Consider the following 72,089-nt stretch of genomic DNA (forward strand, 5'->3'; position numbering starts at 1 on the left):
TTTGGAGAAAAGCTGTGCATGTCTAAGTTATGTGGTGGCCTTAATAACAAATTTACCACCACTTACTGTGTTTCCCCGAAAATAAGACCCAGCTGGACCATCAGCTCTAATGCGTCTTTTGGAGCAAAAATTCATATAAGACCCGATATTATATTATATTATAATTATATTATATTAATTATAAGACCTGGTCTTATTTTACTACAAGTTAATTTTTGTTTCAAAAGACGCATTAGAGCTGATTGTCCTGCTAGGTCTTATTTTCGGGGAAACACGCAACATTTGGGGAACGACTAAACTGTGCAGCCCTTCCGAACCTACAGATCAGAATGCACTGGAAAAAAGACACTATTTCCCATCACACACAGCCCATGTGGGCTACATACAGCTATGGGTTTGTGCCTGTGGAGGAACATGGAAAAGCAAGTGTAAATACCTTTATTAGGTTTGATTTTTAACACAACAAAGAAAGCATGGGGAAAGTACCAAGGGGTTAATTAAAATGAACATCTCAGGTCCGGTGAAGAGTGAGACATAAATGTGGAAAAAAGATTTAAGGCTGCTGGGGGGAACAAATGAATGCTTTGTTTCAGAGTTGGTTTCCTGTGTTTCCCGTGGGTCTGCTATTCATGACAGTGCCGTGTGGCTTCCTTACGTGTAACTTAGACAACACAACAACACCCTTCCCTGTTTTTCCTGGTAACTTCCTCTCACACGTTTGTCTGCATCCGAGGCCCCGCGCTGGGTTACAAAATTGGAATGTAGCTGTTGATTTTAGTTCGGTGTCTCTGTGAGATGCATTCTGCAATCCACACGATGTTTCTCATTTCCTGTTCCTTCAGCTTCGTGTAAGCATAAAACACCCCGTAGTGGAATTGCCTGCTGAATGCCAACACATTCATTTTCACCTGAGAAGGGAAAAAAAAGTAATGTGGACCATCAGCTTACCTGGAATATCCTCCATTTACGAAGGCATATTAAGCTACAGGTTGGCTTGTGCTTATACTGATAAATGCGGGTGAAAACAGCAGTTTAAAAAGTAACTTTGTAGAACAGCACACAGTCTCCAAATCTTAGCAGTATTGCAAGCACAGGGATTTAGGAACTTGTGTGTGTGTGTGTGTGTGTGTGTGTGTGTGTGTGTGTCTTTGAAGTAATATTTACTTGGCTTCTAGCTACTGGGCTTGTGTCCTTTAGGGGAAGTATTTTTCCTCAGCCATAGTGTTTAAAATTTTTAAAAGGTTTTGGGCCATCTAACTCCCCTCCAGGACAATGCCCCAGGCCCCTGCAATTTAGACTTAGAGGTATTATGAGCTTTCCTACGATGCTCTGCTGGCAACCTAACTTACAGTTTAATTGCGGTTTTTTAGTTTTGTTTTTTCTGCAGAAGGGAGATAAACAAAACAAAAATTTCAAAAAAGTATTTTTAACTGAGGGTAAAGTCTGAAATGGAACGATTCCTGTATGGTTTTCCGTTTTGAAAAAAAAAAAAAAAGGAGAGATACCGAGTCCCCTAGGCAGCTCTGAAAACCTCAAGCACAGTAGCCAGGAAGTGAGGGCCCGGCTCTCAGGGGCAGACACTGATTTTTCCTGCCCATAGAAGCTTCCGTCAGCCTCCTTGCAGCACTAGTGCAGTGGTGTGGAACTGTAAGAGTCCTCATGTATGGGGCCGCTCAACGTGTTTGTACTTCTTTCTGTGACAGACCTGAGACAGTGGTTGGAAATGTCCTGAGTAAGACTGACAGCAAGACCCGCCCCTCCCCATTCTGCTTTCTGGAACCTATCCAACCCGATAGTTTGGGTCGATTTCTGAGTTCTCTGTTAACTCCAGTTAATTCCAATGGAAGGGCCTGTGGTTTTCGAGAAATGAATAGAATACACTAGAAAAATCCTCAAGATGTGGGGGACCTTACCTGGTACAAAAAGGAAAAAAGCCCCTTTGTTGAGCAGCTCAGCAGCTCAGGAATTGATGATAAATGAATTAAGCACCCTCCTCCCTTTTTAGGGACAGAGTGTCATCTAGACTCTCTGGATGGATTTCCATGTGTATAATCCCTAGGTGCCCGTGACTTACACTGTAACCACAGATAAATCCTTCTCCAGGAAGGGAGGACCAGGAATGAGCTGCCCCCACAGGGTGGGTGTGGTGAGGACAGTAAGGTATGATGGTGGGGACCTGCGTTCTTCCCAGGGCACCACTGCGCGCACAGGTGTCTGGATGGCACAGCTCCACACGAGGCCACACCACAGGTGAGCCACAGGGCCCTCTGAGGCAGAGGTCTAACAAACACCCACACAAGAAGCTGTTTGACATGCAGAGTGGGAGAAAGAGCTTGGATAAGCTGACAGCGTTTCCATGCATAACATACCTCGTGCTCATAAAACACATCCTCCAACGACTTTCCCTCACTGCCGTCACCCACAGCCTCGAACAAAGGCTTGTATACCTTAAAAAAAAAACAAAAAAAAACACAAGAGACGATTTTTAAACAAATTCTTGTTTCTTATAAATACCCGGGAGTGCCAAACAAATGTCTACAAGTGGACACTTTGGTCAACGTTGCTCAAGCAGTAGTTTGCTGTAATCAGAAGTGTCTGGACGCTAATTGGAACCACTTTGAGCACGTCTTGTAATTACAGAAGTCAAAGGTGACGTGTATTCATCTTTTGTTATCGGTATATATTATTACAATTAATACAGGTTTTTCTATTCTTAAAATGTGTATACATTTTTTGGCACCCTCTGTATGTATGAAGATATTGTCCTAACAATATAGAAATTGTGCATCAATTTTTTAAAAACCTGCCCAGGTTATTTTTCTTAGTAAGTCTTCCCCCCTCCCTCCCCCAGGAATACCTCAAAATCTGAGTGACAAGAGTGTGTGGATGGGTTTGAAGCCTACTGGCTTACTCAAACCTCCAAGGGGGTTGGGGGAAACAGCTCTCCCAGTGTACACTGGTTGATCAATATGGGTTCCTGGGTTCTTTGAGACGACAACTGATAAAACTCACATGGAATTTCAGGTGTGGAAGACATGGGAATTAGGGAGAAACTCAAACTTTAGTATTAGGCTACAGAGCCTCTTGCAATGACATATGAGATGCTACAAAGGTTTATGCATTGTCCACTGACTTTTCTCACTCCTAGGGGTCTTCAGAAATCCATAGGGAAAGGTAAGCGGCGTGTCCCTCCAGTTTGGGAAAAGTTACCCGGCGGGTCTGTAGGGTACTGTCTGCAAGCTAGAAGGAATGGAATTGGGAAGAGGCGTGTTGGGCTGTCCCAGAGCAGCTGGATGTGGCTTTGGGACGGACGTAGCAGCCTTCCCGGTCCTCTTCCCTGGCCACTGGGCAGAGACTAGTACAAACAAGTTTACCCATATTCTCCCTTGTATTTCAAGTACCTCATCCTGTTTACCCACTGGGCACTTGAAAGGACCGCTGGCTCAGGCAGTTTACGTAACTTTGACCTGAGCTCACATTTCCAGAATGGCGCACCGTCTCTTGGGGAACTTGCTTTATTGGGCACTTGAAAAGAAGTGCTCAAATGACCGTTCCTTGGAGACTTAAACAAGTACTCGCTTGGCAGGAACCCGCTTGGGTTAGAAACCTGGGAGACACATTACAGCAAGAGATACCGCTTTCCACCTTACAAACAACATAACTGCTGCAGATGAGACGTGTAGATTTGACGTGTGCCTTCTAAAGTGCACGTGATGGAATAATGCAGACATTTAAGGAAGCTGGGGTCGCCACGTACTCCATAATTGTCCGCCACCATCTTCATCTGTTCGAAGTCTTCTGCTTGGGCCAGCAGGCGCAGCCCTTCTGGGTAGAGCTTGCCACAGGTCGGGTAGAGGGTCTCCCGGTCACCTTTGCTCAGTTCAGTGCCAAAGGAGTTGAGAGTGATGGTAAAAGCACGTCTGTCGGCCTCAAACTGAATTTGCAAGACAAAAAATTGGTGAAATCTAACCACCTACTAAATGCTATAAACAGAACCCTATAGAGACAAAGCCATTTTCATGGGGATTTGCTTTCCTTTCGGGTCGATGTCTAATTATAACACGGACATGTGCTGTTAATGTTCCCTGAGTCTCTTCTTATACTGAAGCGACTGCATTGGCCATGGACTCCTTACCAACCGTTAGCTCCCAGGCCGTCTGCAGTTACTTACCCACATGTCTCTGCCACGTAGGCCACTCATGTCTCCTCCATAAAAATGGGACTAATACCTACTTGTGGGGTCCATTCAGGGGTAGAACAAGATAAGGTAGGTGGCCGTGCCTAGCAGGGTGTTTGGAACAAAAAGAGCGTGTCGGACATGTTAATAATACATCTCTCTGGTTGCTGGTGTTAGTTTGGTGACTTACAGAATGAAGTGGCGTGCTACCTCCCATTCGTTTGGACTTGCGTGGTTTGGGTTTTCTTTCTTAAAGTCCTAGGTTCTATATCAATAAATCTAACTCTGTAGCTAAGCATCACATGACTTGTGGCAAGTGACTTTCATCTCGGGCCCTCAGCTTCCTCCTTTCTTAAGCTGATGGGGTTTGGCCACGTGACCGTTCAGGTAGGTCCCAGGCGCTCATGGCCGGTCGTTTCTGTTCTGAGAATCTCTAGGCTCCTGAGCCAGCAGCCCCTGTCAGGCCTCTCCTGTCCTGCGAACCACTCAGTCTGCCTTGAAATTTCGTTCTGTGCCTTTGGTCTTCGGGTCCGCCTCCCACTGCTCTGACCATCCCGTGTGGACCCGTCCTTCACGGGCTCCTCTGCCTACCACGGGCGTTGGCCCTGGTGCCCTGGGCAAGAAACGCTTCTCTCTGTACCTGAGTCTCCCTGCACCACCCCACATCATCTTAATATCTACCGGGATGTTTCTCCCTCTTCTAACATTTTTGTGGGATCATGTCCAGCTTATTCATTGCTCCTTTTGGTATAACCAGTGCCCGACACACAGGCAGATCTTAACTGTTCACTGAAGCCAACGGAATGGTCCATGATTCTGCTAAACATTTGCCAATATTCTCCACGAAATTCCTACCCAGGGTGTGTTTCACAGAGTAGTAACTTTGGCGTCAACCTGGAAGTTTGTTAGAAATGCAGAGTCTCAGGCCACTGTCCAGGCCCCGGAATCTGCATTGTGACAGGGTGCCAAGGTTATTCGGAGGTACACGGAAGCTAAGGTGAGTATCTACGATACCCTTTTGATCAGCTCACTAGGCGCTGACAAATCCAGACCTGCCACAGGTTTCACTGGAACTTCTGTGTTAGAACAGGTGTTTCCTAGAGCAGTGAGAGTTGGTTCCTTGCTCCTTCCCCTGACTCGCATGGAAATTGTGAGTGAGCCAGACACTGGGAGCGGCCTTATTTGGAAGCAAAGGCAGCTGCCTCTGGCTACCGAAAAGAACCAGTCCTGTCAGTCGTTTTAGATCTTGCAGGAATAAGAGAAGAAGTGCAAGAGGGAGATTTCATGACAACCAGAAACCCTGGAATAAAGCTCACAGAGGGAGAAGCAACCACGGGAGTGAATTTTGGCAGATGTTTTTCCGCATGCTTCCTAGTTGGAAGATGTTAGGATTTTACGGAGAGAAGCGGGGCAGGGTAGGTGGCGCTGAGACCTGCAAGGACTGGCCAGAGCCACACATGGGGGGGAGCAGCGGGAGCAGCGGGAGGGACAGGTAGCTGGGCAGAGCCCTGAGAGACTTCCCAGGCCAGGCCAAGGGGAGACTGATGGAGGCAATGGCTCCCTGAGCCCTCCGCACGCTTCCTAACTTCTCGCCTTGGTAACACATCTTACAGGATGCATGCGTACAGGACGCGTACTCCTCTCCTTAACGCTCCGCATGGAAATCCTACCTGCACAGCAGGGTCCCATCATATGCAGTCTTTTCCAGAAGGAGCCCTTCTGTTTCCTCCCTTATTGGGTATGGTTTCCTTTCTCTCATTATACTTCAATTTCCCTTTTATTCAGTGTATCTGCCTTCTGTGTTCTTCTCGTCTAGACACCGTGTGTGTGTGTGTGTGTGTGTGTGTGTGTGTGTGTGTTCTTTTAGTGAAAAGAACTATAACTTTGAATTGTAGGATGGCTACACTGCCCTTGAGTATCCCATAGCAGACGTTTGACCCAGCATCGGCTTGTAGAGGAGCGTGAATGGGGCAGGATTCGGTTCCCTCAAGCCCTGTGTCACGTAAGGGGGTGGCATCCTGCTGGGACATGTATGTCAGATGTGCTGTCTTTCTTCCCTCCTCCCTACAACACTCATTCATTAGGAAGCCACAACTTTGTTGTCGTTGTTGCAAAAGATAACAATGTACTGTGGACCTGTTCAGCATCATTATCAGCTGGCTGATCATTCTTGCAGGTTCACACCTGTGGGAGCAGTGGGGGGAGGGGGAGGTGCGGGGGTGGGGGGACAGTGACTGAGCTGCAGTCGAGCCCGGCCTGGTCAGCCTGTGCTGACCGGGGAGCTGAGACAGACGTTCTGTGCTTACTCTCCCCGTCCCCTCACCTCTGCAGGCTGAGGAGGAGAAGTAAGGCAGTGCCTGCCCTGAACATAAGTCAACTTCTTTTTCTGTCGAAGTTACAGGCTTGTCATTAGGTCAGATTTTTGCATGCAGGCGAGGTACATGCTCTCTCCCACTAGAGTGAGTCTTTTCAAGTCTCCTGTCCAACAAGATTTCGTGAGAATATATATACAGGAGAACTTTATAAACTGGAAGTGCTCTCCAGTGGCACGGATAAAAGGGGAGGCAGTTACATGAGCTGACATATTTATATAAGGCCGGCAAATCTCTCCTGATCCGATCATTAGAAACATAATTGTATGCCATGTGTCACTGGTGTTTCTATGTAAATGTATGAAGAGAGTTAAACGGATTTTTATTTTTAAAGCAGCTTGGAAGAAAACCTAAAATTGTAGCATCAAGTGTATAGGAAACGGATGGTGAGAACACTGGGTGTGTGTGCGGTCGTGCCGTCAAACCCGCCCAGTGACAAGCCTTTTAATACTCTGCTGTCCTTTTCACGCCACCAAGGATGACAAAGGCATCAGTCTTATCTAGTTCTGAATTTTTATAGCACATGCAGTGTCACTTAGCACTTACTTTTCTACAAGGACTGGGAATGGTGAATTCAACGTGGGCGGAATGTAACTGGTGAATAAACATAGCATCTGGAGCCAGGCTGCTGGGTTCAAATCCTGACACTACCACTTTCTGACCGTGTGGGATCAGCTACGCTCCGAGCCTCCTCTGTGCCTCAGTGGCCCCTTCTGAAAAACATATCAAACTACCTGCCTCGTTGTGTTACTTTGAAGTCCAAGTGAATTCATGTACTAAAGCACTTAGGATAGTATCTGGCACATAATAAACATTAGCTATCCATAGTGCCACTGTATACCCTGTGTAAGTTTTACCATAACTCATATGTCACAGCTTTTGTCAGAATAAAGATATGAACCGTGTCTAAACCACAGGAATTATGCCATGTAGAAACTATACTTTTGAGCCATAGAGAGTGTGGCTTCTTAGAGGGTGGCTAGCAATTAGATGTATGAAGAGAAGGGGAGGAAGCTTTATGGGGCCACCAGGTTGCTTATGTTCTGTGATCAGCATGTCTGAAAGACTAACTCATTTCTGACGTTAGTAGGCCACAAAATAATAAATGTTGTTTATTTACCAATGCTCACGTTCTGTGTAACATGGACAGGGACACAACATGTTTCCTGGAGGTCTCCAGCGACAAGCTTTTTACTCCCAGGACTGCTTTGGCTCTAAGAGTTTCAACAGGGGATAACACAGTGTCCATACTGTAAAATATTTAACGATTCGATGTTTGGAGGGGAACTAATTTTCCCACCTGCAGTTTCAGAATGTTAGGTTAACATGTATACAGATGAAGTTACTCCGATTCTCTCTCTCTCTGTCTCTTCTCTCTCTCTCTCTCTCTTTTGCCTAAAGGGTAGTTTTTAATCAGGCTTTTCTTGAAATCAGAAGTCATGGAACTATTTAAGTATCTACCCACCAATGAAGTCATTATAACAGAGACTCTAAGGATTAAAGATATTCTTTGGACAAAACTTGGCTTCACAGGGCAAAACAAGGGCTTTTCCAAGCATAGAATAATATATATATTTTTTTTCCAAGCATAGAATAATATATATATATATATAAATATGTACCAGAATGACATAATAATATATATCATTCTGATCATATATATATTATTATATATATATATTATTTTGTATATCTTTATTTAAATATATATGTATTTTTTAAATTCAAGTCACTTATAAAGCCAGGAAGAAAGACCACAGACAACAGTGCAAATGATGCCAGGACACCCACCCCAGACCCCTCTGACTCCCAGCCTGAATTCCCCATGCATTTGCGGAGCCACATTTGCAAGCAAGAGGCTTCTGAGCACAGATAAAATCTGTGATGATAAAGAGGGATTCAAAAGCGTGTAATAACATTGGTTAGGGAGGGAGAAACCAGTGGTGGCATTTGGCACATCATTAACTAAGCGTGCCAGCCTGAAGCCTCTGACCAGAGCAGACTCCTGTCAGCTCTGGAGTGAGTGCCAGGGCTGCCTGCAGAAGCTCGGGGGTCATATGAGCTCCCACAGTCCACCAATTGCCATTGTTTACTCAACTTTTAACTAATTCTGATCTTTCTTCATACGGCGGCAAAATGAATCACACCCAAACTTTTATACGCATTATTCTGTTCTAATTCCAAAATAACTCTTCCATGTAGACAACTTGGGAAAAGGCCACTCTTAACAGAAGACATCAAATAATATACATATAATAAAACACATTGCGTATTTTATTTTATATAAAGAAGCTTCTAAGATAAAGAGCCATAAGTAGGATTATATAAATGAAACATGTATAAGCACATCATTTGGCATAAAAACATTCAAGGACTCTTACCTCAAGAATGGGACACATAATTTCTGCTGTGACATCACCATGATTCTTACAGAATTTATAGAATGCCTCGAGGTAAGACTTCAAAAGAAGAAAGAGCACAAAACAATAAAATAAATATATTCTCCTTTTGGAAATCAGCTCTTCATGGCTTATTAAACACTGTAATGGAAATTGAATCACTTCTCCCAGAGGGAGATACTTGATAATAAATTTGGAACAAATTTTTCGCATTGAAGCGTGTTGTACAGCCTGAAAAAGAAGCCTGTGGACTGACGAAGTTGTACGTAGCAGCCCTTATAATTACTGAGAAGCTTGTTCCATGGTTCACCCCTGCTCCTCTAACAAGAGCGCCAGAACCTCATGAGCTTAGCAAGTCGCTCTGGATTTGGCCCTGTGCTGACTTTTCATCGCTGAGGGCCCAGCAGACGCCTTTCGGAAGGCTCTGAGGGCAGAGGGCTCACTGAATGGCAGCGTCTGGGCTGTGGTCAGACCGCCTGTATCTCTGTCCCCACATTATCACTCACTAGCTGGCTGACTTCTGCCAGGCAACCTTACATCTCCATGCCTCCGTTTTCTCATCTGAGGAGTAGAGACAGCACATCATTTGCTCAATGGATGGAGTGAATGAATGCTGGCAAAGCACTGAGAGCAGTGCCTGCTGTTAGCTGTATCTAAGGGGTGCCTCCTCTAAGCCCATAAGTCTCTTGAGAACAAGGCAAATGGCTTGAATGCCACACTTCTGGGAGGACCATATGTTTCAGCATAGCATGCTGCATGCGGCATGGCCGTATACATTTATTCAGGCCTCCGTGAGAAGGTCCAAAGGGACTATGGCCACACGAGTGAAAACAGAGACTCTGCTCAGCCCTGTTCCACAGAGCTGCCCACATGGTCCAGACAGTCAGGTGGCCAGATTTTGCCAAGCGGCACATGTGATGTAGTGTCCACAGTTGGTCATGTTGGTGTGCTCTCCACTGTCAGTGGGTTCAAAGTATGTGGACAAGGTAACCGTGCAATTCAGGGACTCTAACAGGGTGTGGAAGAGAGAAGGACTCTAGATGACACGAGGGTCACTGTGAATGCTGGTCGCTTTCACGTGGACTGATGTACTTCACCCCACTCATCTACCCAGCCATGCAATCAACACCTTATATGTTCCAGGCGAAGAGCTGGGGGCACAGAGAGAATGGGGTGTGGTGCCTCCTCTCTCCCACCTTGCTGGCTGGGGGAGCTGGCATGCATGTTGGCCAGATATGCACGGATTCGTAGTTGCAGAAGCTGGCTAAGGGGCAAAGTCACGTCCAGTAAAGAACTCTGCTTATGATGTATTACGTAACAAAAGAAAACATAATATTTGGGGAAGCAGTTACCTTGTAGAGTTTATTGCGCAATATTTCAATATTCAGTTCATCTAGAGTATTTTCAGACATGCAGTCTTGAAAGAATGGAGCTGGAAAATAGAAATTATCATACAAAATAAATTAAAATCAAAACTGGTGCAAAATGTCCCCTGAACGCACCCACCTGTGCTCCCCCGACTAGGACCGTGTGGACTCTGAGTCCACAGACGCCATCAGCCTGACAGTAATGACATGACAATGGGAGTGATGGTTTACTAAGCACTTACATGTGTGAACCCTCCCAAAACATGGGACATACTGTAACTTACTCAGTCCTTACGAATTGCTCACTTTCAGACTTACTTTTTGAAGCCCTCCCCCACCATTATCTAATAGGAATACTTACCATCTGCAACTTTACTATGTGCCAAGTTTTGAGTTGTACTTAAACTGCATCTTATTTAGTTTTCAAAACTCTAAAATGAGGAAACGGGGACTGAATGGCCCCAAGTCACCTTGTTGGGACCAGGCAGAGCCTGGCTTCATGCTCACAGATGTCTGATTCCAGACCCACCCTCTTTCCTCTGTGATATGCACCCTTAGCATCGGACACTTGAAGGTGACACAATTCTATTTTCTTTTTAAAACGTCTGTCCTAAACAGCAGTAATTTTGACAAATCATCAATAGTACCTTGCTGCTATCCAAATTTCCTGACAATAATGCCTCCAAAATTGTCCCATCAGCATCTTGAATGCTACAGCTATTGTCAGTGCTGAATTCTAAAGACATTAACATTCATTTCGTCATTGCTTCTGGTCATTTGACAGATGGGCATTTCTGAGCATCTCAGGAAAATGGCATTTCTAAACTTCCTAAAACAAAATGCTTTCTACACGAAGCCTTATTGAAACACAAGTTTCAAATGAAAGGATTCGGAATTAATTACATAAAACCTAGCTAGAAAATTAATATTTTGAAAAAGTACAAGTTTTGTTCACTTCTTTGCTGTGGTCTGGTACAAAGTACAAGGGTTTGGGGTGGGTGGGTGGGTGGGGGTGAGCCTCAGCTCGTTTTTGGCTAGAGATGGCTCATCTGTGACGCTGGCAGGTGACTTCATTTGTCTTGCTCTGAGGAGTGAATGGTCTGTACTAGAAGATTCCTGCATGTCCCATCCACTCCAAGCAGCCTGTATAGTATGACCCTATTTACGGAAAAAACTGTGACTTGGTTGTACATTTCCTAGTGACTGTGGCAACACACAAGGGCAGCTCTAGAATCATGTATGCAGTCCTACCTAGGGGCGTTTCCACCAGGACGGCACTAAAGAGATCAGAAGGTGTCTCTGCAATGTTGACCGCTTCCATTTCCGTGAAACGGCCCAGTGGGTGGCACTTCACCAGAATTTCCTTCACAGACTTCTTCTGCAACGCGCCGTTCATCAGCAGAATCACGTTATCGATCATGTAGCTGCACCTGGTAAGAAGAATGGGGGGGGGAACCCGCAGGGGAGTAAGACGCAGCCCCTGGACAAACACAACATCAGGCTGATGCTCTACGCGGAGGAGATGGGTGAGTCTCTGTTTGGAACTCCGGGGCTGGAGAGAGGTGGGTGGGTAAACATCTGACTCTGGCATGTCCGAGTTGGAAAAACCATATCCAATGTTGTAACAACGAATTGACGCTTCATAAAGCCGTGGCTGGTGAGACTACAAGAAGATGAGACAACTACACAGTAGCTGTCACATGGGTGGGGTGGGGGTGAGGGTGTGCACCGGTCGGCTTTATCAGCATGGACGGTTGGCCTTCAAAGTTGAGAAACACAGACCTAGGGAGTTTCATTCTACTTTAAAACCTGACTGTTTAAATCTGCAATGAAGCCCATCATCAAGAATTCAAAATTTAAAATATCTGAAAATAAGTTGAAAATGTGAATATACTGATTCAATTTAATAGTAAATATTTACTCTTAGTTTTTTAAAATAGTCTGTATTCCTTTCCTTCTGTGAGAGCAGACAGTGAACTTTTTAGCCCCCCTCACATTCCCCCCAACCCAGCATCCCAAGGTGTCCACGGGTTCATATCTTATGTTATTTCTTTGCCCAGGCTGAGCCCTGCCAGAATATCCTGGGTGCATGTGCTTGTCCACTCGTGCATTCGGCATCTAGGATATTCAGCAAGGTCAAGAAGTAACACACAGTCCTTTCCTTCACAGAGAGCACAGTTTAAGGGGGGAGCTGGACGCGGAATCCACGACAGTAACTGGTATGATGTATATACGCTCTGTCAAAAGAATTACAGGGTGGTGCGGGCTTGCAGAGCCCAGTGCTCAACCCGTCTGGAGTCAGCCTGCCCAGGGGGTGACGGTCACGCCGCCACCTGCAGCATAAGCAGATGTCCAGGCAGAGGGACTGGGGCAGGGGGAAGACGTCTCTGGCAGAAAGATGCACGTGCAAAGCCCTTTTCTCTGGGGCCGATGACAACCAGATGCGGAATTTGGGTGCTCAGGGTGACAGGGGAAGCCAAATGCCTTTAAACAGAAGGGGGCATTATGGTCTGTGTGGAACATGGATGAAAACAGGACAAGTGGTAAACACTCACTAGTGAGGTGCTCTACACAAGTTATTTCATCATGATAACAACACCGTGATGATAATAGGTACTATTTCTGTTTCAGGTCCTGCTATTACTCATTTGACAGATGAGGGTAATTTGACAGAGGCCCAGAGAGGTAAACATATCGTCCATGAGGACACAGCTAATAGATGAGGGAGCTGAGAATGAAACTCTGGACTCTTTCTCCTAACCCTCCTCTACGCTGTGTTTAGTTGTCCCGACGGCACATAGGTTTCTGGGTCTCACGGACTGTGGGAGTGATGAAATGTGGGAGACCATTGCAGGAGAAGAGGTTGAGGTGGGAGCAGGCGCTCTGGGCAGAAAGAGCTGGCAGTGCCCGGGACGTAGCCCAGAGGAGACGCTGGGCAGGCCTCTCAAGTGAAGACAGCTGTGGACAGACGCTGGGCGTCAGCAGGGCTCGTGTGAAGGGGGAAGCGAAGTCTTGTTGGGAATGACTGGGATCACGTCCGCGCGTGTTTAGAGTTCCGGCCTGAGAACTCCAGGAAACCCCAACATTTCAGGACCTCAGTGGAACCTGAGAAAGGCTGACAGATGGTCGGAGGAAAGCCCAGGGGAGAGAATTCTAGGAAGTTCTAGAGAATTCTAGGAAGAAGAGGACGGAGCATGAGAGGCTACAGGGAGGTCAGGGCAGACATGAAGTGAAGTGTCCCCAGGACACAGCCACTAAGAGGTCATCTGAGGACAGCAAGAGCACTTTCCATGGACTTTGTTTGTGGAAGGGAGGGAGAGGGGAAGCGGAGGCCGAAACCTGGTCGCTGTGTGTTTAAAGTGAGTGGGAAGGAAAGAGGTTTTTAAAACAGTGCAAACTACAAGTTGCCTTTAAAGGAAGGGAGAGATAATGATATGGAGACCCCGCGGGCAGGCAAGCTTTTGACTTCCATTCTGGGTGTTGTATTTTTAACACGGGAGAGAAGCTAACATGTTTTGGTGCCCAGGGGAAAGAGGCAGCGAGAGGGTGAGCTGTGGGTCAGGGAGCGAGGGGACAGCTGATGGGAGAGTCGCGGTCCTCCCGTGATGGGACAGCGATGGCACTCAACCACTGCCACAATCCGGGCTTGGAAATAACACCTTCCGCTGGATAAAAATTAATCCAGCCACTTGGAAGCAGTGTCCTGGAGTCTGGGGGCTTGGGTTACCAACCTCCTGAGCCAGGACGCATTCCCTCCTGGAAACGTGGAGCTTCCACAATTTGCCCCAGTGAAAATTCTACCTACAGAAGCTTTGAAGCAGACAGTTATCCCTTTATAAAAACCACACGGCTATGAAGTGTCTTCCCCTCTCAAACAACAGACCCAGAGTGAGACATTATGGAATTTTAGAATCCTTCTCTCTGGAAAATTATATTCTAGTGGGAGTGCTTATTTAACTGTCCCTGATGGCTCCAAAGCTATTACCTGACAGGGGAACTGCCAGCACTTAATAATCCTGAGCAGACATTGAATTGCTCCCCACACACGTCTGTAATGCAAAGGTGTTTGAGCTGCCAACATTCCCAGACTGCAGACGATGGCTAGGCCAATTGACGGTCAGCCAGTGTCATTGGTGTGAGTACAGCTGTAGCCCACATCGAACCCCAAGCTCACACCTGTACAGTGTGTGGGTGGGTGTGAACACACGTGTGCATTGCATCTTTTTATTTTACTAATAGAGACTCTAGGCCCCATACAGCAAAGAGCAAGGGCTGTAGAGATTGGATCCTGTTTTATTTCAACTCATTCTTTAAGTGGCCTTGTTTGTAAGATGGGACAATACACCAGTTCTCACAATCTTGTTCAGTAAATGAGGTGAGAACCCAGGCTTGGCCCAAGGCAGGGGACAGGAGGGGTTCTCTTTCCTGTCCCCTCATCCCATCACACATATGCACAGGTATATAATAAGATTGGCTCTTTGGGGCGGCAGGGGGACAGTGTGCCCAGAAGACACGTTCCTTTCTGTGTGCCCAGAAGACCCTGTCATCTCTGTAGAGCTCCAGGGCCATGACCCTGGCAGCCACCACTGAGGTCACTGACGGTGCCGAGTGATTTCTGAGCTTAAAGATGACAGGAACTCACGTGGTGCAGACCCGGCGTGTTTCAGCTGACTGCGCACAAGTGGTGACAGAGCCGGGAGCAGGGCTCACTCACGCAGCTTACTACTTCTCCTGCTCACGCTCGAGACAGACACCCTCACATACAGCCCCTGCTAAATATGTGGTCCTATATGTCTGATATGGCACCCGCGGAAATCATGGTGTCACCTAAAATTGCGACTTAGGACTAAGTGCCTCAATTTCACAAATTTTAGGTTGTAAAAATAGTCATCTTTAAACATGCCAACTCTTTGTGAGGTGTTTACTACGCGCCAGGCATGACGTGTGTGTTCTCGGCCTCGCGACAGTTCAGCGCTGTGCAAACCACTAGTGTCACTACCTCATGGGTGACATGTAGTCGCAGGTCACACTGATGGAAAGAGGCAGAGTTGGGACCCCAAAGCCAAAACTGGCTCCCTGGTAGGCTGGGATAAAACGGCTCATGCCAGACAATTTGTTAGCTTTTCCTTTGCGTCTCAGAGCTCTGCTTTCTTTCTCTGTTTGCTCCCAAACTTGTATACTCTCTTGAGAAGAACTAAAATACCTTTCCTATACAGCTTTCCACCTCCGGGCTGAGAGGACAGGTGTTAAATAGTCAGATGATGTAGAGCCATAGACTTCTCAAGCTGTGGGAACCGTCTGAGGATGAAACTTTTAAGTACTTAATTGTCATGACCAGTAGCCGAGAAATGACTGCCATTCACCAAACACCTTGGCATGAGACAGAAAAAGAGAAGTGTCTTCTAAGTGCCCTCAGAGAAGCTCAAACAAATCCAGACGGAATGTGTCAGGTCATTAAGGAAGACGCAGCCACCAAGAGATGGGCACACGTCAAAGCTGGCGGGGTTTTCACAAATCCTTCCAGGCCTCGGGGTCAGATGGTGGGCTGCACGTACACCTGTGTCATCTGGCTGTCCCCAAACCATCTAGATACTCAAGGTATTTGCAGTGCAAAGGAAGACATTCATCATTGGAGGGACATGAGGGAACCAGAGATTTCAACACATTTCTAGAAGATTTGAAACAAATAGCATCTTACTGATGGCTTAGAGCAAAAAGAAAGTCACAGGTCAGAATGCACACATGATAAAGCAGCTGCAGTGCCGGGAAACTTCCAGGAAAGCGTCAAGCTCGGATTGGCTCAGGAACAGAGATGGGCCTGAACAGTAAGGCTAAGAGGACAATTAACGAGGGAAGGGTAGACTCCCACCCATTGTGGTCACAGGGTCACTGCAAGCTAAACAATGCATAGGACAGCAGTGTGTGAATCACAGGGTGTCACAGAAGGAGCCCGGGCTTTGTACACATGCCTCTTTCTAGGCCCAGCTCTGTGCCGTAAAAATCAGTTTGAGAGGAGCTCCACCTGCTCTGTCTGAAAATGGAAATATTTACTCGAGTTTGAGTGGCGGGCATCAGGACCAGTAATATACAAAAGCACCAGCAGAGTGGATTTGACCGAGAAGGAGAGCTATACGCTCTTAGAGATTTTTCCTGTAAACTGGACTTTGGCGGGATGGGAGCAGAAAATTATAAGCCACATAATCTTTAATATAAAAAATTCACAGCGTTGACAATCTTTTCTTACGTCTGAGATTTCTGCATCTGTAGTTTCCCACTTACTTCTAGTCAGTAGCGTCCTCCCTAAGTTTCCCTATTGCTCTTAGAAGATAAGGCGTTATCGGTCCAGGTGTGGAGAGAAGAAGCTGAGGGGTGCAGTCATTCGGAAGATGGAGCATCTATAAGACCATGCATCGTGTTACCGGTTGAGATATTAGTCTGATGTACACCTAGTTTATAAAGCCTGTCGCCATCCTATTCTGCTTCTTGCAACCCTAGAATTACCCTGTGTGGTCATTTTTGCCTATGATGTGTCCTTTAAGATTTCTGAACCACAAGAGGTTCCATGTTATCTCTTTGGGAATGTAATCATTAATCTCGTAACACGGGTGGTTAACGAGTCTTCCCACAGGATAACTGCTTTTATTTGACTTCCCCCTTTGGGTGTGACTGGGCGGCAAATAACTGGGTGAACTTGGTGATTGCAGTGGACTGGTTGTCTGAAAGCATTGCGACTTCCTGTGGTCTCAGCGCTCATTGCTACCGGGTCCTGCCTACCTGACAGGCTGGGTGGGTCTGCAACACTTACTACAGCGGTCTCCATGACGACGATTCTGTTGTAGGTCACCAGAACTGCAGACTATATTTGCTGGTCACACTGGTCTGTGTGGAAAATACAGGGACATGAAATGCATACCCAGGAGGAATTGTTCATGTGGGATGTATATTTGCTGCATGTGAAGTCATTTCACTCCTCGGTGAAATTGCTCTAAGACAGGTGCCCATCGGCCCTTAACGGGCCACCCCAGTTACTCCTTGTGACATGCACAGTAAGGGCCATACTGTGGGAAGTACTTTCCAATGTGTTAATTGTCCAGTGAAAGCTTTCCTTGATGACACTGGCAGCCAAGTGTGTCAGACTCCCTCCAGCTTTGTTCCGTCCCACCCTCAGCGCACGTGTGCTCATGGGCAGCTGTGCTGTTTGGTCTGATTTGCTAAGTTAGCCTGTTGAGAAATATCCCCATACACATTCTGCTTACCTCTTGAAATAGGACATTTTGGGTAACATTGTTTATTTCCCTGAAGTTTCCCTTTTTTAAATAGAGGAAATGAAAATTGAAATAATTTAGAAACGCAATTAATTTTGCTGTCACACTCATTTTTCCTTCTAGCAAAATACTGAAAAACTACTCATAAGTCAGCATTGCCCAGGAGAGTGTATTTTAGAATAAGACTGCTGATCACGGCACAATTCCCAAACTCTTGGGAACTCTGGAACGTTTAGAAAACTTTTCTCTAATACTTAAGAGTCTCCGCCATCTTGATGTAACCCAACTGTTCAGATTAAAAATTCCTCAAACTTGTTCATTTCTTCCTACATCCGTGCCCTGGTTCCTACTCTTTTCTAGATGTAGAAAGCTTCCCTTCCCCACTGATTGCTAAAACTTGAGATCTTTCTCATCCTTTAAAGCCACATTCAAAGACCACATTTTTCATTAAGCTTTAAAACGGTCTCCAGCCAGAAGTGATGTCTTTTTTTCTCTCTGAATTTCTGTGTTTATATTTATCCTGGGGTGAATTTAATTTTCAGTACACATTGGCAGTAGCCGTGGTGAACATGAGAAATTGTTGGCTCGTCCATTCACAAATATTTATGACATCCCTAAGGAGATAAGACCTGGATTCCAGGACTACTGCCAGTGTCCAGTTATGTGTCCCGGGTGTCATTTTACCTGTTCATCTCAAATGAGATTTTTTTTTTTTTTTTAAGTAGCACTAATGCCACCCATCTTTATTAGTGACAATATCCTTAAAGTGAGGGACTGTGTTTGGTCCATTTTATGGCCTCCGAGAGTCAAGAACCATACTCGTGCAGAATAGAAACACAGCGATGACTTTTTTTCAGTCGACGAATACGTTTTCCTCTGTGTTCGTACAGTGATGTTAATTGGCTGCCCACCGGGTAAGCAGAAGTGAAGGAAGTAACTGCTACCTGGTATCTTCTAGCATCCTCGCTGCCTAGTTCTTGATTTTTCTGTACTTGTCCCTTGAGGAAATGTATGACATTAGAGAGATTATTCCAATGCCATCCCTTCTCTAGCCATGATTATAAATGTTACGTAAGTCATGGGGAAACACCAACGAGTGATTCTTCTGGCCAGTTAGATGGGTAAACTCCTACGTCTGTCACCCACTGCTCTCCACCTGGTCAGCAGCAGTGGTGGGTGGAGCTCGTCTTTATTATAATCAAAACACCAGTCACAACAGGTTTTAGAACATCTTATCTCACTCTCACCAGGAAAGAAAAAAACAGAGCTGAGAGGGTAGGAGAGAAACAGGGCTTTCATATATTGTTGGAGCAGGAGAGAACAATTGGCTAATATCTATTAAAATCTAAAATCTGCATATCCATTGACAAAGCAGTTTCGCTTCTGGGAATCCATCCTAAAGAAATCCTGGCATGAGAAAGCCAAGATATATGTACAATGAAGACACATAAATGAAACCACCTAGATGGACAGAAGGGGATGGTTAAACAAATTATGGTGCACCCAACACAATGGTGTATAATATATGCTTTAAATAAGATAGATCTATATATACTCATGTAGAAAATTCTTAATAGGTGATATAAAAAAGACAAATTGTATGTAATACATATAATATGATCTCCCTATTCTAAAATGAACAATAAAACTAACTATGTATGTATAGTTGTAAATATATATATATATATATGTTTGTTTGTTTATTTACAAACATAATTTTTTTACAAAAAAAGATTTGGAAAGCTATGCGTCAAACTTATGAGTGGTTACCTCCGGTTTTTGGCCTTTGGGAAATAGGTACTGAAGTATATAGTCTTTATCTCTGTTTCCTAATTTCTAAAATGCCAATAATATTATCGCCACTTGATAATGAATTTAATACACGTAAAGTGATTATAAAAGTGCTGACTTGTAGTGAGCACAAAATTGATTTTAATACAAACTCTTTTACTTTAAACACTTCTTTTCAATTCAAAAATGAACTAGAGAAAATAAGATCAAACTGGGCAGTGGCTATGTGGATCAGTAGAAGGGTGGATTTCCATCTCCAGGCGACAGACAGCCTCAAATCTCTTACTGAGCAATGGATTGCCGGGGAGAACCGGTTACTGGGATCAGTCATGCCCCCTAGTGGTTGATTGTTGCCTAACCAGAAAGTTGACAAAAAGCAGAGGAAAGATTTTGTTTCCCGCTGGGAGAGAACCGTCGTAGGGATAATGCCCTAAAAACTTTCACTTCCGTCGCCTTCACATCCTTAACCCTCGGACGCGAGTTTTGCTGATCTCGAGTGGCAATCGTGCTGTTGGCTCTGCTCTCTGCCTCATTTGCATCTGTTTTTCACCCCTAACATATTGGCCAATAAATAACCAATATTCAAGTGCTGTATAAAATATATAATTCTGAGTGGGCTGGAAGTATTTTTCTAGTTGTGTGTAAGGTGCTGCTAAATACAGGATTACATATGATTCAAGAAATATTCAGCGCCCGTCATGTACTACTGATTCTAGATATTGATAGAAAAAAAACTCATTCAGAGTTTACAGTGGAGAGAGTAAATTCAAACACGTCTATCACTAGTACCACTCTCGTGATGCTCACACTACCAAAACTGCCTTTCTACTCCCAGTTTTGTATTAAATTCTACCCAGGGCTTTGTGACTGCCTGCATTCTTATATAGTTTTTAAACATCACTAATGACTAGAGGTATTTGGAATTTTAAGCTTGTTTTTAAGAAACAATATATTTTAACTTGACCAATATGGTAGTTTCCTGTGAATAAGGAAATTTGCTTAATAACACTAAGGCAGCTCCTTCCAGGTTTAAGACTCTATAATTAGGAAACAATAAATCACGGAATCATCATGTAAGAAGAACCACTGACCAGACAACTCAGAGTCAGTCTTAGAGCATTTCCCCATATATTTGGGGGCAAATTTCCATCATGTGAGACCTGTCACGCAACCCAAAACGTACAAAACCTGGCAGCTTTCTGACTCAGTTAAAATTAGGCTGCCACCGTCCTGGGTAGATTTTCTGAATTCATTGACAATCTGAGAAACTAATCTTACAAAGCCTGCTGCTAACATTTATATAAAATCATGATCCCTCCACTTGTTAGATCTGTGAGCCAGCAAATTCACTGCTCTTGAGCTAATTTGCTCGTCCTTACGTGGTGATGATGAGGACTGAGTAAGTCTGGCCAGGAGGGTTCAGGAGACAAGATGCGAACCTCCCGTAGCAGAGCCCTCCTATAGGGTAGCACTCGGCAAACGGTGTCTAGTATTTTGGTTGCCACTTCTGCTACCACACAGGCCATCTTGCCTTGCAGCTCAGGGACCTTGAATGTCTCCATAATCACCCATAACAGACATTTTCACAGGAGGCATCACAGGCCACTGAAGAGTAGATGAAAACTTGGATCCGACTTGGTCCTAAGCCCAAGCCCTGTCCACTTTACCCCAACCATTGTATGTGTGTGTGTGTGTGTGTGTGTATGTGTGTGTGTGTGTGTGTGTGTGTGTGTGTGTGAAGGGGTGGATGGGGATGGGGCAGAGTCCTGGGAGCAAACCTGGCCCTTCTTTCCTCCCTTTTACATATTGCGTTTCTGCTTAAGATTTTGATTTTTAGGGAAGGATCTTGCAGGTTATCAACATACACCCACAAAATATTATCCGATGTGATAAAGCCCATCTTCCTTACGCTGCCATTGGGGACTTGCCATAAGCTGGCTGGAACTTCCTTCTCTGGCCTCCCTTCCCCCTGTCTCCCCTTCCTTTTCGGCACCCCGACCCCGGGGTTACTCATGAGTACGTGGCATTCTTGCCACCCACAGGCATCACCCGGATTCCCAGCCTTCTGGTCTCCAAACCGCCCCCCATCCCCAGGCACAGCAGCAAAGTCAGCCCTTCTGGGAAGGCTTTCCAGAATCCTCTCAGAGAAAGTGCTCGGGCTTTGGACTGAGTTAGGGCCAAATATATACCCAGTACTTATCCCTGACTAGCTGTGTACCTGTGGATTCCTAAAAACTGTCGGCAGTCGTGTCTTGCCAGTAATTAAAGCGCTAACCCACCGCGCCAATAGGAGTTGCAAGGGCACAGCAGAAACTCAGCGCCACCCGCACATCTCGGGCACACCCGTGGTCGCAACCCACCTAGAGCTACCTTGGTCATGGCCGCTTATGCTTCTTTGTTTTTATTTGCTTATTTACAGAAATGGTATAAGAGCAACTGGATAGCCAGTGTGTGTGTGTGTGTGTGTGTGGGATAATTTCAGCGGGATCCCTAGTCCCGTTCCTTCTGCAGAAATACATTCCAGATGAACCAAAGTTTTAAATATAAAAAAATGAAAGATCATCAACAATAAATGAATGGAAGAAAAGACAGGTGAATTTATTTATAACTTTGGAGTGGAGGAAGGATATAATAATCAGAACTCAATGAATGAAAAGAATGATGAGTGTATCTGAATAAAGATGTTCACTGTTTCTACAGAAAAAGAAAATTAGATTATACCAAACTGAGCATAAAAAATTTGTAACGTATTATGAATGGCTAACTGTGTTCATTTACAAAGAGCCCTCACATAGCGACAAAAAAATGCTGAATACTCCAACAAGAACAACAAAAAATAGGTAAAGTATTCAGTCAGGTAGCAAATACAGGTGACTAATGAATTGAAAGGATATTCAATTATGCTGATTAAGAAATAGAAATTAAAGCAAAGCGATATAACTTTTTTAACCTATTGGATGGGCAAAGATGGTATCTGATGTTGGTAATGGTCTAAGGATACAGGCTTTGTCATGCACTGTTTTTGGGGTGCAAATTAGTACTACTTTTGTTAAGTACAACTTGGACCTCTTTACTGGAGTAGAAAAAGAAAATTTACTACCATTGCTGGATGGGGGCTCCTTAGCCTGCTGCAGGGAAACCAGGAAAGGACACATGTGGCCTGAAGAACAATCTGTGACATTTCAGCCACACCCAGACAAGTGATCCAAAAATGTCACCTAGTATTTACCATCCGTCCCAGCAACACAAACGATTCAAGCATCAGCACCACTTACCATTTTTTAAAATGAGAACTGAAAACACTGCTTTATATGGAGGCGGCCACCACCACCTACCTAACCATGTTTGTAAATACGTGAAATCCATGTTCTAACAGTGAGCGTATCAGTTGCTGAGACTTGAATGTATTCAAACTTAGCAAACAATAGAAAAGGTCTTAGGCCTCCCGCTAGCCAAAAACCCCACCTGAGACCCCACCTGTGCCTGTTGGCATCATTGGCACGGCCACACTGGAGACTAACGGCTTCCCGCTACCACTTACGTCATGTAGGTGAAAAATGTGCTCAGGGGGTCCAGGGAATGGTTCCGGAAATACTCAAATTCTCTGCACAGCTTTTTCCTCATCTCGGTGTCAATTTTGGAAACAGTCAGAGGGTTCGTTTGGTTAGCCAAGAAGTTTCCATAATCCGTGGTCTGAAGATGAATCTTCAGATCTGAAATTTGAACGAAACCCCAAATCAGGTTAGATTTTGAATGTGCATGAATAGCTTTTGCAACGTTAATTGGATGCATTTATGATAAATGCATATTTAATTCTTCTTACCTCACTAGACCTTCACATAAGGTCTCTATATGATGTAGACTTGAGCGCTAATCTCTAAAGCAATAAAAAAAACCCTCAATGTGGACATTCTAGGGCAATATAAACATTTTCAGTGACCTGAAAAATCTAGCATCGTTTCGCACCGCTGATGAGAACATGAAGAAGCCCTTGATCCCCAGATGTCAAGTAGTTTTTACCGGAGCCAGTTGTAGTCGTTGGGAATAGCTGCTCGGAAGCTGTTGAGGACCGTAGGCTGCAGCCCAGCTCCGTGGGAAGAGACGGTGCTGGGTGTTATCAGCAGGTGTGGGAGAGGTGGAAGGGCAGCGTCAGATGAAGACACAGTCCCAGGGGCGAAGGGCCGAGTTTATACAGTAGAAGGCCTCGAACTAGCAGATGGGTCTCCTCACTCTTAAAATCCAACACCATTTCCGCAGCGCCATGCCAGCATTCTTGAAACGGATCGAATTCCAACGTTCTCTGTTGTTGCTTCCTCCTGAGCAAACCCCGTGTTTCGCAGCATGTGTTCTTGGCTGAACGCTGACCCCATTCTTCTGCCAGAGTCCCCCCTCTCCGAGACCCTTTCCAGATTTGTTCATCATAATGCATCCTTCAACATTAAAATAATAGTTACCGGTGACCGAGTGCTTGTGGTGTACCAGGCACTGGACTAAGCATGTATTATCTCATTTAATACTCATGGCAATCCTGGGAGGTAGGAATGATTTTCATCCCCTTTTACAGATAAGAAAACCGACGCTCAGCGTTTCCTAAGTTGTTCAAAATCACATTGATAAACAATTCAAAGCCAGGTTTATCTGACTTCAAAGCCACTTACAGTCTGTATTTTAGTGCCAGTCCATTCAATTAGGTTATCCATTGTTCAGTAAAGCGTTACTTCTGCTGGGCAGAATTATTCCATCTCACTCATCTGAATTTTGAAGTACTTTGGTAATACTTTAGCACAGCACCTGTCACAAGATGTGGGCAAGTCTTAAGTGTGTTAGCGGCAGAGGCAGTTCTACTAGCTTCGTTCCGTCCTTTATCTGTGGCTCCTGGTGAAGCACCCAGCCCTCAAGTGTTATTTCATGTCTGAATGTTAAAAACATCTCAGGCACCGTCTCGCACCCAGCGGGAGCCAATATGGCATCCTGGAGCTCACTGGGTTTTTGATTAAGTATCTGCCCTGTGCCATTACCACAGGAGACCCAAAGGTGGACGAGCCGTACTCCTCGTCCGCAAGGAAGCAGTCTGGTCAGGAAGGAGGCGCCACAAGCACAGGGTTCGACCGCGAGCCGGGTTCAGAGACAAAGGTCAGGACCTTGACTTATGGTCCCTGGGGATGGGAGCAGAGGGCCTGGGAAGGTTTCCTGGGGGACGTTAAGCCAGAGATGGACATTAAGGGGCTATGACGGAGCGAGAGGAAGGCAGTCGTGAATGAGTACAGGTGGGGCGTGTGCATGGGCTCACAGCAGCCGGGTGATGCTGAAGGACTCAGGAGAGAGGAGGAGGGGAGGAATAAGCAGGGGTGTGTGTCCCCAGGAAAGCTCGGTAGGACATCCTGTGTCCTGAGGTAACTGATGTGGACTGACAGCTCTGGTGGCTGTGTTGGGGTTGGGGGTAGGGGTGGGGGAGGGATTCTCAAGGAGACATTCAAGTGCTTCTGAGGACCTGCCCAGCACCCAGGCCTTCCTGGGACCTGCAGGATGCATGGGGACAGCGTTTTATCTGACTGCAGAGTTGACTTGCTCATGTATCTCCCTAATTCACTTCAATGTGCAAAATCATACTCCTCTTGTTCCGTTTGCCACGTCTTGTTTGTCTTTCATTCTGGCAGTTCTGGTGTGTACAGTTGGACAGTTTGCGTTCCTAGCGCTGAGGGATATTTGGCAACAGAAGGGACACACATGGAACTTCTTTCCAAACCATGATAGTTTGCTCGTGTGACATGTGTTTCTTTTAAGGGATAAAACTTCCAAACCTTTCAACTGCCAGCGAGACCCTGAAATTAAATGTCTCCAGCGGTTCAGACCCCAGAGGAAGCTTGTAATATGTACTCGATGGACAGGCAAATGCAGTGCAAGGAATACTTTTGCCCCAGAAGCAAAATGACCCAGGGGACACTTGCATTCAGATTCTAAGGAAAAAGTCTCAGGATCTGAAATGTTTGCTCCGAGAGGCTGATTGCCTGCCAGGAACAACAGCCATGGTTAGGCGTAGGTTTATCCTTTGCAAAATTGGTTCAGTAACTTTTCCCCCTGCATTTCCCCAAGTGCTTCCCTACATAAGTATGTGAAGAATAGGACTTTGTAGTCAAATAAATGGGAAGAAACAGGCTTCTTAACGGCAGGAATTGCAAGCCCTTTAACGCATTCATTTCAGTGATCTTGGGTACAGAATCTCCCCAGGCACCAGGAAACAGTGCGACCACCCACACAACACACTTTGGAAAATTATGCTGCCTTTCCATCCAGAGAAGTTGTGTGGCAAGTGGTGGTTTTTTTCTTTGTTATTCAAATGAGGAAGTGGAGTGTTTTCCAAGCTGTGGGATCGCTACCGAGTAAATCATTCCAAGAGCTCCCAAACGGAACTAGACTAAGAGGCTGGATTGGGTTCTTATAACACAGATCAGAGCATGTCACATGGACGAGTGTGTCTGCAGGTGTGTCCATGGGGTCACAGTGTCATACCTGAGACCACCTGGCTAGTGAGATAGGGCAAGGATCTGGGACTTCCTGGTTGTCTTCTGGTAAACTGTTGGGCAGATCAGGTTTAGAAAATGTCGAGAGATTTGGGGGTTTTGTTTGTTTGTTTTGTTTTTTCCTGGCAGCTTCTTGTTTGGGCCTTTCTATAAAAGGGAACATCCAGACTTTTCACTCTCCACGTAGGTGACGCCAGGGGAGCAGCTGCAGAGGTACCTGGGAAGGGTTCGATCCTCGCCCCACACTCTGCTGGTGCTGAACTCAGAAGTCATCAGGCCTTTCTGAACTCAGTTTCCTCATCTATAAAATGGGTATGGAATCTATGCTTTTGGGTTGTTGTTGTGGGGATTAAACAAGACGTAGGTGATGAGCCAGCATAGAGAAATCACTGCATAATGTTATTTCTTTCTTCTTGTCATGTGTACCCATCTACTTCAAAAATAAGCAGTGATGCTTAGGGTCCTGCAGCCGTCTCTTAAGTGACTCTCCCAGGCTCACTTCTCCTGCCTTTAACTCATTCAGTGTAATCTTTCCTAAAAATTATTTTGATCTCGTAACAATCCCACAAGTAGCTTGGAAAGTTTCTGGCAGATTAAATAAACAAACGAACAAAAAAACATTCACGACACTTGTAGAAAGGTTTACCATGGATGGAACAGTTGTGATACACATTCTGTTACCCGTAACAATCATCCCTATTTCACAGAAACGGAGGCTCAGAGAGACAACTTGTGCATGTTTTCCCTGCGTGCAAGTATTTGACTGGAGGTCAGGCACATCTCTTGTCTTTATCTCACATCTGGAAGCTCCATTGTCAGATCTTCAAAGTCCTTCAAAATGTTTCCCAGCTAAATTCCAGCCTTATCTCCAGGTATTCTAGTATTGCAGCCAAACTGGTTTACTCCACCCACTCACCTTTATTTTTCTTATCTGTAACTCCCGTGTTTCTCTGAAAATAAGACCTAGCCAGACAATCAGCTCTAATGCATCTTTTGGAGCAAAAATTAATATAAGACCTGGTATTATATTATATTATATTATATCATATCATATCATATCATATCATATCATATCATATCATATCGTACCTGATCTTATAGTAAAATAAGACCGGTCTTATATTAATTTTCACTCCAAAAGATACATTAGAGCTGATTGTCCAGCTAGGTCTTATTTTTGGGGAAACATGGTCTTTAGTGTTCCCTGTGGGCCTAGAATGTTTTGTCTGCTCAACTCTCCTCCCCTCCCCTCCCACCCCCAGCCCATTGGCATTTTCCCAACCTGCTCTCCTCCAAAGTCTGGTTCACTTTCAAATACATCTTCTATCAATAGGTTTCAACTGTTCTTGTGTTTTTGTTGTTTTCACTTGTTTATGAGATCCTCTCAACTAGATACCATTTAGAGAGTAAATAATGTCCTCTTTTTAATGTCCACCTAATCCAATTTCTATCACACAGATGCATTTCAAACATTAACAGATTCAGTTGTGGTGAAAACCTGGGACGGAGGAACCAGCGGCCCCACAGCACTTCCTTAGAGAGTTCAGTGCACATTCCAAGGGCTGAAACGCCTCATTTTGATTCTTATTCACCAGAATGGATATTTCCAGAACAAGTTGCTGTGCTCTGAAGGGGAATAGAATCAAAGACACAGAATCACGAATCACGTACCGAACACCTTAACCACAAAATGGGAAGCATTATTTCAGGAATTCAAGAGTCTTACAGAACAGGGGGGAACTAATTCTTGCTGCATAGACACTGCTGCTCAGGGGTGCTTAGCATTTCCTGGGAATGCTTATGATGTACAGTTTACAAAACACCTTCAGAAATCTCTGGTTGCCCTGGAAACTGAGGGTTGACCAGGGAGGGAGTTGTCCTGTAAGCATCAGATAAGGACGCAAGAGCTGCAAGTCCAGCGGTGCCAGGAGGCAGAGAGCCAGACTTGAACCCAAACGCAGACGTTTCTACTGTGGTTTAGCACTCCTACTATGTGTTTTAGAACTCCTACTATATGCAAAACACAGCCTGAGGCTGGTGGAGCTGGCGGGAAAGTATAAGGTGAAGTTTCTGCCCTTCTTTATTTAATGGGATTTATTAAAATTTCAGCTTTATTGAGGCCTGATTGTAAGCTACTTAAAGTGTACGTTTGTGGTGATTCGGTACTTAAACACTGTGGAAGAATCCCCCACACACTTAACCCGCATACATCTCTACCACCTCACATATTTGCAGTTTCTGGCCTCAGAAGCTTTGCACTATAGGAGGGGCTAAGGCCATTATTCATTCTTGACTTAGGCCCCTACCTGATCATTCAGGGGGCTAGATAGACAAGGGGACACGTCCTGCCCCAGGGGGACACACCTGTGCAGTGTCACAGCCGCTCTGCAGGACTAGGTCCACTGCTAGGTACAGCAGAAGAAGGTGTGTTCTCCAGGCAAACGGAATCTGTCACCGAAGGAAACCTTAGAAAAAATAGAGGGTTCTGACGAAATGCTCACCGGGTACGGACGGGACAGACCGCTCAAGCCTGTGAGTTAAGCGAGAAGCTCATGCTGCCTGACGAAAAGCCATGTTGCAAAACATAACTCAGCCGAGTAAATTTAAAGCTTGCCTTGGCTCGATCAAGCCATTCATAAATCGGGTAGCATCCCATCCAGCAAACAGAGGGGTGCTCCAAGGAGTTGTGCAAAAATGGGAGGTTTTTACAGAAAAAAGGGTGGGCAAGGGAGCTATTAGTGAAAGAAAGGATTAGTTTCAGTTTGTTGTGGGGGAAGGAAATGGCCAGGGCTTTTATCAGGCAGGTGCCTCTTCTTCCTATGGGGAGTGGGGAGGGCCCAGGTGAGAGGCTACCTCATGGAAAGTTCCAGACTGGTTGATGAAGGTTACATTTCTGGGAGGTCAGGTAGTAAACCTAGGTTTGGTGCCATGGGTTTTTAGCATGAGTGACACCGTTTGGGGCCTGTGGTTTCTCTTCAACGGCCACTGAAGTGTTTTTGAACAGGGCAGCGAGCATCTTGGACATGCACTTTTAACACAAGGCAGAAAAGATAGGTGCTATCATTGCAGGTATAAATAGTATCTAAAGGAGCACGGAGAAAGCCCTTAGAAATAAGAGTGTTCCTTCCATAGATATTTTTAAAGTTAAAATTAGGTTGTCAGAGGAGCGGGGATTGGGGTGGAAAAAGTGGGTGAATTGGGTCAAAAATGTATAAACTTCCAGTTACAAAGTCAGTCAGTCATGGGGTTGTATTGTACAGCATGGGATCTCTAGGTAATACCCCGTTTCCCCGAAAATAAGACCTAGCCGGACCATCAGCTCTAATGCATCTTTTGGAGCAAAAATTAATATAAGGCCCGGTATTATATTACATTATATTATATTATATTATATTATATTATATTATATTATATTATATTATATTATATTATATTATATTATATTATATTATATGACCCGGTCTTATAGTAAAATAAGACTGGGTCTTATATTAATTTTTTGCTCCAAAAGACGCATTAGCGCCGACTCTCCAGCTAGGTCTTACTGTCAGGGAAACATGGTAATACTGTACTACATGTTTGAAAATGCTAAGAGAGTGAATCCTAATAGTTCTCATCACAAGACAAAAACATTTGTAACTATGTACAGTGACAGATGTGAACTAAGCTTACTGTGATCGTTTTGTAATATATACATATATCGAATTGTTATGAAATTAGTACGTTATATGTCAGTTATATCTCCAACAATTTTTATGAAAAGCAGGTGTTAGATATAAATACAGGTGAACAGTGAAAGGTGTCCTCTACTTGTCACCCGTTCACCACCCCCACCCACTCATTTGCGGCCCAGGTAACTACTATTTTTAATTTTTGGGGGATCCTTTCACAGTTTCTTAGACAATCATATAGAAAATATGTTTTAAACTGACTTGCTTTGCTCATTAAAAAGCATCCTGTCCACAGACCTCTCCCCCTTGCCTCCTCAGTTAGTGTAGCTACGCGATCTTTCTGTATCCGTCCTCTTGAGCACGTCCTCAGGCTCGCTCCTTTTTTCCCTGCTGCAGAATGTGCCATTGTGTGCCTGCCCATAAGTCACCCACCCAGGGCCCTGCAGACAGGTACTGATTTGGTTCCTTCCCTCTTTCGCTATTCCACACAGAGTCCCGGCCGAGTGCACTGTATGCATATCTGGACTCTGGGTAGGAGCCACCCACTTGCCCTGCTGAGGGGCGTTATTTATTTTATTCCCCAGCATGGAAGCCCTTTTAAGGCCTGCCTTTGCCATCTTTGCTTCTTTGGCACTCACTCTATGGTTGTTGAATTAATTCCCACGTGAAGGCACACTTGGAACTGAATGAAATCCGCATCCCTCGAAAAGGACAGACTTGTTAGTGAGAGATAGTCTGTGCCTCCCGCTCCCTTCTGAAAACGGTGGCAGAGAGGATACAGTAAAGGCTCATCCCAGAGACTGCTCGCCACCCCTGCGAGCAGCACTTTCACCGTGTATTTTAGAAAACACCGTTCACTACCAAACTCTAGAGCTCTGAAGTATTAATTCTACCACCCTGTCTTTTCTGAAGAGGAAAGAATATTTACAACAGTCTTGTTTGTAACTTTTTTTTTTTTAATCTGATGAAAATAGCAGCATTGCTGTGAAAAGATACGGAGGAAACTTAAATGCATGTGACTAAGTGAGAGAAGCCAATCTGAAAAGGCTACACATTGTATGATTCCAATTTTATGACATTCTGGAAAAGGCAGAACTGTGGAGACAGTAAAAGGATCTGTGGTTGCCAGAGATTGGGAGGCAGGGGGAGGGAGAATAGGCAGAGTACAGATTTTAGGGCAAACCTAAAACCACTCTATAAAGATAGTCTTAATACAAATACAGCAGTGCTAATTCTTTCAAAGAATATTTTATGGCCCTTTGATGTTATAATTTTGGTTCAAGTCTCTTTTAAAGAACTTGGAAGTTTCTGTGTGGACACACCTCCAAACAGACTGGTGGAACAGGCCACGTAGAGCAGCTTCCCACTTGCCTATGGGAAGGACTGAGTCACAGAGTGTCCCAGTGACCGATTCACCATCAGTCAGGGGCAGGCACTGGAATAAATGAGTATTTCTGAGCACACACACACAGTTATGCACAATTATAAAGACTAGGACTTTTCAGAGCTTGTCTGGACAATCCTCATTTTCTATCTTCCAACCCCGTGTGTCCCTTGTACATGGTTCTAAACAATTTGTTGATCTCAGGACACTTTTCCTTAAGACCAGAGGACTTTAAAAGACTAAAGGCACATTTAATTTTTGCCAAGTTAGCTTTTCTTTGACAGAAAGTGCCTGCTTTGACACAGAGTACCCCCTTGACACTACTCTGTGTTATCCATCATCTGTACGGTGCATAATGTATGCACAAAGAAGCAGAAATCCCTGAGTCCTCAACGTCTGTCCCAATACGTGTCTCAATTTCTTCTCTTCGACTCTTCAGTCAGCTGGGAAGGTGGCTGGGTTTCTCTCAGTTCATGCTCACATGCAACAGATACAGAGCTGCCCACATGTCCTTTCCTTCCCGACAGCCCTGTGAAATAATCGGGTAGGGTGGACCTTATTATTTTCACTATCAAAATGGCGCTGCCATCAGTGGGGACCTATTCATGTATCTTCAACTCACGCTCAGGCACAGACATCTTAGGGGAAAACAGATGCGAATACCTGTGTCCTCAACCCCTGCCAAGAGTGTTTGGTTAGTCACAGCCACTGTAAGCCTCAGTGTTCTCAGCTGTTAACTACAGACACGAAATCCTTATTTTATCCAGACTGATGTTCTCAGCAGTCTTTCTAACCCATAGTTTGAGGGCTCTCGCTTCATGTTCCTGGGAGCCCCCAAACAGTACATTGGCACAGATTCAAAAATAGTTGTGAAACAAATGGTTGAAAAAATATGTATTATCAGGAGGAAAGAAAGATAGAAACCACGAGACACAATGACAGTAAAAAGATGGTGGGTGTGACAGGGTTTCTTAGCCAGGGTGCAGGGATCGCATTGGTGGTCCTTGAGCCACTGATACCATATGGAAAATTCGGTTTGTGTGCCCCCTGTGTGTTTTACCAAGACAGTTCTTGACAGTGAGTTGGCTAAACCTTGTTGTGTATCCTGCAGACATTGTCTGTATTGTTTGTGTTTAAATTTGCATTCCTTTACTTACTTAAAAGCTTGACTGAAAACTAAACACAAATTATTCAAATTGCTTCTCTCAGAAGCATTCTTGCTGCCCTGCTTTCATTATTTTTTTTCTACCTCAAATTATTCAGATTTTCTAAACACGATTAATACTCTCCAATCACCAAAGTCCTAATATAATATGCTCAAGTCATTTAGGGGTTGGGATTGCATTGTAATTATTTGCAGCCAACAGAGTTAGTTATCATCTCAAAGACTTTTCTAGCTGTTTCCATTGCTAACAAAAGGAGAGGGTTTCTGTCAGCGTGGGCAGTTCTCCCTTCACTCTGGCTGCAACCGGCAGAACCACGAACACGTGACCTCAGGACCTGAGCCCCACTTGGGAAGCTGCAAAGTCACCTTCACGTTTTCCAGTTTGTTTTTCCTTCTAGTACTTGTCCTGCCAGTCTCGATTCTTACTGCTTTCTTGCTTTTTCTAGACTAATCTGGAAGTTTTAAAGCACCTTATCATTGACATATACAATATTGATTTGATTAGTACGTTTCAGAATGAGCGAGTGTAGCCATTTTTAAGAATGTAAACACTGTATTAGAGACGCGAAATCTTTGGCAAGGTTTTGAAAATACTGTGGCTTAAAGATAATTTTCAGAGAGGAGGGGGAGACGGGAAGGTGTCAAAGGGTTCCTGTCCAGCATTGAGCCTGTAGTTCACACACACACAGACACACACACATAATGATGAAAGGCAGGAGGAAACGTTTGGAGGTGATAGGTTTATGGCATAAATTGTGGGGATGGTGTCACGGATGTATACTTATCCCTAAACTCATCCACTTGCGTATGTGAAATGTGTACAGCTTTTGTATGTCAACTGTACCTCAGTAATCAGTGGTTTAAAAAAAAGATAATTTCCATTTGCAGAGTCCTTCACAGTTCTAACACGTCTCTCAAGTGTTGCCACATTTATTTCTCCAAACAACCAGCAAAGCAGGCTTTGCCATGGTTACCACGAGGCTTTGAGCCCTAGGTCACCTACCGAGGCTCGGCAGAGGTCAAAGTCAGGACTTTTGGTTCCAGGGCTGGCCCCACCTCATGCCCCTCTGTGGATATTTTGAAACTTCAGTTAAAGACAAACATGAAATAAATTCTCATGTCAATAGATACTGAGAATCTGGGGAGAGAATAAAATTCTCTGGTCCAAAGTTCTTAGCATTTTTTTCCCCATAGATCCCTGGGCAGGTTAGTGACGTCTTTCTCCAAATAATATTTATAAATATGTAGAGTGAAAATACATAGCATTATGAAGGAAACCAAATATATTAAACTATAATTATCAAGATATTGTAAAGCATGTAACACCGTACTTCTTGATTAATACATTGAATATCAAGATTAAAAGATGAGTGCAATAGCTACTATAATTTTGAAGTAGTGAAAACATCAATGATATTTTAAAGCATCTACAAGAATTGGCTAGGCATAGGAAAAGACTAACTTCTTTTGGTGACAAAATACCAACCCTGGTAATTTGTTGCCTACATTCATAGTGAAAGGAAATGCTAAATTCCACTTAAAGAATATTGAACATGGAGATGTAATTTTTTTTTCCGTCCATGTTCATGGACACCTGCAGTCTGGGCCTTGGGAGTAAGAACTTGATCTGGGCTCCCAGGCCAGAGACCATGGTCCCTTTTCCATGCTTCCTGGGAGCAGCATCGTTTCCTGGCTCAATGGCCAGAGGAGCAGGGCCTACCTTCCAGAGTCTCGCACTGGACCAGGTTGATGTAGTCCTGTTGCGTCAGGAGGCTGGCTTTGCATCCTCGCACCAGGCCCTCCAGGTAGCCGTGGTCCACATTAAAGTACAGCTCGGCGCTTTCCAGCATGGGGACAGTGATCACGCGGAAACAGCTCTGTGTCCTGGGCAGCCCCTGAGGATGTGCACCAGTCTGGGAAAGTGCTGGCAGTTCCCAGGAGTTATCAGGAAGCCGGCTATCAGCTGACGGTCAGGGTTTGCATGACCAGTTTCCTCCAGTTTCAGTGACTTTGAACACAGCATGCTCAGCTCTGTATTTACAGCAACAATGAATCAGCCAGAGAACCATCCACCCAGGAAGCCACCACTGCTGGGAGGAGGAGAGGAAGGGAGTAGGAGGGGGTCAGGACCAGCTGGTCCCACCCAGCACCACCAGCCCCACCGGCCCCTTCCCAGCTGTGCCATTGGAAGACCAGAAACACCTAAATGTTTTGTAAACATTCCTCCCACCATCAGAGCTTCTGAGCTTTCAACTGTAAATTACATGTGTCCTAAGTTTCTTCAGGACTATTAATGTGAAGAAAGAGAGGGCATTTTTTAAAAATTAAGTGATGTGAATGGATCCATTATGAACAGGCAGTTTGAAGAATCCTGAGAAGCTAATTCAGCAACACTGGTGCTTGTTAAACAAACTAAAGCAATCATCCCTGTTTTTGTTTTAAACTTTAAATCATTTTATTATGGGACATTTCAAACATATGCAAAAGGAAGCAATACCGTAAATGACCCCCGTGTATCCTTCACCCAGCTTCAATAATTACCCGCTCACGGTCAGTCCTGGATCAGCTTTCCGGGGACCAGCAGGCTTTTTCTGTAGAGGGCCAGATAGTAAATATTTCAGGCATTGTGGGCCATACAATCTTTGTTGCTAGCACTCAACCCAGCCATTGTAGCAGGAAAGCAGCCACGGGCCACACAGAAATGAATGAGCATGACTGTGTTCCAATAAAACTTTATTTACAAAAACAGATGGGGGGCCTGATTCAGCCTCTGGGCCATAGTTTGCCAACCCTCCCTGATCTGTACCTTTGTCCACTTCCTCCCCACGCTGGGTTATTATCAAGTAAATCTAAAATATCATATTATTTAATCCATAACTATTTCAGTATCTCAAAAAGATAAAGATCTTTTTAGAATAAAATCACCATTCTATTATAATACTTAAAGTTATTTCTTAAGAGTAAATCTATAATAAATCTATGTTTAAATGTTCTCAACTTAATTTTTTTTTTTCCACACTTGGTTTATTTGAATGAGGAGATGTGAAATTTGGTTTACATATCACTTAACTTTCTTTTAGGTACACCTCCCCTCCCACTGGCCCTGCATTTTGTTTAGGAAATTGGGTCACATGTTCTACAGAGCTTTCCATGGTTTGGAATTTGCTGACTGCATCTTGAGGTGTCGTTTAACTTGTTGCCCTGTCTCCTGTAATTCCTATCAGTTGGTAGTTAGATCTGGAGGCTAGATCACTTCTATGTTAGTTTTTCTCTTTGTTTCTTTTTTTTGCAACACAGCAGTACTGAGTATTTCCATCAGGATGCCTGTAATGGCTGCCCCCCTCTTTTTTTTTTTACATGTCAGTAGCCACTCATGATCACCACCTAGATCCAGTTTCATTGGGAGACACAAAGCAATCTGCATATGGCCACTGCCTGTGCCATGCTTGGAAGTGCCTCAAGAGGCCAAGATGCAAACCGATGCCGACTGTCACTAGTGCCGGGCTTAGGGCTGCTCAGCCAGAGGTACAGGACACGCCAAAGCCAGATGCTGCTTGTCTGGGTTTTGTGAACCTTTGAGAGACTTTAGGAAAGTCTGTAGCATGACCCAAGACAGGCCGTTTGTATGGAGAAGCCACTGAAAGTGGCTTGAGTGGGTCCGAGAATTGAGTGGGGTGTGGTCTCAGGGAATCAGTAGGGCGGGGCAGACAAAAGGTGATAGCCAGTGTAATGGAGACTCGGATATGACATCTGTGTGCATGCGTGTGTGCGTGTGTCTGCACGCAGGGAGGGGGAGGGCTCAACAAAGAAACAATGGCTTCTGCCAGCTGCCCTTCCAGCCCTCACTCTGAAGCCAGACCACTCATTTCCCCCCATATGTCCCTGTCACTTCTCTCGCTGCTGCCCCAGTGCTGGAGCTCAGAGCCAGTGATTCTGTAGGCAAGTCCATGTGCGGTCCCTTTATGAGGAGCACCTGGGAGTGCAGCCGCCCTCCATCTCACTTAGCCACAGTTTCTGCTGGTTTTTCACAGTGAGCATTTATGGGGACTTCTCTCCCCGGCACTGGAACCCTGGGCTGGGGGTCCTGGTGTGGTGCGGGGACCCCTTGCTCCTTCTGGGGGACCTCTGTAGCTGAGATATCCCTCCTGATTTTTAATGGTCACACACAGGTGTGGGACCAGCCCGTTCCGCATCTCTGCCCCTCCTACCAGTCTCGAGGTGGCTTCTTCTGTATGTCCTTCATTGTAGGGCTTCGGCTTAGCAAGAATTCAGGTGATGCTCAATGATGGTTGTTTTGTAGTTTAGTTGTAATTTTGATGTGGTCCTGAGAGGAGGCAAGCACTGCGTTTACCTACTCCACCATTTTGACTGGAACTCTCAAACTTTTCAACATCAACTATTGGGTGTCCTTGTACACAGTTCATATAAGCAAGGCAGGACAAATGCTTAACTGGTTCCATTTTCTTATCAGTTTTCCAAATAATGAGTTGGGTTTTTTAAAAATCAAAGGTATAGCTATTAACTCCTGGATTTAAACTCAGTCACCATGTTCTTTGGCTCTAACTCTGGTAGTTTTTGATAGTTTCCTTGCTTTCTGTAACGACGGGATGTTCCATGCTCATTTTGTACATTTTCTGCCCAGACCTGAACTGGGCCACTCATCCGAGGTGCTCCGGTTTGACCTCACCATTCTGCACGCGCGTTCAGTACAAGGCCAGTCTCTGCAGTGCTGTGGGCAGGATGGCAGGTGGTATGATGCCCCACACTGTTCCCTGAAAGCCAAGGTCACCACACACGGGTGGCACTCAACAGACAAGCTCAGCAGAGGCAGTGCTTTTGCAGATGGGTTCAAGGTTACCTTTCCTTAACTTTTCCCTCCAGTCCTGAAGTGTTTCTAATTAGAACATGTCAACGCAAAACAGACCTCCCCTATCAGTGCAAGAAAAACATCATGCTGAAGAACTGAGTCTTAAAGCCACAGGAACTTAACTCTTGAACTCTTGTGTATGTTCTCCAAGAATCTCAGCCTGATTAGAGTGGATTTCAGTGAGGAAAAACCAGAAAGCCTGTGACTGAGTCAGCCCAGGAACTCTGCAGGCAAACCCCAGACTGCCCCGCACCGATTCAGAGCAGCTATCACATTCCCCGCCAGGGGGCGCTCCTGCTCCAACTTGCTTCTCACAAACCTGCCACTGGTCATCAGAATCCCTGACTTTCCGGGCTATTTCAGCCAGTGGAATCCCTATGGTTGAGGTTAGAGGTGGGACTATTGACTCGTTGTTGATTTTCAATAATTCACAGTTTTAAGGGTGTCTTAATATTTTCTTCTTCCTGTAGAGAAGACTACAATTCATTATTTTAGGTGTTGGCTGGCTGTGAAATCTGTCCTGTTAGGGATTTGCAATGTGCTATTTGCCCTAACAGTTCACCTTTTGTATTTTAACAAAATGATATTGTTGCTTTCATATAGTATAAATGAAACCTGGGCCTGATTAGTGCAGGTCTCCTTCGTAATACCTCATATTGCTCTTCAGTGACCCTATTTCATTTCTTATTACAAAATCTGTCCTGTGGCAAGAATTTCTAATCTGTTTAGACAAGTGCAAGAATCAATCATCACTCATCGTATTTAGATAAAATGTTTACATAGGCACCACTATAAAGCAAAGGTTTTTTAAAAGTTCAAAATCCTGGAATGGATGTTTGTTTCAAAAACGTAAGGGCATTAATTCAGACATTCATCCAAATTCTATATTCTGACTGACAGAGAAATGAAGAATCACCTGAGCAAGATGACCATTTTCCTTCTATTTTGTATTTTGTTCTGTATTGTTTTCTTTTCTGCTCACCAGAGCAATGCAGACTTTTTGCCAAAATCCAACCGTTACAGAAACATATGAGATGGAAGTTCCTCTGAGACCACACTGACGAGATAACACTGATAAAAGTTTGGGTGAACATTGACAGAGGTTATTTAAGCTCCACGTCATTTGCGGCTCCTGGTTGCTCGAGTTGATTTTCCAAAGGGGTCATTTTGGTTTCGAACCACTAGAGGTCACCCTCACGTTGTAGCCGGCGTGTTTTCATTGTCTTTCCCTCACCGGTTAGATTCTTCCATTAGAAAAATGTTCACATCACCGTGTAAACAAGGGACTTCCAGTTGTTTATGTTAAGAGATTGTTTCCAGACATCCCACGACGTGTCCAGGAGTTCTGTCGCCATCCCCTCCCCCCTGCCCCCTTCCCCAATCTCTCATCACAATGCAAGTCCTTCCCTTCTTCCTCCTAAACAGCAAATTACTTTTTTACCTTTTCATCTCATTTCCCAGTCTGGTTTCACTTGCACTATTTATTCAGAGCGATTTACCTTGTGTTAAGGGTCCCTGAGAGGTGTTCTGTGGAGGGGGTGGGGAAGGGGGAGAAAAGTTCTGTGAACAAACAGGCTTGAGAAATTGCAAAAGATGCCACATCCGGCCTCGGACCATCCAAGTTCATGAACACTTGGTGACGTCTGTGGGAAGTCCCGTGGTCATTAAAGCTGCTTAACTTTAAAACAGCATTTTCTAAACAATTGATTGGACAATAGCCCCTTTGTTTGGGAAATTCATGCCTTTAACAACCTGAAGAAATAGTCTTCTTTGGAACACGATTTGGGAAATTTCCCATTTATAACATTAATTATTTTTAAAAACGTTATAAAACTCATACACCATACTGTTATGTAAATATTCAGTGCATTTTTAACTTGAAGAAAATTGTATATTTTTTTAATTCCTATGTATTTTAGAACCTAATGGCTTTACAAGATTCTTTTCTCCCCTCCAAATAGTTCCCATTTTTAAGTTTTTTTCTATTTTGGTGGCAGAAATCCCAGGACCCATTTTGCTACGGAAGTAGCTAGTATGGTAATTACATGAACTAATGATGAAAACTTCACCAGTAGGAATAATAAACGGCATTATTATGCTGAGAATACTATTTCTGCTATGAACTAAGAAAAATGAATTACTATAAGTAGGAAGGTCATTATTTTACATTATTATAAGTCTAGGAAAATGTCACAGAAGAAAGATTTGTAATCAGAAAAGGTTCTATACTAACAAAACTCACAATCTCAGAACAGAAAGGGACCTCAGAGGTCATTTGCAATAATGTCACAGCAACCACAGAAATAGTCGCTTACGGCTTTTTCAGGCTAATCATTAAATTTCCAGATAGCTCCAAGTATTAGAAATACCTATTTTCTAGTAAAGAAAAACATATTCCCATAGAACTCCAATCAACTAGTTGTATTTCTGCAAGGTATAGGGTTTTAAAAAAATAATTATTTTATTTGGTTTGACAGTTCCTCTTAAAATTGTTAAAGATGGCTTTTGAAATGATTTGAAATGATTTTTCCCTTTTCTGGAAATTTCTTGATGTAAGAGTGCTTCAAATGCTGCACAGAATAGAGTTATAAAAGATATTGGAAGTAACGAAGAACTTAGGAACGTCAAAAACAGCCCTTTGACCTTACAGAAAGGGAAACCCCGTTTCCCAAAGAAAGGTTAAGGAATTTTTTCGTTTCTTGACAGAATCACAAATCAATAATGGCAGAGCTGGGGATAAAATGAAGATATTCTGACTTCAGGCTCATGATTCATTCTACGATTTTAAAAGTGATTTATAAACTATTCATAATTTTATACGAATATGAGATTATTATTATACAATTCACCTTAGAGTATATTCTCAAATGGGTTTTTTCCTCGGGGGAAAGCTCCCCCCAGAGAGTACTTCTCAGGACGGCAGGGTGCTGAATACACGTAATATAGGACCTCATCTCTAGGTCTGCAATGCTAGAGTCAATGAAGAATGGTCAATTGCAAAGTCGCAAAGCAAGGAGGCAAGAGGGGATGTTGCAGTCTTGAGTGTGAGGTGTGCAGGGCTGGCTGGCAGGCTGGAAACTCAGGCAGGATTTCTCTGCTGCCGTCTTGAGACAGAGTTCCTTCTTCTTTTGGGAAATGTCAGATTTTGCTCTCAAGGCCTTCAGCTGATTGGGTGAGGCCCACCACATTAGCAAGTGCGATCTCCTTTTAAAAAAAAAAACACACAACTTTTTGGGAATTTGATGAAGTCAGAACTAAGTTACTATGTTGTCCGAAGTCTAAAGAGCATATATATAGGGGTGCAGTGTGAATGTTTGACTCGCAAATGACTAGCACCAAACGACTTAGAAAGAATGAATGCAGGCAGTGATTTTCTGCATGGGGCACAGTTAGAAAGCGGGGCTCCAGACCCCTTGCCAATTCATTGTGTGGTGCAGCTTCGGATGCCCACGCCTGCCGCCATCTCCTTCTGGGTCCTGCCTTTCTGCACAGACTCACCAAGCTGACTCACAAAGCTGACTCACATGGGGGCCTCCTCAGAGAAGACGCCGTTGACCGACAGTCATTCTCATCACATGACCTTCGTTTTAGGTTTTCATTGTATTTACTGAAGGATATTTCATTTTGATTGATTATAGTATTTTCTGGGAATCAACCTGGTCATTTGAAATTAAGTTACAAAACCTACGTAAGAGCAAGAAAAACGAGGGAATGTCAGCTGAGCAGTGTTCACACACAATTCACCCGCCTCAGTCCTGGCCACTCATGACTTTGACCCCAGATCTCTCAGAAACAGGTCTTATTCCTCCCCTTTGGGAGGTAGGAAAGCAGTCGGGGAGGATGGTGCTTTCTCAGAAGGAAACAATTCAGCCTGAGGGGGTCTCAAGGTCACCTTGGGTCTTGTGTCTTTTCTTTTCTGGGAGCTGCCTGGACCTAGGCTCCTGTGAGTCACACTTGTTGTACGTGTCAGTCTGTCATGTGGCCATCACTCTGGACTGTGTCTTAGCTGAAATAATTGAAGACACATCTCAGGTGCTGTGGCAGCACCAGTGGCTCTCGGAGTCACATCCCGTGCCGTGAGGCTATCCGAAGGCTGTGTCGCGTTGGCAGACGGTCCGCTCCAGCCTGCACCACGCTGGTGTTTTAAATCTCTGCATGTTCTAGCTGTTTAAGTACAGAAATGGGCCCAGAAAATGCACACAGACCGCTTTGGAAAAGCAAACGTGTGTGCAAAAATGATGTTTTGCCGTTTCTTCCATGTGCCTGGCTGCAGTGCTTTGGGGCACAATCATTCCGCTGAACGGCAGTAGGACAGAGCCCCTCTCGTCATCCTTCCCTCGGGGCTGCTGTTGAATTATAAATATGATAGGCAAGCTCGCAAACCACTTTTGTCCTCCCGGCATTTGCCCGAAAGGGTAAGTTCCATTGCCCATTTTAATCATCTCTCTCTCTGACATCTTACTTTACATGGGGAGATGAGCAATGCCTGCTGTGAGGTGCTGCTCCCAGGCCTTTCTGAGGTTGAAGATGGTGTATGAGCGCTGGGGCCAGACAGGATGTCAGATCCCAGCTCTGTTTCTTTACTGAAAACCACTTAACTTCTAGTCTGAGGTTACCCGTCAGGAAAATACAGGCGGTGGTCATTGTATCCCCTAGTTCTCAGGGTTTGGGTGCAGATGAAAGGGGGTAGTGCTCTCGGACTGCTTAGCACAGCACCTGGCTGCTAGGAACCTCGAATAAACATCAGCTGAAATGACATTCCCAGTTACTTCTGTCAATGCAGAAGCCGGAGCGCTGGCTTGCCCACTGAGCACTTTATAATTATTTACTGAGAACTTGCACACATTAAAGGCTGGGACCGCAACACAGACAGATAGGAAATATGTACATCCTCCTACTTACATTTAAAAAAAAAAAAAAAAAAAAGGTCTAAAAACCCAGGTATGTTAGTTGAAAGCATGTAGGTAGGCAATTTGATTGGATTGGACAGTGTGACCAAAGAACACCACACACTGAAGTTACAGATTTAAAACTCACAAAGCTCTAAAGACATTTCAATCAGCTTAGCATTTCTCCTGTAATTCACTGATCAGACGAGAAAATAGATACAGAAAAAGCTGGCCTTCTCATCGGAATACTGAGTGGTGTGGTGTCTACCAGCCTTGAAATTGATGTTGGTGCGTTACTGTCAGTATTTATAGCGTGTGTCCTAGCTTCCAGGCAGTTCCCTGAATGAATGCATTCATCTGTCACCTACCAGCAACACAGTCATTTCAGATAAAAAGAGGAAAGCTCGCTTGCCTAGCCCTGGCTGGGCCATAGCTTTGCTATGTCCTCCGATTGTCTAAGGAGAAATTGTGCCATTCAGCACTCTCCATCCTTTGTCCCAGCCCTGTCTTCTGGACCAGCCACTTCTCCAAGGATGGCCTCCGACTCCGTCGTTTTGGTTCTGGCTTCCATTCCTCTTCACGCCCATCATGATCTAGCCAGGCTGTCATCTTCGGGCCTCTGTCTCTGCTTCTCTATCAATTCTCTCTCGCTCAGAACTTCCACGCCCCATCTCCACTGGCGAAGCCCTTCGCATCCCTGAGGCTCCTCCAGCAGAACTTCCTCTTTCAGGTCTTTCCCGGTCCCTCCGCTTGGGCCTGCTTTCCCCTCTTCTCTGAGCCTGCAAGGCTGGTACCCATTCCTGCACAGCTCCCTGCCCAAGCTGTGGTACAAGATGTGAGGGCCTGACGCCCTGCTTGCGTGGGCTGCATGGGGCACGGCTGAGGCAGAAGCCGCAAAGAAGTCCTCCTTCCCACCGGTGGGGTGATGTCGGAGAGAAGAAATACATCTGTCTGGGCTCCGAGGAAGATTCGGAGGAAAGGCTAAGCTGGGGGCGTGGACCCCAAGCAAACGATATTCAGTGGCTGGCAACAGACCGCAGCTCACTTCCCTCCCACACAACACTTCCCGGTGAGGCTGTGGGGCCACGCTGCTCTGGACGTCGTTCCATCATATCTCTCCCTGCCCCAGGGCCCTGGCTCGTCTGCAAGGCTGAAGCTGCATCTCAGGCCGGTCTGTGTCCAGTTAGCACAAAGAGGACGCAGAGCAATTCAAGGGAAAATCATTCCCTCCTGACTAAGTGGGATAGACTCTGCTCACATCCATCTGCCTGCCTTGCAGTGGGGAGAGAATGAGTCCCAGGGCCCCCCTTAGCTGCAAGTGTGGACAGCTGTGATCTGGCCCGTGCCCAGGAGGCAGAGAACAGCGCATGTGGTGAGCGGGACGCAGTCAGCCTACTTCAGTCAGTGCCTAGGAGTCCAGCCCAGCGAGGACACAGCTGGGCTCTCAGGGCCTGGCCTCCCCCTGCGTCAGAAGCCCCCGGGGGAAATGCAATCTAATGCTTGCACTGAGTTTGAAAAGGAGCAAAGCATTAAAATATAACATCAAGATAAGTCCTGCCACAAAGGTGGGACATTCTTCACCATTTGGAGGTGACACGGGGGGAAGGCAGAGAGGGACAAAGAGGGAGGGGAACCAAGTGCATTTCTTCCAGCCCCTGGAGCCCCACAAGCCGGAGGGCTGATTAAAACGGAAGCAGAGGATTGATTTGAATCTCCCTCTGTTGTCTCCCGACCTGACTGATGAAGCGTGAGGAGAACCCGTGAAAACTGCTGATGTGGAGAAAGGACCAGCCTCCTTCGTGTTTTTCTGAAGAGCCACACAAAATTAGAAAATGCTGAAATTCTGAAGGCTTAAGCAGACAGCTGCACTGATAAGGAGAAAGGAAAAATGGAGAGCATTGTGAAGGAGCACGAGACCCCACATTATCCAGTGACAACCCACTCGGAACTGTCATTCCACTGAGTGAGTTAGGGTCTGGGAGGAAGCCAGCAGCACCCCCCAACCTCCTCCACCCCCCACACCCCCCATGACATTTACTGCCTACAGTGGAAGTGAGAGCATTTTCAGAGGGCCATTTTACTAACCTTTGTAGAAACTGCAAAAGCTCTCCCAGCGAATGAGAGCCTTATTTTTTTTCTGCTGAATATAATAAGGTCGGTAATAGCTTTGCTTAAATTGTGGCAGCCCAGAGAACACAGAGTGCTTCTATTACTGCAGGAAATCGAGTGAGGAACAGGTACCCACCGACGAGGCTTGGAACAAAACACATATTTTTCAGAATGACAAATGAGAGGTTTTACTCCTCCTGAAACAGAGACTCCATAACAAATAAAATACTTTTAAATTATACATAACTTCCTTATCCTAAAAATGCCTGCAGACACGGAACAGAAACTCTAAGAGACTAAGAAGGCTCAGTAATGAGGGTACTTAAAACCAATAAAAACTGAGACTCAAGAAAAGGAGAGTTTGTTTTCGATATGAAAGAGACGTCGTTTTGATGGGAGAGATGGGGAAGGCTGAGTTTAAGGCCATGGAAAAATGACACTTTTTAGGAAATCCGTGTACTCCGCTCATTGGCACATTAGTGCCCATTTTCTCACCTGAACTGACAAGAGAAGAGGCAGCAGTTTTATGAAGCAGAAACCTGGGGACATAATGGTTTCTGGACTCACGATGTGCCTCCGGCACGGAAGCTCCCGTACCGCTGTTCCTGTCTTCTGAGCTGTCCCTTCACATCCTGCCCACGTCTCTTCCTGTTCTCTCTTCATCCTCTATAAACACAGCCCGACCTTGCCCTCTGAACTTGGAGCAGTGACTGCCTGTGACATTGCCGGGGGGTTAGGTTTTGCTTCCTTACACTACTAGGTAGTTTTAGAAGTGCTTGTCCAGTCTCCCCTCATTTGTGGTGCCCCACTCCCCACTCCCCACAAAGTCAGGAGCCAGGCAGAAGCAGTGTCAATTATGGATGTGAGAACCCGTGAGACGTAAATGCGATAGCGTGGGGATTTGAGAGCCTGACCTGTCTACTGAGTGTGGCTATCGCTTTACTCTGTTTTAACACACACTGCCATGGAGCTTGCTCTGGGCCAGGCACTTTACAGCAGCACCCTATTTAAGGCAGTGACCCGAGGATGTGGACATCGTACTCCTGGGCAGACACGCTCCTCCTCGAATGCCGTTCGTGCAGACCATTCAGGGGTATTATTTCCCAGTTTACGTTTGAACTCCGGCTGCCTTTGCTGTCATCTGCCACTTCCTGGCTTTCTTGAGACTGAATTGCATCCACTCACAAGTGGTCAGGAAACTCTTCATGGGCCCTGGTCACTTGAGCCAACATCTGGCCTCTGGGAAGAAAAGGACCAAATCTATGATCTGTCTGCCGAGTCTCCCGCTGATGGGTGTGTGTCTCCGTTTTCCCAGATGCTGTAGGAGTGGGTGGTGGTGTGTGCATGTTGGGGTGGGGGGAGGAACTTAATCCTTGTGGTGGTCGCCTTCTCTTGTGCCGGGCAGAGGAAAGAAGGGAGTTAGGTCTTTTTCCAGATTTGTCCTCCAATAGGCCTTTGTACCCTTGGAGGCCCAGCCTGGGACTTAGCAGTTGTTTGACCTTCGTCTGTAAAGTGGGAATAATTGCGACCACCCACTGGTTGTTGTAAGGATTAAATGAATAATTGTGCATCCATGTGAAGCATTTAGAATAGTTCTGACAACGCATTCTAAAGCTCTGGGATGTTGTCATTCTTTAGTTTAGTTTTGTCACATTTCTCTTATGATCAAAACAAAGTTTAAAATTTGTTCATGATATTGATAATTCTTTATACTCTTTGGGAACCCTCCAGACCCTAGAACGTTGTTGTGTCTGTAGCAAGCACAGTGAGAAACACGGAAGGGAGGTGGAGAAGTCTAGATGTTGAAGCTGACCTCACCTGACCTTGGTCTCAGAGCTGCCATTTACTAACAGAGTCTTAGTTTCCCCATTTAATGACCAAGACAAGGGCTGAGTCCTACACAGTAGAGTCGTTGAGGAAATTAGATTGTACCTGTGTGCAGCATAGATACACTTATATACATGGTAAGTATTCAATAAGTAGCAGTGACTTCATGATACAATGAGGTTACACTTATTTCTCCAAGCCTGACATTGAGAGGGTCAGTATGAAAACCTGGCCAGATCCTAGAAACTCATAAATATGAACAATATCCAGTGCGAAACCAAAAAGAAACTCAGGAACATGGTGGGAAATATGCCTCTTTTCCAATTTCTGTGTCATTCCACATATTTCTATTTAATTATGTAAGCACATATTCAAATATTTTAATGACCCTTTATAGTAAATCAATTAAGATGATATTCCTTCACAGCCAGAGAGTATAATCTCAGCTCCCAAATTTACAGAAATATCAAGGAGCCCTGGAGCTGGGTTAAATAGCTTCTAATCTGTAGAAATCCTTGTGGGAAGTTTGTTTTTGCACATTGATATCTTTTGTGGACAGCCTGCAGCTAAAGTGGATGAATCTGGAATTATTCACCATGAGGAACTCTGTGTTGAGTTTAGAGAAGCATAGAGAACTTAGGCAGGCGCAAGGACGGTCCCACTCTGTTTTCAAATCAATGGCTGCCTTGTAGTCAAGGCTACGGTGACGTATTCCAAGCCCAGAGAGACAGTCCAGCCGTGGAGTGGGTGGAAAGAATACGGATTTATAGACCACAAATCATTCTTAGGTGTTTGATGATACCTCAGTAGCCTTTCAGTTTCTGCAGTTATTAACCCAAACCCAAATAAATCATCCTTCTGTTTTCCACCCAAACTGCTTTCTCTCTTAACACATCAGTTACTCAAGTAAGAATAGGTCTCTAAATATTCACATAGAGTTTAAGTGGTTTCCAAGGGAAGAACGCAAGGGAAAATAATGGTTTAAAAAATATAAAAAAGCTACTGATACATTCCTACCATGATAAAACTTGTTGCCTTACAGCTGCCAACGGTTTGTTCCCCTGCGCTCTTCCCAGGATTTCACAAGGGATGCCTCAGCTAACTGAGGCCCGATGGAATTATATCAGTCCCTCCCCTTCAATGGATTCCTTGGAGATGTGCGTGTGTGTGTGTGTGAAGGCAAAGTACAAGCTGGAACACAATGGGAACTTTCGGAAAGACTGCCAGCAGGCTAACACACAGATCTTGAGATTAACTATCTTTTACCTCACAGATCTTGAGATTAACCATCTTTTACCTCACAGATCTTGAGATTAACAATCTTTTACCTCACAGATCTTGAGATTAACAATCTTTTACCTCACAGATCTTGAGATTAACAATCTTTTACCTCTTTAGAAGTTTACCAGTAAAAGCTATGCATTGGCCCGATTTGGAGCTCAGTCCCTGAGGCTGATCCCCTTGGCCCCGCTTGCACTCTATTCATGGCTACTGTCTTTTCTTAACCCTGCACCGCCCTTCTCCCTCCCCACAACCCTCATCATGCAGGAGCGACAGAAACTCACCATGAAATTCTTTCTTTCATGGGCTGCCAAGTAAGACTATGAGGAGTAATAGCTGGGGGACCTGTAAGTATTTTGTTTCTATTGACTGAACAGAAGAACTGTAATTGCTATAGGAATTCCTATAGGAACAACTGGTGTAAAACCAGAAAATGTTCCCTTTAATTGGTTGGGAATATCACCCCAAATCGACCTTCATTAACACTGCTTGTCTCCACATATCAACTGGGAACATCCTTTGTTGAAAACAACAACAACAAAAAAGGTACTATTACTTCTGTCAGATCTTTACAAAAGTACTGCAGACTGCTTCATTCCTTATTTTTTGGATCACATACACAACCACACACACACGCACACGCAATCTGTAGGACATGGACTGACCACAGTCACCTTATGTGGGGTTTGGAGGAGAAAGAAGATGCTCAAAGGAGCTGCATGAAGGTGCTGAAGGAAGGAAGACAAACGAGCACTGTTCACAGAGCATGCAGGCAGATTAGCTCATTAACTAGGAAGTCCGCAGTTTCTACCCCAGGGAAAAGGTGTTTGCTAGGAGCACACAGCAGGCTGAAGAGTTTCTGGAGATACAGACGTGACTGGGGCTCCAAACATGGCTGAGTTTCACCAGTAAACAAGCTGATACGTGAACATGATTAATTAATCCCCACTTGTGGGCTGACATTTTGGTAAATACCAAAATACCTATCATCTATCTATCTATCTATCTATCTATCTATCTATCTATCTATCTATCTATCTATAATCATCTATCTCCTTTTAGTTAAAACCTTTTTAGCTGAGAAGTGTCTAGTAAGAGAAAGTTCAGGAAGCTTGGATGGAGGTTAGGGACAACATTTAAAGTGTTCTGTTAACACTGGATGAGGCTGTAGCTGTGTGAACTTTGCTGTTCTATATGTGCCATAATAGCCATGTTATTCATTGTTAGGATGATCAGGAATTATTTTAACAATAATAATAATACAGAAGAAAATGATTTCACCAGATGGCATGAGAAAAATAGGAGTTGAATCCCTGTCATTTCCACTATTTTTTCCAAGCTCTATCTCGTATGGGATAGTCCCATTTAATAGGACTCAGTGCATTTTCTTGTTTAATTTACATAGAGAAAAACCTCACTTTTTTGGGGGGTGCAGTCCTATGAGTTTTGACAAATGCAGAGTCCCATGACTGCCACCACAATCGAGACACAGAAGAGCTGCATCACCCCCCAAATTCTCTCATGCTGCCAATGTGTAGTCACCCCCTCCCTCCACACATAACTCCTGGCAACCCCCGATCTGTTTGTTGTTCCTATAGTTTTGCCTTTTCCAGAATGTCCTATAAATATAGTCACTCACATAGCATTTTTTTTTTTTTTGGCCAGTATCTCCAAAATCTCAAGGAGAGCTCTGCTGTTTTTAAAAAAGGAAAGAATAAATCGAAGGTTTCACAGCTGCCAGGTGTAGTAGACTTGTCATAGTGACATTTCATTATTTCATGAAAAACTATATGTGAAAGGAGGATTCGTACGATTCCTCGACTGTGAACCTACTGTTGGCCCCTGAACGATGAGGCAAGCTCGGGTACCCCGAACGAGAATGGGCGAACCTTAGATCTCATGGGACACTGAGCTGAGGCTGCCTCTGAAACAAGAAGGGGTACTAGGTCTGTTAAGGAAGACCGTTTTCTGTTGGCTTCTGGTTGAGCTGATGGTAGACACAGTACTTGATGAATGAGTGAGTGGTCTTTGAAACTTTCAAATGTGCGCGTGAGGGCTCGTTTTTAGAGGAAAGAGGTCGCTGATATGGCTTTCGTGATGGGTTTCCAGGACCTGCAGATGGTCCGCAGTGTGGTCTCGGGGAAACTTAGGCTCTCCGGGTGGAGGGGCACGTGTGGCAAGCTGCATTCCCTTCTGAAAACCTTGAAACCAGTTTGGGTAAAAGCCTCACAGTTTTTCTTTCCACGGAATGGCTCTCTCCTGCTCTGTGTCCAACCCTCTGCTTTGTCGAGGGGTCAGAAAGTCATGGCATTGAAGCGTCCTCGGGGCCTCATGTCTGCCAGCCCAAGTCCATGCCAGGGATTGAAACAGCTCTGGGCTACGTTTATTCGGTAAATGGTTTTGGATAATAGTGATATCGATTTTCTGTTTTTTAATTTCAGGTTTGGCCTTTATAAAAATCTGCAAAGTACCCTTTCAGTGTAACCACAGCTCAGTAGGGTCCCTGGGGTCAAAAAGCGTATCTTGATGGCTACATCTCACTGTTCTAGTGTTCTTAGACTTGGAAATATTTTACTAAATTTCATTTAAAAATGTCTCTGAATCCATTAATATTAAGGGGTTGCAAATACATAGAAATTGTTTAAATACATTTAGCAAGATAATATCTTGAAATATTACTGTTTGTGTTTTACGTTCCCCCATTTATTATGCATGACCTTTCTTCCACACGAATTCAAGGAGTAAGATTGTTTTCCTGGGGACAAAATGTCAAGAAGTAGTTTGTCCATCCTTTTTCCTTTTTTTTTTTTTAAATTTAAGTTATCCGAGTCCCAGCCTTGATGATCAACAGGAAGAAAGCCCCGAGGTAAACAAGCCCCAGATGTTATGAATTAGCAATAGATTTGGAAAGAAATGGAAGGACCCCTTGCTGCACCCACTCTGTCCCCACATCCCTTCGGCTCAGAAACAGGGTTTCTAGGAAGAAGGAGGGTTTACAGAAGGGGAGCAGGCATTAGGAACTTCCCTTCCAGGAGACTGGAGGGATGGAGCAGGAGAGAAGGGGCCCGACTGGACCCCATGAGAGGAGCGGGGTGCAGGGGGAGACGGGTGGGAGCACGGTGCTAAGCGAGGCTGGCAAGCCCTTCAGAGAAGCCCAGCTTGTTGCTTTGGGGCCATGGGTCCCTTCACTGTCGGCCACTTTGATGACCCCAGTGGATCCCCGGACACACTGAGGCCCCCTGCAACAGAGGGTGTGCTCCCTCCATACTCAGAAGGGAAGGGGCCGTGTAAGGGAAAGTGCCAACCCTGCAGCTTGGGTGGGACTGGCTGGCAGTGAAACCAGCAAAGAATAAATGATAATTATTCAGCTATTGAAAACAGGCAACCTCATTAAAGTCTCTGTATGAGATTACTAAAGCAACAAAAATGCAGAGCTCATTTCTGGCGTCTCCTGCTTGCCCATCAGTATTCATCTTCTTCCCTTGGCATCTGCCTCCCACGTGCCCGAGAGTCACCGTCAGCGCCCACCCAACCCCTAACACAGGTGTCAGCCTAAATGTCAGGACAGATTTGCATTTCTGAGTGACAAAGTGAAAATCAGAAACTTCCCTTGATTGAAAGGGATGTCTTATGGTGGAGTTAAAAGTTTAGGAGATTGGATGGGAAACTTGATAGAATAATTAAAAAATGAGCTGTTGATACATATAGCAACGGATGAATCAAAGTGATTATGCTGAGTGAGTGAAAGAAGTTAGAAAAAAGTACGTATTGTATGAGGTCTGACAATTAAGTTCACAAACTTGTTGCAGCAACATTGCTGACCTTTGTTGAGATCAGAGGGATTGTTCATTATGAATTTATACCAACTGGACAAACAGTTAGCCAAGTTTACTATTTGGAAGTGCTGAAAAGGCTGAATGAAAAAGTGAGACGGCCTGAACTTGTCGCCAACAATTCATGGCTCTTGCATCACAACAATGCACCAGCTCACGTGGCACTGTCTGTGAGGGAGTTTTTAGCCAGTAAACAAATAACTGTATTGGAACACCCTCCCTCCTCACCTGATCTGGCCCCCAGTGACTTCTAGCTTATTGCCTGCAAATTATCCTTTATTAAAGCTATAAAGGAAGAAACGAATGGACAGAACTTGATGGAGCAAAGTATTCCTTCAACCAGAGTAGACAACTGCCCACCCCACCTACTCAGAGCATCAGCTTGAGAACAGAGGTGTTGCCTATCCTTGGAGTACAGGAAACTACAGGGCCAAGAGGTAAAGTGACTTCCGAAGGACCCCCGGTTTGAGCAGCCACCCCAGCCGCGTCACCCCTCGCCCCACCGTGCTGGGCGGCATTCATGGCAAGTGCCTCAGAGAAGCAAGGCTTCTAGCTGTGAGCTGTCCTGTCTTCACAGAAGCCGTGCCAAGCCTTAGGCGAGCAGCCATAGACGTGACCCGTGGTGGGACAACATATATGATCATCTAAATTAGGGCTTTGTCCTTAGCCCCTGCAGCTAAATTGATAAGTCAGCATTTGTCACTCCCTCTCCTGTTTGTCCTGTTTCTCTGAGTCTGTTAGTGAGCATCTGTCATTTAGCCTTGAAGAGAGAACGGTTTCCGAGTCACACTTTGTGTTTTTAGGACCTTGTTCCCTTGCAGGTCAGGACCTTCTCTAGAGCTGTTTGGGGCTGTCGAGCTAACTTAGCTTAGCATGTTTAGATTTGAAAGGCTCCCCCGCCTCTCTGGTTTCTCACATTCCCTCTGGCCTCCCCTGCACCTCAGGACACCGAGTGGTTTCCCATGATGAAGGTCACAGGGTGGTCAGAGATGCCCGGAGAGGCCCGAGGCTGCCAGACCTCTGCCAGTGCCGTCCCCTGGGGCTGGTTTTCCTACCCAGACTTCCCTTTGTTGTCTGGAAGGAGGAAGCCTTCTCAGGGACCAGAGTTTGCTTTATTGATAAGCAAATTCTCATTTCAGTTATTCAATATTTCAACACCCCCCCACACACACACACACACATTGAACATTCTCTCCTTCCACGTGTAAATTGTAAAACTGCGGTGCTTAGAACATTTTCCATGTGATGTCTCAAAAAATCATTTACTGGCTGCGTCTCGAAAGAGGCTGTACATGGCTTTCTAGTGCCTCGGAAAGTGTGCTGGGGTGGTGTCTGCAGAATGGTTTCTTGGGGCAGATACACAGGTGCCTCAAGTATCTTGGCAGATTCCAGAATCTTCTGCTCTTCAGCCCCATGCAGGGAGACCATGCTGAGACCCAGGAAGAGGTTGGCTGCAGCTGCTAAGTCAGACAGGAAGGGACCAGCAGGAAAATGTACCACGACTCAGAACTCAGGTGAGGCATCAACTGAAGTGCAGAACTCCAGCCCTCAGAAGGCTTCAACCTCTAACAATGGCGGGGAGAATCTAAGCAACCACTGGCTGATGAAGTCAGAGCCAGAAAGCCACCTCGAGAAAGGTGTGGATGTGAGGTTCAGCACTGAGGACCTGAAAGCACAGCCCACGCAGACAGCGTGCTACGAAGGTATTTGCCTGTCAGGCCCGGAACTCCCAGAGATGTGAAGCTGGAGGAAGATGCCTTCTTCTATCATAGCTGCTGCAGAGGGCCAGGCATCGCAGGGCTTGTGAAGATTGTGAAGGAGGCCACCCAGACCACACACAGTTGGCAAAAAGCCATCCCTAGTATGATCCGTCCAGCAAAGAAGACAGCCCTAAATGGTCCATGGTGGATGTACCGTTGGTTTGGATGATGAAGCATGTCTTTCCCCTGGCTGAGCTCAAAACCCATCACCAAGCTCACACAGCCACGGGGAATCCTTCAAAAGCGATGGGGCTCTTCACTCCCCAGAGCCTCTCTGTTCAGCCCCTGACCCAAGAGGACTTTGAATTTGTTTTGAGCCTGGAGGAAAAGGCATCAAGTTCATGGAGACCCTCGCTGGAATCGGCAAGACACTGCTTCAGAGAAGTGAAGCTTCTATGAAGACACAAGAAGGCTTGCTTGCTATAACCATCTGTGCTATAACCATCTGGGGTTTGTACATGGTGGGTGGGCGGGCAGATGTTGTGCACTTTTCTCAATAAAACACTGATATCAAAAAAGAAAAAGATCACCTACTGGTTAAACATTCTGTCCTCTGTAAGGAATTCATGGTTGAGGGCTTGGAGCAAAATCACACCACCAGCCTCTTCGTCACAACGGGTAGAAAAGATACAGCCTGTGCAGTCTTTTGTAGAAACAGGCTTTAAATAATTAAAATAAACCTCAATCGTCTTTTCTTTCTAGAAGAGGTAATGAGTCTGCTCGTCTCTACAGATCTGCCCCAAACCAAACAAACAAACATGAAGATCAGTCAAACTTCACCACCATCTGAGATGCCTCTGTGGATTTCAGCCCCTGAACCCCCCCCCAAAACTAGAGGACCCCACATCTGAAGCACAGCCTGTCTGCCCCTCCTCTTTCGCCCAGAACTGGTCTAATCTCTCCCTGCCTGTGTCTCCTCTAATTCTCAGCCCCGAGGTCAGGCAGTGCTGTGGTGCAGAAATTAATTCCGAGTCCTGAGAAAAGCCGATACCTGACGATCTTAATGCATTTTTAATATATTTTGAGGTATCTCCTCGCTTCTGTTTATTTTTCCTCCTGATAATTCTCTTCTGGGAAGAGAGCAAAGCAAACCATCAAGAAATCGATGGGGATGTGCCCAAAAGCCGCAGAACACAGGGCTTGAGGTAAGGGGCTGATGGGGGGTTGTGAAGTCACCCCTGAAAGGGGGGAAGGGGCCATAGCTGGGCTTTGGTCCAAGGAGCTGTTAGGGATCTTTGCTACAGGTGTGGGGGTGGGGAAGCACTCGGGTTAGACCTGAGAGTGGGGGGTGGGGAGGAGTGGGGGTGTCAGCCCATGTAGCTGGCACCAGCTGCGATCCTGGTCACCTCGGAGACCATCCAATCCTTTTTTGTTTTTTTCTTTTGCTGTTTTTACTGAGATCCGTTGGATTGCTAGTTGGGTAGTCTCCAAGCAAAGAAATCATTTTTTACCCACTCAGGCATGTGAAGTTACTGGTATGCTGACTGTTTACACTGGGCATACATTTCACGGGTAAAGCCATCTCCTCTTTGGGTCCTCTGTCAGAGGGGACAGACTCTTGGCTCAGCAGCCAGCTGAGGGGATTGTCATCCATAGAGCTGACGACCAGCCGGTTCCCTCTGGAGTTGCATCACGAACCCCACACCCACCACCCCGGACCCCGAAGCCATTCTGAAACCATCACAATGCTGCGCTGGTACCGAGGGCTATGGGCCCTTACGGAGAATTCTAAAAACCGAGTAAAGAAAACACAAATAAAACCATTTGGGAGTCAAAGCAACACAGAAGGAATTAATATTGAAAAAAGAAGAAGAAGAAGAATACACATTTTAAGAAAGGAAAAGACTGTATTAAAATTACGCTGATGGAAACTACTTTGTAATTGTAGAAGTCACACGTGACTTGGATTCATCTCTTGTTATCGGTAGATATTGAGTATTACAGTTTTAATACAGTTTTTTTCCTTTCTCAAAACATTTTTTTGGCACCCTCTGTATATTGTGCAAGAAGCCAAACCAGATTATCCAGACGCTCTTTAGGGAGAGAGGCCTGGACAAGCAGCCAGGAAGCTGTGTAAATCTGAAAAGGACACTTGAACCTGGATATGTCTGCAAACTAAGAAAAGAGACCACTTTCAGGACTGGAAACTCGACCAGTTCGCTTAGGAGTCGGCCCCTTGCCCATCCAGACCCCACAAGGAGCCACTTTGTTGCCAGAATGATCATGGGTTTGTCAATAACCTGCGTGGGGACCCTAATTGTCCACCTTTTAAAATGTGGGTGTTGGGAAAGTTGACCTGTAAGTCCCTTTTCAGATCCCACTTAGGGTCCTTGTCAATAGAAAACAACACTGTACATATTTTTAGAAAACAAATATCTAACCTACAATTTCCTGATTTCCATTTTATTCTCTCCTATTCATTTAAGGAACTTGACTGTGAGACTCTTAGGATTGTGCTGGTGCGTCCTAACTTCTGTATGAGACTTAATGGTTTTTGAAATACATTTTCATAGGAAATTATTAGTTTTAAGAACTAAATTTTTAAAAATCGACTGTCCATTCTCTCATTGAAGGATAACACTTAATGTAAATTCTATTATCCGTGTGTGTGTGTGTGTGTGTGTGTTTTGAACAGACAACGTGGCCCATTTTTTTTCATAAACCTAATTCAGGCTACAGCTGTCCATAACACCAAAAGCAATACGATTTAAAAAATGTAAATCAGATGATTAAATTTTTGGTCTATGCAATGCCTGGAAACAAAGAAACCCATTGAATATTTCCATTGGATTGGCAACATTTACAGGCTGTTCTGAATTAGCTGATGCTGTCTCTCTTTAACGTCCCGTCTAACCACTGTCCCTTCTCTCTTCTCTGAAGTCCTGCTGGGCTGACGTTGGCATGACCAAATCCATCGTTAAGCTCCAGCCTGTTTTGTGTTACTTCGTAACTTTTCAATGAATGAGATGTGTCTCTCTAAGGAGACAGCGCTTCCTCTGGGAGCAGCTATTGTCTCCACTTCTGTCTCCTTTTCCAGCCGATAGACACCTGGCAGCCCAGGCTGGCCGTCAGTTAACTGCACAAGTTGTCAAGGAGTGCGGATGTGGACGGACAGGCGGGCCCCGTCATCCCAAACCACCTGACCCCGAGGGCACTCTGACTCTCCCCTGCTGTCCCGTCCCACTTCTGTTTCCTGCCCCCTGCCCGCATGCTGTCTGGGTTGTCCCTCATGAAAGCAGGGATAGGACTGTGTAATTCCAGGCCCTCCTGCCAAACACTGCTGCCACCCGTCAGTGCAAATAACAGAAACTAAATTTGTCTAACTTCAACGAAAATCATGCTTATGGAAAAGACAGGCAAGAGGTCAAGAGCTTGAAGGGAAGAGCAGAGGCTCCACGTCTGGCACAAACAGTCAGGCCCAGAGGCCTTTGCTGCAGGACGCACTGGAGAGCCTTCCGTAGGCACAGTCTCTGCCACCTAGCAGCTCCACCACTGCTTCTACTTGTGTCACTCTGCTTACAGTTCAAGCATGCCTAGAGCGGAGCGATGGGACCAGCGTTAGCTGCCCAACCCCCAGCACCACCACACTGTACCTGAGCAGTGAGGAGAGGGGCCTGACAGCCCTGTGCAACCGTTAACATTTTTAGAGGGAAGGAAGGTGCCATAGTGAGTGCCCAGCAAAGAGAGGGGCGGGAATGCGGGTGGCTCCAAATGGCCACTGCCCATCAAAGGGCTCGGTAAATATTTGGTGCTTTGCTGCCGATAATTGAGCAAATGCGAGTGTTAAGATTTATTTTTCCAACTTATGTAGTAGGAAACAGTATCTTTTCATAAACGTTGATGCTAATTTTTTATAGCTTTCTACCTTCCAATAAAACCATACAAGAGTGCTTATTCAAAGTTACAGAATCGGAACGCCAAATACCACCTTCCACGGAATCTGATTTTAACATACCATAGCGAATGGCGGCCTCTCACAAACCCTTCGTTTCTGTGTCCCATTTCGTCACGGCCGTGCAGGAGGCACGGACGCAGGTAGCCTGTTTTCTAGAAGCACAGTCCTCCAGGCACAGGGGGCGTGGGCGGGCTTTCTCTGTGAGTGTTACCGATACTATCATCTCAGTAATCTTCACGGCTGTGGGACTGTCACAGAGCCCTGGGCTACCTGAGTCCATTGCTACCAGTTTCAGGGGACTCTAGGTCACGTGGCTCCCTGGTGCCCACACTTCTGCTCTGCCTCATGCCAGGCTGCTTAGTCCAAAGCAGTGACATAGGGACAGTCCTGGCAGAGCGGGGTTTGGGCGGGATGGTCTGCTCCTGGCGTTTACGGACTCATTCATTCCGTTACTCATGCCTGCACCAAACGTTCATTTAGCATCTGGTGTTTTCCCTGGCGTGTACTAGGCTACAGGGACAGAGGGGACACTGCAGCCATGGGTGCTTTGCAGTCAGCACCTGCTCTGGCTGGTCAGCGCCTCTCCCACACTGTTGGTTCCACGTCTGCAGTATCGTCCCTGGTATGAAGCTGAGGAAGTAAAACACAGGTCCTGCTCTCAGGAAGCTTACGGTTTACTAGAAGGGACAGACCCATAAGCAAATGACAGCAGCATAAGAAGCGCATTTCTTCTGCTGATGGTTTGTTTTTTAGTTCAGTCTGTTTCAGGCTTCTGGACTTTCTTTCCTTTTCACGGTAACAATGACAGCCATCCAGAAACAAAGTAAAAATGCCCTGTGTTAACTACTAAGACACAGCTGCAGCTGTTCGCTCTCTCCCAGGGCCAAGCCTCGCGCTCTGATGGCTTCCTGGAAATGACTTATTTTCCCAGGACTGCACCATTCATGCAGGCAGAACTAATTGTGTCATGAGAGACCAAGGCAGAAAGGAACAAAATGAGCAGCTATTTACCAGGGTAGCTTTCTACATTATAGCTTTCTACATTCCAACAAAACCAATTATTTACAAGGGTAGATTTTCCTGCAACTCTAAAAACATGCCTACTGAGAACCTACTAAGTGTCAGGCTGTACTGGGGTGTGTGGGTCTTTCACAAAGACTGACGGCGCATCTTTGAGACACTGCACATGATTCAATGTGGCTCAGGGCAGAGCAGTGGGTATAGAAATCTCTGGTCCCAGATAAGTTTATTAACCCGTCCACATGCGCTGACTCTAACCCGTCTTTAATCACTTAGCAATTAATGCACTGCATACATTTACATTCTTATCTAAAATATTCAAACAGCACTGAAGTTCGCCTGCTAGAAAAATTCTCTTTACTTCCCATAATCCTACTCCCCAACCATTTTTTTTTTTTTTTTTTTACTATTTTATAATGAAAAATTTCCAGCAAAGCAAATGTCATGAGAACACCACAGTGAACACCTATGGCCACCACTCAGTAACCTTTGGTCACGTCCTCAATTTCCGGCACGACGAGGTGTCCCAGGGTCCTCGGGTGCATTTCTTATTCCAGACCTGAAATCAGGCATTTCTCCAAGGCACTACACTTCCTTTACTGGAATAGAGACTGAGAAATAGCTATTGACTTCCTCTGCCATAGATGAGGCTTCTGCTCTCTCACGTCATTCCCTGTCCATTAGTAGCCTGTATCCTAATTGTCAGTTAAATCAATATTCACTGATTACATCATTCTGATCATGTAACATGAGCCACAGAATGTGTTGTGACTAGATTTCTATTTTTGTACAACTTTCTGACTTCTTCCTGAGCTAATTATTGCTTTTCTGTTTGTTGTTTAATTTGCTTAGTTTTCCATGTACCTTATGGGATATAACTTGTTCTTGTCAAGTCTGCCAGCCGTTTCTTAATGGACTTTCCCTTTCAAATACATCAGCAAACCTATGGGATTACTGCTGGACTTTTCTCTCTGTCGTTCTGGCTCAGACTGTACTGAGAAGCTACTGTGAGGGAAATTTGGATGTTGTTCTCTGTTAGATGTCCTTGGTTTCCTCCTGGATCCCATGTCTTCCTCTTTCTTCATTGATCCCCTTACTTCAGGGGAGAACCTCTGCCAGAAATTCCTGGGGAAACCCCAGAACTGGAGCTTCACATACCTTGGTGAAGTTTCAAAGAACTTGGATGCCCAGAAAGGTATTTTTTCTACCATTTCTCTTGACTGGATCTCGGCTGGGTATGGCACGCACGACTGAAAATCCTTTTCACACAGAATTTGGTGAGGTTGCTCCTTTGTTCCGCTGCCTAGGAGTCCACTCTGGTCTTTACTAGGTGACCCTTTATTTCTCTCTGACAGCGGTGGGGTCTTCTCTTTATTCCCTGTGCTGTAAAAGTTCACGAGGACGACCCCTGGGTACATTATCTTTTGTTGTTTTTCATTACGCTGGGCACTTGGTGGGTCTTTCAATCTGGATGGCAAATCCTTCGGTTTTGTGAAATAGTCTTGACTTCTGCCCTTTAAGTTTCTTCCCTTGGGAACTTCAATGATTAGATATTTACTTTTAAACCCGTGTGTTGAATATTTTTTTTGCTACACTATTTTTTTATTTTCCAAGAGCTTCTACTTGCTGTGCTCCTTTAAAAACAAAAAAAACAAAACTAGAAACTTGTTGTTCCTTGATTCAGTGTCCGATCTCTCTCTAAGGATAAACAAGTATAAATATATATACTAAGTACGCATCTATTTATTTGAATGGTGTGCGATTTACATGGTTCCTGTATCTGTGTCCATGTGCTACATGTCTGATGAATAGAGGAAAAGCCAAATTATTTCAGGACTAACAATTGTTCAGAAAATGTTATCAAGCGTTTCTGATTTGGAAAAACAGAACTCGTGCAAAGCTAGCAGAGTTGGTTAGCTTGTGCAAGAAAGGATTTGCTATCTGGGAAGGAAGATTTGTTGTTTTAGTAAGTTGTGCTTCAAACAGGCAGTTATAAAAATGGCGATGCCGTGAGCCATTGCAGTCTGTCCATGACGTGGGGATGGTGGTGCGCAGCACAGGGGCCCCTGGGTCCCCTGCTTGATGGCACAGGGGTGGTGAAGCCCAATGTGAGTTGCTGTGTGTTGTTAGCATCAGCTTACATGTGGAGATTTGGGAGACAGCACAACCTTCCAGCTTCTGTAAACTCACCCGCAAGCTGCCCTCCAAGGGAAGGGTGTGGTTATCATCACTTAAAAATGGCTGCTGGTTTATAGCTAACAGATAATAGAATATGCCCTGTGGCATTGTTGGGTTTTTTTCTTTCAAACCTCTCCTATGCCTCTGAAGACATCTGGGTACACCATTTACGCAAAGAACCGCTCTGTGTCACAATATACTTGTTCCAGATCCAGCGCCGCTCAGAATGGCAGCTTGGTTTTCAAAATTTCCACAAATTTTAGTTAAATGAGCCATTCTCTATCGATAAAATAAAGATCTCTTTTAATGGTCACTGCCCAGTGTCCTTGCTGACCCTCGGGTTTCTCAGTGTCGTTGTTGAACAGGTCGGTCCTGAGCCTCAGGTAATTTCTTACCTGAGCAAACATAGCTCCTTATGCTTAATTTTTTCCCCTCCGTTTAGATGACTAACTTCGTGAGACTTGGCATATTTTAAACAAAACATTTATTTCCTACAAAACACCAAATCTAATGGATAATTTTCTTTGCCCATTTTGCACATTCTTAAGACTTTCTTCTTTCCCTATGTTTATTTAAACTTCTTTATTTTTTTAAAATTTATTGGGGGACATTGGGGAACAGTGTGTTTTTCCAGGACCTATCAGCTCCAAGTCAAGTTATTGTTTTTCAATCTAGTTGTGGAGGGTGCAGCTCACTGACCCGTGTGGGAATCGAACCAGTGATCTTGGTGCTATGAGCACTGCACTCTAACCAACTGAGCCACCTGGCTGTCCCCGTTTATTTAAACTTCTGAGTCCCCATTTTTCTAGACAAACCAGTGCTCTCTAGCTAGCAACCCCGGCATTGGTCAGCATTATGGAATATCCCCCACCAGAAGGAAGGAAGGGTTAGACAGCTGGAGTTTTCAGTGTGTGTGTGTGTGTGTGTGTGTGTGTGTGTGTGTGTGTTGGTCATGGGTGCACAGCTGGACAGCCCTACTCATCTCTTTGTCACCTGTCTGGTATCCAGAGGTGGGACCTTGCTTCTGAGTAGATTGACATGGCCTCTGGCTCCTTTGCTTCTGTATCCTATAAGGAGGCCCCAGAGAAATCTGAATTTGAATCTCAGCTTTGCCAAGGAGAGCTGTGGGCCCTTGTTTACTTGTCTATAGAACAGAGAGAATATTTTCTTCCTTATCGTAAAAATGAGGAATAATCAAGGCCGTGCATGTAAAGTGTCCAGCAAGGGAAGCGCTAATACCCCCAGCAGTTGGATAAAGAAATTGTATGTTATTTTCTAGGTTATTTTTCTGGGTAGAGAGCAATATTGAGAAAAGACCTACTCCTTCTAGTGGCATTTTCAGAATAGGGCAGGAAGCGATCTGAGCTGCCAGAGACTGCAAACACTTCCTTCTCACAGAGAACAGGCAGGCGATCCAGAAAGAGAAATGGAGAATTTTCAGGTGGGGAAAGCTGTCTCCTGATCGTGCCAAATCTATCTTTTTCACTGGCTGTTCCTTTGGCTGGAATAATATTTCTATGACTGGCTCCTCTTGTTTAGATCCTAGGTTAAATTTGGATTTCTCCGAAAGAGTTAGTTCCTGACCACTCAACTCAAAGCAGCCCTTATCACAACGGTTTGTTTATTTTACATGTCAGTTCATCTGTACACCCCCCCCCCCGCCCCCGACCTCCACCTCCACGAGGACATAAGCTTCTTGAGAGCTGGTCCTCTGCCCATCTGGGTCACTGAGTCCCAATGGGTCATGCACACATGTATTTGGCACAGAGCAGGTATTCAACACTGTTTGTTAAATGAATGTTTAAATGGGCACCCCATGTTTTAATACTGCAGAAAGTACAGAATGCCAGTCACTGACTTATTAGTAGTAATTCACTGCTCTCTATCTATGCACAACACGTACAGATGGTTGTGAAACTCAATAAACGTTCCTCGAATAAATCAAAGAGCAAGGAGCCAATTTAGTCGGTTGTTGATAATAAGACCATCAACACTGAGAATGTGTTTTAGAAGGAGTTTATTAACGGCCAGCCCCCAGGCTGAGGTGACACAGTGAACGGAGGGTGCCAAGGAGTTTCACTGGCCAGCAGTCAGCACTCACTTGCTGCCCATCGCTGCCCAGGTCCCTTCCTCCGGGACACCTGTCGTGGGCCTCAGTTCTTTTAGCAGCACCTGATTCTGGCCCTCTAACTTTCCATCAATCAAAACTTGTCTACCAGATGTCTCACTCCCAAACGTACATGCTTTCAGCTCGCTAGTTCAACATGTAGTGCTTTCAACAGCGATGGATAGTTCCTCGTCTCTGACTTCTCGTGCAACCAGAACAATAAGATCAGTTAGAATGTATTGTAATGTCACTGTCCCCTGGCCGTCCTCCAGGAATGACAGTGGACTGGCTCGAGAAGGACTCATACTCCTTAACAATACCGAACATTTATTGACTAGTCAGGGTGCCTCGAGCATGTTTGTAAGGGCTTAACGTGTGATTTCTTATTTACCTCCTTTTTATAGGAAAGTTTTACAGAAGGCCAGAGAGTTGAAGTAATTTTGCCCAAGGTCAATAGAGAGCAGAGCCAGAAATTTCATCCCAGCGACTTTGACCCCATCGTCTGAGCACTTGACCCCTGAAGTACTCTTGTTCTGGCCTGAGTGTGAGTGAGCGCTGGTTACTAGCTGACCTAAAACACAGTGGGAATTGTCTGCAATGAGTCTCAGCACAAACAACCCAGAAACAGTCCTTTCCCCTTGCTGTGGATAATCCACTTGGGAAGCGCAGCTCAAAAGGTGATCAGAGATCATTCTGAATTGTTTAATTCTTTATAACAAATGGCATATCTGACTAAGTATAACTCCAAAGGTGAAGCATTGTATTTTGTCAATTGCTCGTTTTCTTTTTCTACGTGGAGTTTTCCATCAGTCACCACTAGATGGCGCATGAGTAATGCGAACCGTCCACGTCTCTTCTTGAGAGACATTAACCCAAAATAAAAGGAAGAAAAATGCAGCAGAGAGAGATAAACGTGGGATTTAGACGCAGTAGGACACAGTAACATCTTACACGGTGGTTTTCGAACTGTGGGAGCCTGGGTTTCTAGTTCCTTTATCCTTTCAGAATGAATATTAATAGAAACTTAATCTGAGTTAAAGGAAATTTGAGTAACAGCCAAAAGCTGCCCGAGACTTTGCTTTCTCGGAAAACTGTTCATAATTGCAGCCAGGGTTGGCATTTGTAAAAAGACACTGAGGAACAAATTCCAATAAACCAAACAACTGCTTCCTCTGATTGTAACACGTGTTTCCTGGAACCTACTAAAATCTGGAAATCGTTATTTCACCCTAATTGTCTTCAATTAGTCTGTAATAAAAATGGCCGTGAAATATTCAGTTACCATTTTCTAGCAAGCATCTGATCAACCAGTAGTATGGTATTCTAACATCAGGATGGTTCAGTGACTGGGACCAGAAACATTCTTGGAAATCCCACGAGAGTAAATTTGAATCCAAAGGGAAGTCACTTGTTCCTTTTGAACTTCCGTTCCTTCTTCTACACAATGGAAACATAGATCCCAGGCAGCTCTGTGACATCTAAGGAAAGAGAACAGACACTCACAAATGCACGTGTGTGCACACACACTGCTGCTTGGTTCTAGATAGAGTGACGTTCTTTTTCCACATCTAAGGGCACACGATCACATCACATTTGCTGAAGCTCCGTTATGCAGATGTGCTGCTGGTCAGAACCAGGAATTGTGCCAGGGCGCACCAGCATGCATTCTGTTCTCACAGGCCACGCAGGTCCTGCTTGCGAGGCAGATGATGGGGATAAGGTGTTAGGTACTAATGCACACTTCTAGGTTGATTCATTAATTTTTACCATATGAGGAACTCTTTTCTTTATTTTTTCCCCCTTAGGTAAATATTATTTGATCACCTTTTAGCTGTGAAACCCAGTTGTCATCTTAATTTTGGACTAGGTCCACGTTTTGGGATCAAAAACAAAATCGGAAATGACCCCATAACATATACATGGATGAAGTAACAAGAGTCCTGTGACCGTGATGGTCACCTTCACGTATAGATGAAATGTGCTGCTCTAACACCTCTCCCTTTGGTGGAGTTCAGACTTGCGACTTCTTACTGTGGGATGCGTTCTCAGGCCTGTACTAGAAGGGGCACCAACACCAAATGCTGTTTTCTGGGGGTAGCGAAGTGTAGGATCCTCTCTGAAGACACACATTCTTTTTCGGGTAAACTGCAAAACCATTTTTGGCCTTATCTTCATTGCGTTCACTCTGCTGAATTTTACAGGCAATTGCTGCATTCCTTATTTTATTGTAACACTGGCCGTTTATCCCTAGGGCTATTGGGCCGCTGCCAAAGTGTACCGTCACACATTGGGTGTCTAGGGCGGCTCTCTAAGCAATATAGACACGGAGAGGGTTATGAAATGTAGTGGGTGGGTAGCAAGGGACAGGAGATCAAAGGTCCATCTATGTTTCTTCTCTCTGAAGACTTCTGATGTTTGTGGTCACCCCATTTTGCATTCGGGATCTGTAAAGCTCTGGTGGACTGCCCCCCGCCCCCCAACACACCTAATTAATCATCACGCTCACCTCCGTCCATCCATAAATGGGTCAGGACATGCCCCAGCCCCACTTGTGCTGGATGACCTGTTCAGTGCGAGGCAGAAAGGATTCCATACAGGTTTATAGGATCATTAATGGATGCATCACGGTTATTCGTTTACCAGAAACGACTTTTACTCCTAGAAAGGAACTGATCCTTCATTGAAAATATAAAGCACACTTGATTGTAGTATCAGTCGTCATTTTATATTGAGTTCGGTGCTTTGCTTTCAACAAAAGTGGTCAATAATAAGACTCTGTATGTCTCTTTATAACTCAGAGATAATTTTTCAGAAAAATAAAAAGATCAATGTATGGTTTCAGAGGTGACATCAGTTACGTGGGTGAGGTAGATGGAAGATCAGGGAAAACAAACTTAAATGTTCGTTACCATCTCGGTATCTTAGATCTTCAAGGTAATCAGTTGGGCCTGTAAATGGAAACTCATGTTCCAAGAAGCTATGTGCTAATATCACCCAGTGTGATCTGCTATGTTGAAAATGCCCTCATTCTGAAGGAAAGTAAGTACTTTGGACTCCGTGACCTGAGTAAAAATGGCAGGGTTTCCTTTTACTTACAATCTCCTGGGACCACACACGATGCCTTAGTGGCCCTTCACCACGTGGGCCCCCAGAGCCTTCAAATACAGAGGAGGATCGATCTCTACAGAGCTGGGTGATAAGTGAGGTGTGGGCACATGCGCCTATTACCACCCTTTCATCATGCCATTGCCTAAGGTTAACACAAAAACATGGACAATTCAGAATGATTTGCATTAGGGAAATGTAACATTTCTAAGAAAACCAACCAAAACCACTGGCCAGTCAGAAACACTGGCAGCCCAGTCCTTAAGACAGGCCTCTAGTAACCAAGTCTGGGAAGGGTCAGTCAGCAAGGGACGAAGATGAAGGCAACGCCTGCCAGCCTTTTCCAAAATGTGCCTGAGGCTGTGCCATTGTAGGACCATTTCCTCCCCCCGCCCCTCGTGGTGGCATATTCTTATCTGGGTGAGTGGACAGCCCTGCAACTGAGCACTAATGAGCTGAGATGGCTCAGTGTCTTGCTCTCGTGCTTTCATGGAAGACGTGCACGTTGGAACCTTTGAACCCTGAAGGATGTCGGTGACGTGAGGCTTATAAAGGACATGCTTCGCACAATCGAAGCGGATGAAGGGCGTGGATTAGTGTCTCTAACTTGATCTCAAAAACATCACTGATTTTTGATAGAGCTTTGATCCTCCAAGTTTAAAAAACAAACAAACAACAACAACAACAACAAAAAAAAAAGAAAAAATGAGTGAAGTGTACCAGTGAAAGGCATAGAAACCAAATGACTATCCCAGAGGGACCACAACGCTCCCACTCATTTTAACTCCACTGATGTGATTTTAAAAACAGGAAATTATTTTGTTGGTGACCATTGCTTTGACTATATTAATTGCATAGTTTTTTTAGTCTTTAAATCTCTTTTCTCATCTGTTTTGAACAGCGAATATAAATATTCCTTGTGGGTTTGTTTTTTTCAAATTGGAATAATGACGCTTTAAATTGGCTAGTTTTTATTAATTATTTTTATTTTTCCATTATAGTTGACATGCAATATTACATTAGCTTCAAGTGTACAACATACTGGTTATAATTATATAATTTATGCAGTGATCCCCTGATTAGTCTGGTCCCCACCTGGCACCACATATAGTTACTGCAACATTGTTGACTATATTCCCCACGCTGTACTTTACATCCACATGACTATTCTGTAACTACCAGTTTGTACTTCTGAATCCCTTCCCCTTTTTCATCCACCCCCCCTTCACCTGGCAACCATCAGTTAGTTCTCCGTACCTGTGAGCAAATAGATTGCATTTCGACTTATAACATATTGTCTTGCTAAACATCATAAATTTCCTCAGCCCTGCAGTCTCTGGAGGTAATCGGTAGCGTTGTCATTATATAAACAAACATGTGAGACCGTGGCGACGTATGACAGCACTGTACAAATCACATAAAACAGATTTTTGTTTTCCTTTCAGAAATTCCTTCTCAACAGGTTTGCCGTGTAAGACCAGGGGGCATTCTCACTGGTTGCTCAGTCGTCGACGAGAAGAAATGACGCTTCTGTGGGTACAATGCTTGGTAATAACATACATGTTACTAATACACTTTAGGTTAACTTTGTTTGGTCATTTATTTAGGTTTACAGAGCACGGTGTAAATAAATTTATGACTTAATTTAATCCTCAAAAGACATTGCATCCTCGTTTACACAGGAGGAAACTGGATCTTAGAGAGTGAGGGGAGTTTGAATAAGATCCACAGATGGCAAGCAGCGAAGCCAGAAGCAGCCGGTTCTGTCCACACCGCGTGTGTAGCAATTGGGGTTCGCAGACTAAATACAGGACGTGGTTCTGCCTGTAAGGATCTTACAGTTTATTTGGGAAAATGATTGATGCCGTGAAAACAACTTGTACGGGTGGTAGACGGAGACAGGCCTGGGGCCAGGGCCTTTGCAGCTACTTAAAACCCTGTTTCTCTGAACTGAATAAAGTTACACGTGAAGTATAAAAGAGAACATCTTTTGAGTGACAAAAAGCGCTGGCTGTCACAGACATCTGTTGTCAAAGGATCTCAGAGGCAATTTGAGTCGGTCAAGAGACCTGTAAGCCTGGACAGACTTGTGGGCAAACGCGCTCCATCCACGTAACCAGGTGTTGTGCCCACAGCCACGCGGCACACAATGTAACCACACAGAGGGGCCGGCCAGGCTGTGTCCTCGAGAAAGGCACCTACTCCCCGGGAGGACCCGGAGCAGAAAGCATGGCAGGGACCTTGGTTACGTCCTGTGCCAAACCACTCACTGGTGGTTAATATTCAGCTGCATTGTTACCCTCGAGCACAAACACGGGACAAGATTTGCAATCTGTTAATATTTCCTTAAAATCTTGTTAAGGGAGAGCTAAATCGGTCAGTACTAATGGGAGAGGTATAAATTAGGTGCTGTAGTTAGCAGTCCAAATGTGTAGCTTTGCAAAGGTTATCTGTAAGGTCTTCTTCTTCATTAGCGTAATTGTCTGTTTAGGATAATCATAGCCAAGGGGGAAACCGGGAACCACAAACGTGCTATTGTGTAGTCGAGCAGAAATGAATGTACTCCATCACGTAATTAAGTAGAATAATGTTGGGGTAGTTGAGCTCTTTTGAGGGAAAAGAGACAATTTAAAAGTAATTGGCTCAATTTTTTTTTTAAGTAATCTTTAGTATCTTGTCCTTTATGGGGCTCATGTCCACGAATCATCTGCCCGGCGTCTGGCATTTAGTAGGTGTTTAAAACCTGCTTGCTCTCATGAGGTTCGCGTTTGTGATAATCGGAGGCTGTGAATCTTCTCTCCCTGGCCTGCTGTGGCCTCTCTGTTCCCAGCGCCCATGCTGTCGTGTGGCCTCTTTCTCAGCGTGTGCCAAGGACTTCGCCTGACTTGTCCCACTCCTCAGACTTGCAGCTTTTGGGGGACAAGAACCATGTGTTACTCATCTTTCTCTCCCTGGTGGCGACCACATCATCGGCCAGACAATCGGTACTAAATAAGCGTTTGCAACAGCAATGCCTCCATTCCAGTTTTCCTCCATTAATTATTTCACAGGGACCATCTGATCAATCAGAGTCAACACGGCATCAGACGGAACACCGTCACCTCGTAGCTGTTATGGCGACAGCGTCCTTCCTTCTCTCCGGCTCTCTTTGGCCTCCAGGCCTCTCCCCCGTCATCATTTGTTCAGTCCTCATGGTGCCGTCAGCTGATCTTTACAAAACACAAGCCGGTGACATCCCTCTCTTGCTCAGAAATTGTGGTGCTTTCCCATGTCTTCTGGGGCAAACACACAAACTCTTTTCCATGCAATGCAAGGCCTTTCCATGCCAGACGCTCACTTCCCTCCCTTGTTTTACAGCCCAGCTACACTCAGCTCACGCCGCACCGCATCTCTTAGCTTTTCCAGCTGCCTAGAATGTGCCGCTCCCCCCACACACACCCTCCTTACTAACTAACCTTGGCGCCTTCCTCTGCTCCAGCCCGTCCAGGCTTACACAGATCGTTAGGAAATCCGATTTCTTGTTGGATTAAAGTTGTGGGTTTGCCTGTCTCTTTTCTCTCGAGACTATCGGCTCCTAGAATAAGGTACCACTTGGCATGTTCTAGTAAGTAAGACGTGTTTGTTGAGTGAATGAATGCATGAATGAGTAAATGATTTTGACAGATGGGACTATAAAATTGTCTCCATAAAGTCAGAAATTCAGAAAGAAAGAAATACAGAAACCCCGTAATCTGGAGATTTGTTGCAATAACTAATACGCCCAAGGCAGCCATGGAAGGCTGAAAAGTATCAAGTGCTCCATCCTCGTTTCCCACAGGCACACACGCCAGATGTCCTGATAACTCGCCCCACTTACTCCCTACTCCCCCCCACCCCCGCTTTCTGTTTTTAGAAAGAAAGAGACAGAACACAATCCACAGACATTTTCCATGACTTTAAAGAATATCACAAAAGCTGCTATACAGCTGGTGAGATGAGTGAAGTAAACAGTGATTTAATACAAACTGTCACTTGCTTTCAGATAAAAGAAACACTGTGCAGGTTTCGCTGAAACACTGTAACCTGGCGGGGTCCACGTCGGCTCCTGGGGACCAGATGTGCATCTGAGCCATCTTTGCTTTCCAGACGATGCCTAAGACAGGCTGCATATACAGTAGGCGTGTGTTAAATGCACAAGGACAGGAATATGCTGACCTCTTAGCTTAGAGGCACTGGACAGGTAATTCTGGGTGTTGTCCCAGTCGCTCCATCATGGTATCTAAGTGATAGAGTGGTGCCGGGAGCCTTTGCACTAAGACAATGTTAAGTGGTCAATAAAAACGGAAAGGTAATGCCTGCCAACGCCATAAGCAGGCGAAGGGAAAACGAATGAAAGACAAGTATCTCTATTCTGTGCCGAAGGTAGTTTGAAAGTGAGGCTTCTGTGTGCATATAAATGGCGTGCACATTCATCCCTGTCTGCTGCTTCGTAAGTCTCCTGAACTGTGGCCTAAAAAAACGGAACTGTGGCCTAAAAAAACGGAACTGCGGATGCTTCATCTTCTGTCGCGGTCACAGGAGGAACGTGAGAACACTGCATGTACGTTATATGACACCACGTGCAACTGGAATCGGGGCTCCAGCCCCTGCTTTATTTTTCCTGCTCTGCTATTTTAAAAATGGTTTGGTTCTGCTGAGGCCTGGTTGGGAACATAATGGAAACCACACGTTCCTGAATTGCAGATGAATACAGAGCAGCGTTCGGACGCGGGCTTCTGTCAGGTGAGAAATGAGTTACAATTCAGAATTATTCATTTCTTTGTCGCCTGATGTAAACATTTGCCCCCCACCCCAGCAATTCACGATGACTGAGACCACACGATGCCCTTAGATCAGCGTTATCGGTGGACGACCATTCATATACTCTTGATCTTGACTTGAAGAATTGGTGTCTGTCATCTAGCAGATTCCAGGATGGTTGTGGACACGAGCACTCCTCCATGGACCCAGGAGAAGGCATAAATGATGCCTCCCACATAAATGACGCACTTAGATTCGTCTTGGGCCCCTGTTTGCTTCCCATGTTAGCATGATATGAACCTCTGACTTTTCCAACCATGCTTCCAAGATGGCATTAAAATCTGTGTGTGTGTGTGTTTTAAAGGAAAATATCTCAAGTGGGTGCAAAAATAGGTAAGAAGAGATGCCTCTCATTTTGAATTCTACTTGCTGAATTTTGGGGTCTTCTGCTTTGCATCTCTAGAAAGACGTCTTGGAGAGGACCAAAGGAAGGATATTTCACCTCAAATCAGAGAAATAGGTTGGTCCTCAGTTGTGGGATGAATGCCTTGAGCTGATAATGCTGCCTCCAGAACGTCTGAGCCCCTGCAGCAAACCCAGCTAGGAAAGCGTGTCTGGCGCCTCAGACAAGGCCTCTGCATGCAGTTAGCAGAACCAGCACAACTTCCTCTTTCTCCTGTAAACAGACAACCTCGGGGGTTTTCTGCAGTCCTTCTGCCTCTGGCAGTGGCTGTGTGGAATCCCACTGTGCGTTTGAATTGATACAGCTCTTCGCACAGATGGTTTGTGGGATCTTTTTTCCTGAAGCCAATATGGTCAGTCATTTCCTCAAAAAGAAAGTGAGACTATCAACAGCACTAATTTCTTCCTTTCATCTCATTTAAACCCAATTGCATGTAGGCACACACACACACACACACACACACACACACACACAATTTTTTTCCCCAGATCTGCCTACAGTGACAGAGTGTGCAGGCAGACCGGAAGCAATTTGTTCTTTTGTCACAAGGTACTTAGACAAATGCAGCTGACCCTTAACTGGCTCTTCGGTCATTATCGAGTGACCTGAGCACCAGCGACTCCCTCGCTGTGTTACACCATTTGGGTTAGGCTGACATGTGGTAGCTGTCTTCAAGTGGACTGAAGGATTCTAGTCCATCACATACCACCACCGATTTCAAAACCAGGAATCATTTGCCGGAGTCCACTTTCCCCACATACCACCATCTTCACATATCCAGGAAAATAACCGGCTTGTGGTAACTGTGACCTAACCCTTGAATGCACAACTAGTCAGCCAGTGTAAAAACAGCGGAAGAATGACAAATTTCATCTTTGGTTACCCGATGTTAGGTACTGACGTAGGACGGCAGTGAGTGAATGGAGTTTGCAGAAGAGTTCAGTGACCGACGGTAGGGTGAGTCATGGGAAGTGATAGAAGGAATGTTACTGTCTAATGTCAGAAGCTTCAGTCACACACACATTTGGGATGTTAGGATGTTTGCACATTTCCAGAGAGAATAAGCAAAATTAGAACCCTTGAGTCAAAGATGCATCTAAAGTCCGATGGTTCACTTTCTCTTTCATTTAAGTAAAAGCTCCAACACAAATATGTGGCCTCAGTACATCTAAATATGGCACTGGGAAAAGAAATAAGTCCTCAAATGAAGTAACAAGAAAGACGGAAGTGGCAACTGGCAACTTTGTAAAGATCTCCAGGTCTAAGAAAAGATGCTGTTGACTCAGCCATTTAGAATAACCGTTGAAGTCTAGGCTCAGGAATCAGACTGCTGAGTGCAGCATAGAGACTGTCCCTTAGCAGTAGCCTGCCCTTGGTCAAGTGACTTCATTTTTGTTCACCTCAGTTTCTTCATCTGTAAAATGGAACACTGCCATGTTTCCCTGAAAATAAGACCTAGCCGGACCATCAGCTTTAATGCATCTTTTGGAGCAAAAATTAATATAAAACCTGGTATATATTATATTATATTATATTATATTATATTATATTATATTATATTATATTATATTATATATTATACCTGACCCAGCATTATCATATTATATTATATTATATTATATTATATTATATTATATTAGACCCAGTCTTATATTACATTATATAAGACTGGGTCTTATATTATAGTAAAATAAGACTGGGTCTTATTTTTATTTTTGCTCCAAAAGACACATTAGAACCGGTGGTCCAGCGAGGTCTTATTTTCGGGGAAACACAGTAATAGTATCTGTCTCCTGGGAAGATACTGCTTGGAAGAGTGGATTCATTCAGATAGTATGTGAACACTAAGACTTAATGGTCACAC

The 72,089-nt window shown here is 44.9% G+C and overlaps 1 protein-coding gene and 1 pseudogene across 1 annotated transcript; one reads left to right on the plus strand and one right to left on the minus strand.

Moving 5' to 3' along the window:
* Positions 1 to 422: 422 nt before the first annotated feature.
* ATP6V0D2 (ATPase H+ transporting V0 subunit d2) lies at positions 423 to 34,084 on the minus strand. Its single transcript, XM_019726264.2, has 8 exons — positions 33,833 to 34,084; positions 22,913 to 23,084; positions 11,567 to 11,745; positions 10,301 to 10,380; positions 8,931 to 9,008; positions 3,758 to 3,934; positions 2,370 to 2,447; positions 423 to 908 (listed from the first exon to the last, which is right to left on the minus strand). Exons 1-8 carry the CDS (start codon positions 33,960 to 33,962, stop codon positions 747 to 749), a joined length of 1,056 nt encoding a protein of 351 aa, XP_019581823.1. The 5' UTR covers positions 33,963 to 34,084; the 3' UTR covers positions 423 to 746.
* Positions 34,085 to 52,308: 18,224 nt separating this feature from the next.
* LOC109444719 (thymocyte nuclear protein 1) lies at positions 52,309 to 53,077 on the plus strand (annotated as a pseudogene).
* The last annotated feature ends 19,012 nt before the right edge of the window (positions 53,078 to 72,089 follow it).

This window comes from Rhinolophus sinicus, linkage group LG14, assembly GCF_036562045.2.
Source record: "Rhinolophus sinicus isolate RSC01 linkage group LG14, ASM3656204v1, whole genome shotgun sequence".
Classification (NCBI taxonomy): Eukaryota; Metazoa; Chordata; class Mammalia; order Chiroptera; family Rhinolophidae; genus Rhinolophus; species Rhinolophus sinicus.

Coding starts and splice junctions, on each gene's coding strand:
- ATP6V0D2 (XM_019726264.2), bottom strand. CDS start 33,962: ATGCTGGAAAGCGCCGAGCTGTACTTTAATGTGGACCACGGCTACCTG. Junction 9,009..10,300: donor TGCGCAATAAACTCTACAAG/GTAACTGCTTCC, acceptor CTTCTTTTGAAG/TCTTACCTCGAGGCATTCTA. Junction 2,448..3,757: donor TGGTGGCGGACAATTATGGA/GTACGTGGCGAC, acceptor TTTTTTTTTAAG/GTATACAAGCCTTTGTTCGA.